The sequence below is a fragment of the Tachyglossus aculeatus genome, chromosome 18 (genome assembly GCF_015852505.1).
Source record: "Tachyglossus aculeatus isolate mTacAcu1 chromosome 18, mTacAcu1.pri, whole genome shotgun sequence".
In the NCBI taxonomy this organism is placed as follows: Eukaryota; Metazoa; Chordata; class Mammalia; order Monotremata; family Tachyglossidae; genus Tachyglossus; species Tachyglossus aculeatus.
The window spans coordinates 19136680-19208391 of NC_052083.1; the positions used below are offsets into that span (position 1 = coordinate 19136680).

At 44.4% G+C, this 71712-nt stretch overlaps 2 protein-coding genes across 3 annotated transcripts; one reads left to right on the forward strand and one right to left on the reverse strand.

The window, feature by feature from the left end:
* The first annotated feature begins 15988 nt into the window (after nucleotides 1-15988).
* On the forward strand, nucleotides 15989-27871 carry IGFBP3 (insulin like growth factor binding protein 3). The gene is made up of 4 exons (XM_038760088.1): nucleotides 15989-16406; nucleotides 21780-22006; nucleotides 23505-23624; nucleotides 27472-27871. The coding sequence occupies exons 1-4, from the start codon at nucleotides 15989-15991 to the stop codon at nucleotides 27595-27597; spliced, it is 891 nt and encodes a 296-aa protein (XP_038616016.1). The 3' UTR covers nucleotides 27598-27871.
* Nucleotides 27872-36987: 9116 nt separating this feature from the next.
* On the reverse strand, nucleotides 36988-45910 carry IGFBP1 (insulin like growth factor binding protein 1). 2 transcript variants are annotated; one of them, XM_038760620.1, is made up of 4 exons: nucleotides 45469-45910; nucleotides 41869-42053; nucleotides 40088-40216; nucleotides 36988-37097 (listed from the first exon to the last, which is right to left on the reverse strand). In XM_038760620.1, exons 1-4 carry the CDS (start codon nucleotides 45851-45853, stop codon nucleotides 37080-37082), a joined length of 717 nt encoding a protein of 238 aa, XP_038616548.1. In that variant the 5' UTR covers nucleotides 45854-45910; the 3' UTR covers nucleotides 36988-37079. The 2 variants fall into 2 exon arrangements, with proteins under 2 accessions (XP_038616548.1, XP_038616547.1); XM_038760619.1 differs by lacking the exon at nucleotides 36988-37097 and adding an exon at nucleotides 37212-37410.
* Between the last annotated feature and the right edge of the window lie 25802 nt (nucleotides 45911-71712).

The following is a 71712-nucleotide window of genomic DNA, read 5'->3' on the forward strand; positions in this document are numbered from 1 at the left end:
TAGTAGTGGGTTCAAATCGCGGCTCCGCCAATTGTCAGCTGAGTGACTTTGGGCAAGTCACTTCACTTCTCTGGGCCTCAGTTCCCTCATCTGTAAAATGGGGATTAAGACTGTGAGCTCCCCGTGGGACAACCTGATCACCTCGTATCCTCCCCAGTGCTTAGAACAGTGTTTTTACATAGTAAGCACTTAATAAATGCCATTATTATTATTATTATTATTATTATTATTATTATGTAACACTTCTCCTTTGACGTGAGGTTTGTAAGAACAGAATTCACTCACGAATATGGTTTTAAACCTGTCAAATCCACACAGAACCATCGAGTGTCCTTCAACAGACATGTATCTGGTAAGCACCTACTTTTCACCCCCAAAAGAAGCCATTTGTTACAAATAATTTTCCATAAAAACCTTCATGACTCTCCCTGATACCCCAGAGCTGAGCAAAACATCATCCAGAAAGCAGGAAAACAGTTTGTTTTAGTTGCTGCTTTGCACCTATTCACTTATATGTTGAATTATCAAATCATTTCTATCAAATCAAATCACACTCCGTATGATTTAGTTTTCCTATTTTCATTTTTAACGCATTTTTCTTCATTCTCGAACTTTCTGATTGCCCAAAGATTTACCACGGGTCACTTTTTAATTCGGTAAAAATCGGCTCTACGGTTGAGGCTCTAACACGCACACCTGGACATTTTTGTGATAGTTAAAACGACAAAATCCGATCTCTAATTTAAAATAACTGAAGCGGATGACCACGGCGCTGCTGCCTGGCTTCCAAGCTAGGTGCTGTTTTTGTTAGTCATTTTATGATAGTTTCATTTTAATGCCTTCTGTGTTGGCCTCAGTTAATCAATCAACGATATTTACTGAGCGCTTACTCATTCATTCAATCGTATTTATTGAGCGCTTACTGTGTGCAAGTAGGCAACATATAGAGACGGTCCCTACCCAGTAATTAAGCACCAGAGAAAATACAATTCAATAGAGTAGGTAGATTCATTCATTCATTCAATCGTGTTTATTGAGCACTTACTGTGTGCAGAGCACTGTACTAAGCGCTTGGGAAGTACAAGTTGGTAACGTATAGAGACGGTCCCTACCCAATAGCGGGCTCACAGTCTAGAAGATATGATTGTGTTCCTCCCATTAGGGAAGCTCGAATATTGCTAATTGAGTACATTCGTCTAGAAACAGAAGCCCAATCCAGTGCGCCTAAACAACTACATAATTCAATTTGCCTTGCGGAATAAATTTTATATAAAACTCAGGCTTTCCATCCCTGGCCTCTCTCTATCTCTCGCCTCGCCGATTACTGAACGAACCTGTCCCCAGATGACGGGTGACATAAATGGTGATGAGTATGGGATCGGCGATGATGTGATCCTTGCCTACAAAGAAAAGTACTTTTCACATAGTAAGCGTTTAACAAATGCCATCAAAAAAAAAAAGACGACAGTCTACAGGACTTACAGCCTACAAAAAAGCACTGCAGTATGCTATAAGCATCATACAGGGTGAGGTAATAGCTATGGTATTTGTTAAGCGCTCACTATATTCCAGGCACTGTACTAAGCTCTTGGGTGGATACAAGCAAATTGGGTTGGACATAGTCCCTGTCCCACACGGGGCTCAGTCTTAATCCCCATTTCACAGACGAGAAGCAGCGTGGCTCGGTGGAAAGAGCCCGGGCTTTGGAGTCAGAGATCATGGGTTCAAATCCCGGCTCCGCCATTTGTCAGCTGTGTGACTTTGGGCAAGTCACTTCACTTCTCTGGGCCTCCGTTACCTCATCTGGAAAATGGGGATGAAGACGGTGAGCCCCCCGTGGGACAACCTGATCACCTTGTAGCATGTGGCGGAGCCGGGATAAGTGACTTGCCCAAAGTCACACAGTTGACAAGTGGCAGAGCCGGAATTTGAACCCATGACCTCCGACTCCAAAGCCCGGGCTCTTTCCACTGAGCCACGCTGCTCCCCAGGAAGCACTCAGTAAATACGGTTGAGGGGTTGTAGTTGTGGCCCTGGATGTAGTTGTCATGGCGTACTTTCCAAGCGCTTAGTACAGTGCTCTGCACACAGTAAGCGCTCAATAAATACGAATGAATAAATGAGTGGATGAATGAATGAATGAATGGAGGAAATCTGGCCAGAAGCCAACAGAGGATTCCTTCTCCTGTATTTTCCCTGGAACTGCATTTCCCCTCCACTAATGTGGTGAATGAGTGATGTCACCATCCGACTGCCTACGTTAATGCTTTAGAATTGGGATGGTAGGTTTGGAAGTTATATTTTATCGTGTCTTGACTCCTAGGATGACGGCATCTACGATGAGAGGGGAATTATACCCGGGTGGGGAATGAAAGACCAAAATTGAGGGGTCTAATCTGAGCCAGTGAAACACTGCTCTTACTGCCAGCTGGACATGGCTGGAATGGCCGGATCCCTTTTCTCTTTTCATCTATCTATAAGGTCTTGGATGAGAAAAAAAAAACAAAAACGTGTCGTTCACGAGAAACCATGAGGTCAACGTCCCAAATTTGGGAACCCAAAGACTCAAGTAAGCAGCAGAGAAGCAGCCTGCCTCTCCTCTATTCTCTCTATCCATCCTCCCTGTCTTACGTACTAACATGTAGGGGGTCCCTGCTGCCAGAGCTCCTGGCCTATTTCCCTCTTGAGCTCTGTTCTACAAACATTGCCTTAGGTGAGGAGCTTTGCTTCCTTGGGAGCGAAGACCCTAGCCAAGCTGCTAATCTGTGATGGTGGAGGAAATCCGACCAGGAACCAACAACAGCGTATGCCTTCTCCTGGATTTTCCTAGGAACCGCATTTCCCCTCCAAGGGTGTGGTGAATAAGTAATGTCACAATCTGATCGCCATGAATCTGTGGATGCCTGACAAATATGTATCAGGGACAATCTCTTTAGCTGAAATGAGATTTTGGCCCATAAACCCCACTAAAAAAGCAATATCCAGTTAGAAAACTAGTTCATAACCTCTGCCCTAAGTCACTGTATTAAATTATGTGAAACGTGCCTACATAAATACTTATATATGTACCTACATAGAGATCGTGTTTATATATACACATATTGCTAAAATGTCTTTAACCTCTCTGCATTTCAGCTTCACCGTCTGCAAAACAGAGACAACAGTACCTAATCCATTTACTTTCCCGGTTCACAGGAGTACGGTAGAGGAAAATTAGATAGTTCTTCGACAGAATGACAAATTCTGCTTCTGAATGAAGCACATGGAGTAAATCTCGCTCTGTCCCTCAACCGCTAAAGCCCCGTCCTAGCCTCAACCCTATCATCATCAATGGTATTTACTGAGTGCGTGCTGTCTGCCCTCTCCGTCTTTGCCCCAATCTTTCAACTATCTCCCAGTCGCCCAACTCTCCCTTTCCTGAACCCCACAAACCTTTCTTCTCATCCTACACCAGGATCTGTGTGGCAACGATTTTTTAAAAAAACAAAAACTTTGTCCCACCATCCCACCACCTCCTCCTCAACTGCTTGCCCTCCGTGCCACCCAGATTCATTCATTCAATCGTATTTATTGAGCACTTACTGTGTGCAGAGGGCTGCACTAAGCGCTTGGGAAGTACAAGTTGATGCCACAACACTGTGAAACTTTGGCAGAATGGACTTGGAGCAGGAAGAAGCGATGGCGGGTCCCTTGCCGGTCTTCTTCTGGGCAAATCCTAGCCCTGGGGCTTTGGGAGCCCAGACCGGAGATCTGGTCAGGGGAGAAGTAGATGCAGGGGCAGCAATTCGAAAGAACTCTGGCAGGAGGTTTCGGGGGGTGGAAAGGGGAGGCACAACTTGAAAATAACTGTGGGAAGAGCATGGCAAGAAGGAGAAGGGGGGAGTTTCCATTCTCAACTGGCAGGGTGAGGCACAGGCACAATGGCAGCCCAAATCCCAAGCACTTGAATTGAAATTTGAAACAGATGTGAAATTGGCCACGTTGCGTGCAACTAATTAGATAATCAAAAAAAAAAATATAGCAGAACAGTGGTTATCCCTTATCTGAAAAGCCCCTCTAATTCCTAGAAAATAATGATTTTAATGTTAAGGAAGTATGTATAAGTGCAAATTAAGGATGGGTACACACACACACATTATATATTTATATTTAAATATATATAAAAACAAATGTAACTATCGATCCGGTGTATAATCATACTATGTTAGAACACTGACCTGCGAGTCAGAAGGTCATGGGTTCGTATCCCAGCTCCGCCGCATGTCTGCTGTGTGACCTTGGGTAAGTCGCTTCACTTCTCTGGGCCTCGGTTGCCTCATCTGTAAAATGGGGATTTAGAGCGAGAGCCCTTAGAGAACCAGCATAGCTCAATGGAAAGAGCCGGGGCTTGGGAGTCAGAGGTCATGGGTTCAAATCCCGGCTCTGCCAATTGTCAGCTGTGTGACTTTGGGCAAGTCACTCAACTTCTCTGGGCCTTCAGTTATGTCATCTGTAAAATTGGGGATGAAGACGGTGAGCCCCCGGTGGGACAACCTGATCACCTCGTAACCTCCCCAGCGCTTAGAGCAGTGCTTTGCACATAGTAAGCACTTAATAAATGCCATTATTATCATTATAATATACGCAGTGTGGGTTGCATTTCTGGAGAGTCGCGATCGATATCCTTCCTGTTTTTTGGCCCATGTCTTTCCTTTCGCCAAACCTAAGTTCTGTCTCTTTCCTCTCATTTTTCCAGATTTACAAGCCTTCACTCTCCCATTTCTTTGCTTCTCTTATCCAAATGCTGATGTATGTTCCACGTGTGTGTCTGCAGATGTGGGCCGTATATATTTAGCAGCTCTTTTGTATTCATAGCCAGGTGACAATAAGAAACTCTTCCTGAAAAGCCCCTAGGAGTGAACATATTGCCCTCAATTTTCACCTCTTTAACAGTGACATCTACGTTTGATCCTTCTTTTCTGACCACAGCAAGGAGAAGGGGATATTCAGTAAATACGCTGTCCCTCCAAATTTAATTGGCTCCTCTTTTGGTCAGACTCTTTTCCCACATCCATGTGATGCTGATATATTTAATTGCCGCCTTTAGGTATTGATGGGCAGGAAGGTCTAGTGGAATGAGCACAGGATTCGGAGTCAGAAGACCTGAGTTCTGATCCCTGCTGTGTGATCTCACACAAATAAAATAATTGCCCTGTGCCTCCGTTTCCTCTGTGCTTCAGGAGAAAGAAGGCAAAATAACTGTCCTCCCATGTTCTGAGACAGTAAACCCCAAGAGGGTCAGTGCCCAATCTGATTTCCTTGTATGTAGCCCAGTCCTTGGCATATAAGTGCTCAATAAATATCATCATTATTAATTGGCCTTTATTTGTTGTCCAATGATTACTTTTTCTTAAATTGGCATACTCTTCAAGCCATCGACCAAGGAAATTCAAAAGTCAAAAAAGTATTCGGTTGGGAGAAACTATCTTTCATTCTTTCAATTGTATTTACTGAGCGCTTACTGTGTGCAGAGCACTGTATTAAGCGCTTGGGAAGTACAAGTTGGCAACACATAGAGACGGTCCCTAGATATATTTTTACGTGAGATGCAAAAAGAGGGAGGTAAAATATAAAATCCAACCAATTTTTTATGGTATTTGTTAAGCCCTTACTAGGTACTAAGCACTGTACTAAGCGCTGAGAGAGAGACAAGCTAATTGGGTTGGACACAGTCCATATCCCACCTAGGGCTCACAGTTTTAATCCCCATTTCTCGATGAGGTAACTGAGGCACAGAGAAGTTAAGTGATGAGCTACATTACATAGCAGACAGGTGGCCGAGACAGTCTAAGGTTCTACTGATCTTTGAAGATATCCCAATTCATTGACAAAAGTTGTGTTGTTTTTTCCTAGCAATTATTGTAGTCGCTACAATACAAAACCACTTGTGTTACTACTTCACCTTCTTGCAGCGATTCAGGAATTGGAGTGGCATATTCTTACTTAATATTTCAATTAAGCAAAAAGCAGACGGGCTGAAAAGAAACTGCTCACATGACAACTGCATCAGTCCGCTTTTTAAATTGAAGTTCCTCCATAAGAGGAGGGAATACTCATTCATTTATTCATTCAATCGTATTTATTGAGCGCTTGTGGGCAGAGCACCGTACTAAGGGCAGGGGAAAGTTCAGTGCAACAGGGTGTCATGCCCTGCCCACAACGAGCCTACAGTCTAAAGGGGAATATCTATTTTGGCTAGCCAGATAGAATGATAAAGTCTTAAACATGTATGAAAAACAAACCTGGTAATACAGAGTGGAAAATGACTGTTACCTACTGCTGCCGTGTCCTAAATGGCGTTAGTCATCGGTGTAACTTTAGCTCTTCAACCTAGATAATTCCTAACTTATAACCATGCGCTTCAGTACGGACGACAATTTGGGGATGGTTCACACCAACTAAGGTCAGTGCGGTCGAACGGCATAACGGCTCTGCTTGCATATAGGTTTATACGCGTCCGATTCCTTTAAAAATTGTGAAAAATTATTCTTTTCCCGGGGCCACTTCAAGGAGGACAGCTCTGGCCTCTCGATAGCGACGAGGAGCCCAACAAGGGCTGGAAGTTCTCCTCTTGCTGGGAGTGAGGTCACGAGGGGAAGCGGAACAGCTGCTATTTTGGCCGTAAGATAAAAATAGCCCTTTTTTCTGTGAAGGAACTGAATCACTATTAGGGCAAACCGAGTCACAGGGGGAGGAGGGTTGGAACAATGCCATTAAACTCACCTGTGTCTTTGTGGTGCCACTAATAGCTGATGCACTGACCAGTTAGGTGATGATGAACAGGACCCCTGACGGAGTAGATTGCAATATGATTTTCTTTATTAATAACAATAATGGTATTTGTTAAGCACGTACTATGTGCTGAGCACCGGGATAGATACAAGGTAATCAGGTTGTCCCACGGGGTACTCACAGTCTTAAGCTCCATTTTCCAGGTGAGGTCACTGAGGCACAGAGAAGTGAAGAGACTTGCCCAAAGTCACACAGCTGACAGTTGGCAGAGCTGGGATAATAATAATAATAATGATGATGGTATTTGTTCAGCGCTTACTATGTGCAAAGCACTGTTCTAAGCACTGGGGGAATACAAGGTCATCAGGTTGTCCCACATGGGGCTCACAGTCTTAATCCCCATTTTCCAGATGAGGTAACTGAGGCCCAGAGAAGTGAAGTGACTTTCCATTCATTCATTCAATCGTATTTATTGAGCGCTTACCGTGTGCAGAGCACTGTACTAAGCGCTTGGGAAGTACAAGTCGGCAACATATAGTGACAGTCCCTACCCAACAGCGGGCTTACAGTCTAGTCTAGTCCATTTGTTCAGCACTTACTATGTGTAAAGCACTGTTCTAAGCACTGGGGGGATACAAGGTGATCAGGCTGTCCCACGGGGGGCTCACAGTCTTAATCCCCATTTTCCAGATGAGGTAACTGAGGCCCAGAGAAGTGAAGTGACTTTCCATTCATTCATTCAATCGTATTTATTGTGTGCAGAGCACTGTACTATGCGCTTGGGAAGTACAAGTCGGCAACATATAGAGACGATCCCTACCCAACAGCGGGCTCAGACTTGCCCAAAGTCACACAGCTGACAATTGGCGGAGCCGGGATTTGAACCCGTGACCTCTGCCTCCAAAGCCCGGGCTCTTTCCACTGATCCGCACCGCTTCTCTGGGGTGGGAACCCACTTGGGATGAGATGGGATGAGAACCCACGACCTCTCCCGCGCTGCTTCTTTAGCTTTCTAACGGAAGGGAATAAAGGGGCAACTAGATGAATCCCAGTAGACCCGGAGCAGGTGGACTGGTCTACATCCAACTGGGCCTTGGGCGGATCCGTTGCTCCATTAAATCACCCGACTGCCTCAGCTCCAGGACCTGCCCACGGAGAAGCCTTCCAGTTCTACTTTTTGGCAAATACGAACACTTGGAGGGTGTTTACGCTCCGAAAAGACCCATAATTGGAGGGCAAAGTGGCGTTACAGAGCTTTCTCTTCTTGGGCATTTGACGGCGCATTACTTGCATACCCAAATCATTCGTCACTGTCTACAAGGAAGTAGTAAAGACCTTTTCGTTGTTCAGCCAGGATAAGAGAAAGCTAAGTGGTGACTTAATAACTGTCTTCAACTGTATGCGGCGTTTCTAGGGAAACTGAGGATCAGTTGTCTTCCGTGGTCTTAGAGGAAGGAACGAGACAAAATGGGCTTCAGTTACAGCAGGAGTAATTTCAGTTAGACATAAGGAAGTAGCAGCATGGCTTAGTGGAAAGAGCCCGGGCTTGGGAGTCAGAGGTCATGGGTTCAAATCCCGGCTCCGCCACTTGTCAGCTGTGTGACTTTGGGTAAGTCATTTAATTTCACTGGGCCTCAGTTCCCTCATCTGGAAAATGGGGATGAAGACTGGGAGCCCCATGTGGGGCAACCTGATCACCTTGTATCCCCCCCCAGCGCTTAGAACAGTGCTTTGCACATAGTAAGCGCTTAACAAATACCATCATTATCATTGTTATTAATAAGAGAAAATGGGCTTCACTTACAGCAGGAATAATTTCAGTTAGACATGAGGAAGTAGCAGCGTGGCTTAGTGGAAAGAGCCCGGGCTTGGGAGGCAGAGGTCATGGGTTCTCAGCCCGGCTCCGCCGCTTGTCCGCCGTGTGACTTTGGGCAAGTCGTTTACCTTCTCTGTGCCTCAGTTACCTCATCTGTAAAATGGGGATGAAGACTGGGAAGACTTATATCTACCCCAGCGCTTAGAACAGGGCTTGGTACCTAATAAGCACTTAAGAAATACCAGCCTCATTATTATTATTGAGAAGCGGCATGGCTCAGTGGAAAGAGCCCGGGCTTGGGAGTCAGAGGTCATGGGTTCTAACCCCGGCTCCGCCACCTATCTGCCGTGTGACCTTGGGCAAGTCACTTAACTTCTCTGAGCTTCAGTTACCTCATCTGTAAAATGGGGATGAAGACTGTGAGCCCCACGGGGGACGACCTGGTCACCTTGTATCCTCCCCAGCGCTTAGAACGGTGCTTGGCACATAGTAAGCACTTAACAAGTGCCATCATTAGAGAAGCAGAGTGGCTCAGGGGAAAGAGCACGGGCTTGGGAGTCAGAGGTCATGGGTTCAAATCCTGGCTCTGCTGCTTATAAAAATAATGTTGGTATTTGTTAAGTGCTTACTATGTGCAAAGCACTGTTCTAAGTGCTGGAGTAGATACAAGGTAATCAGGTTGTCCCACGAGGGGCTCACAGTCCTCATCCCCATTTTACGGATGAGGGAACTGAGGCACAGGGAAGTAAAGTGACTTGCCCAAAGTCACACAGCTGACAAGTGGCAGTGCCGGGATTTGAAGCCACAGCCTCTGACTCCAAAGCCCGGGCTCTTTCCACTGAGCCACACTTCTTCAGCTGGGTGACTTTGGGCAAGTCGCTTTACTTGTCTGGGCCTCAGTTACCTCATCTGTAAAATGAGGATTAATATTGTGAGGCCCACATGGGACAACCTGATCACCTTGTATCCTCCCCAGTGCTTAGAACAGTGCACATAGGAAGCGCTTAACAAATACCAAAATTATTACTATAAGGGAGAACTCTTGGACAAAACACTGGAAGTGTTCAGCTAGGAAAGTCGGGCATCTCTACGAGCAGAATAGACAATTCTGGGATGATAAATCTCAAATCTACCTCGCTAACCCCAACTTCTCACCTCCTCCGCAATCTTCCACGTCTCCTAGTACATCTGAACCAAGGCCTCCCCAGTGACATCTCAAACTCACTCTATCTAAATCTGAACTCCTCCTCTTCCTCCTTATCCGCCCTCCCCAAACCACTCTTCCACCAAACTATTCCATCGCAGTCAACAGTCAATAACAGCACGGGGCAGCCCGCCCCAGGAGTCCGAAAGCTGGATCTCGTCCTCTCTTTCAACTCTTGAATTCAGTCTGTCCTAAATCCTGGGTGTTTTTCCTCCAAAGATAATTTCTGGCCCCTCTCCTTCCTTTTTTATCTCTATGTGTGGCCTAGTGGAAAAAGCACAGGCCTGGGCGTCAGAGAACCTGGGTTCGAATCCCAGCGCTGCCACTTGACTGCTGGGTGATCTTAGGCAACTTCTCTGTGCCTCGGTTCCTCATCTGTAAGATAGGGAGTTAATACCTGTTCTCCCTCTTATTTTTACTGTGACCCTGATCCTGACACGGACCTGATTATTTTGCAACTACTACTACTAATAATAATGATGGCAAAGCACTGTTCTAAGCGATGGGGAGGTTCCAAGGTGATCGGGTCGTCCCACGGGGGTCTCAAAGCCTTCATCCCCATTTTACAGATGAGGGAACTGAGGCGCAGAGAAGTGAAGTGACTTGTCCAAAGTCACACGACGGACAATTGGCGGAGCCGGGATTTGAACCCACGACCTCTGACTCCAAAGCCTGTGCTCTTTCCGTTGAGTCACGCCACTTTTCTACCACAGTGATCAACACACAGTAGATGTTTAATGAATATGTTTTGTTTTGTTGTCTGTCTCCCCCTTCTAGACTGTGAGCCCGCTGTTGGGTAGGGACCGTCCCTATATGTTGCCAACTTGTACTTACCAAATGCTTAGTACAGTGCTCTGCACACAGTAAGCGCTCAATAAATACGACTGAATGAATGAATGAAATGAATATGTTGCCAACTTGTACTTCCCAAGTGCTTAGTACAGGGCTCTGCACACAGTAAGCGCTCAATAAATATGATTGAATGAATGAATACCACCATGATTAATAGGGTCAGCACTCTGCATTTCTTTATGCTATTTGTTAAGCGCCTAAAATGTACCAGGCACCATACTGAGCGTTGGAGTAGATATGAGTTAGATTGGACCCCGTCCATGAGGCTCACAGTCTGAATCCCTTTTTCACAGATGAGGCCCCTGAGGCACAGAGTAGATAAGTGACTTGACCAAGGTCACCCAGCAGATAAGGGGCAGAGACAGGATTAGAGCCCAGGTCCTTCTGACCCCCACACCCATGCTCTAACCATTAGGCCACGTTGCTTCTCCGGTCTAAGCTCTCACTAATTTCATTCATTCACTCATTGAATCGTATTTAGCGAGCGCTTACTGTGCAGGTTTCCCAGCTGGATTATCGAACCGGCCTTTTCGCTGGTCATCCCGTCTCCGGCTTTTTCCCCCTCTCCAGACCATGCTTCACTCCGCTGTCTGGATCCGTTTTCTAAAACTCTGTTCCGCACCTGTCTTTCCACACCCCAAAAAACAAGGTGGGATAAGAGAAGAAGAAAGTAGTCGTCAAAGGTTACCAAGAAATGGAGGAGGATCATGTGAATGAAGTTGTTGCTTAGCAATGGATCTTACAGGGGTCAGATTCTGCCCCGAAATCTATCTTTTAAAACCGCTTATCCTGCACAGTTACGAGCTAGAAAATATTTGCGTCGCCATTGGAGAGTATTTCTCTAGAAAAATCAAATGCAAAATAGGTGTCTCATTAGTTTATCCGCAGGAATCCGGCGTCCCAAATTAAGTGTCGTCGGAGAAAGATGCTTGAAAAGCGGCATGACCTGGTGGAAGGAGCCTGAGCCTGGGAATCGGGGGGCCTAGGGTCTAATCCCAGCTCTGTCACTTGCCTGCTATGTTCCCGTGGGCAAGTCACTTAACTTGTCTGGATTCCTCATCTGTAAAATGGGGATTTATGGCTAGTTCTGCCTCCCACTAAGACTGGGAGCCCCATCTGGGAGAGGAACTGTGTCTAATCTGATGATCTTGTATCTACTATAGTGCTGGTGATACAGTAAGTACTTAACAGATTCCACCGTAATTATTATGGGAACCTTGGTGCTTATTTCATGAGGGCATCCTCATGTTTCAAATTTCAAGTTCTCTATGGTCATTTCAAGATTTATTGAAAGGGAAATTCAAATTTTTCTATCAGACATATTGTTCCTTTGGTAAAAGGCAAATATCCCCCAATGTTTAACACTGGAAAAAAAAACCCCTGACACAAAAAGGAGAGCATTATATACATATATACCTACTGCCCCCTTCCCACCCCCTCCACCATGAGTACATATAGACATATCAGAGGAGAGTCTGACCCAATCAGGCAATCAATCAATGGTATTTACTGAGTGTGTTCTGTGTGCAGAGCACTGTATTAAGCATCTGGGAGAGTACAATCCAATAGAGTGAGTAGACATGACACCCTCAAGGAGTCTACAATCTGGAGGTTCACAATAGTCAATATTACAACTATAAAATTCAATTCTATTACAATATTCACTCCCTGTTAAACAGCTTCATTGTCTATTAAGTCACTTTAACACTGTGTTGGTTCTAGTTACAGTCTCAGCATTCGGGATGGAGAGTAAAGGGAAAGGTGATAGTTTTCTGAACTTGGGGCAACGGTGACGGCTGTTTGTCCTTACCTCGGCCCTTCGTTGGTGGTGGTGGTGACGTTTACATTTTGTCTTCCTGTTTGAAAGCAGTGAGTTCATTCGTTTTCCTTCTACTAGAAATTACACTTCCATCGATTTTCAATCGGCCCTTTCACCTTGCTGTGAGCATGCTGGGTTTAATCTGATGCTTCTTTCTGCACCAGAGTCTCTCTGAATCCTTCTGAGGGAAAACTGGCCTAGGACGATCTGGCAGAGGTCTGGGAGAGGGAGAAGCCAGGTTTCCTGCCTGCCCTAGTCGTCCAACAAATGCCCTGGATTTAGGGCATCTGCCCTCCCTCTGCCCATCCTCCAAGCTAGCTTTCTTCCTCCCTTCAAGGCCTTACTGAGAGCTCACCTCCTCCAGGAGGCCTTCCCAGACTGAGCCCCTTCCTTCCTCTCCCCCTCACCCCCCTCTCCATCCCCCCATCTTACCTCCTTCCCTTCCCCACAGCACCTGTATATATGTTTGTATATTTGTACATATTTATTACTCTATTTATTTATCTCTTTATTTTACTTGTACATATCTATTCTATTTATTTTATTTTGTTAGTATGTTTGGTTTTGTTCTCTTTCTCTCCCTTTTAGACTGTGAGCCCACTGTTGGGTAGGGACTGTCTATATATGTTGCTAAATTGTACTTCCCAACCGCTTAATACAGTGCTCTGCACACAGTAAGCGCTCAATAAATACGATTGATGATGATGATGATGATGATATAATGATAACTTGTCAATGGATTTTTCCAAATCCTTCGAAGATTAAATCAATCCTGGACAACCAGCGCCCTCTGTTGGCCACATGTGGAAGTGGAGGAGAAGACAAAGAACTTGGTAAAAATGCAACATTATCCTGGAACGTGGAAGAAACCAGAAAAGAGTGAAGTGACTCGAATCATTTAAAGGGTATATACATTTTTTTAAAAAAAAATCACCTACCACTCACTTGAGTTCAGCATCGGGCATAAAAAAATCATCTCTCACTTAAGTTCAGCACTGGGCATATGCTAGAATCGCAGAAGGGACTAGTTTCAAGAGATTAGAAACGAGTCGCTCCACAGTAAGAGATAATAATAATAATAATGATAGTATTTGCTAAGAGCTTACTATGTGCAAAACACTGTTCTAAGCGCTGGGGAGGTTACAAGGTGATCAGGTTGTCCCCCGGGGGGCTCACAGTTTTAAGATGTATATACATATACATATATCTAAGATGTAAAAGAAAATTAAACCTAGGTAGCATTTTGGAAGATGAACAATATAATCCAACTGGAGAGTGCCAACCAATAATTGAGCTGCACATCGCAATCGATATCGCTTTCGTTTTTCTCCAGCACACTTGGACAAAAGAAGTAATCAGCACCGAGCTGCGCCTACCCCAGAGAATTACTGGCTTCCTTGTAACTTTGCGGTGGTTCGTTAAACTGCTTTCCTTAACTTTCTTTGATGACAGATAGCTATTTGGGGGTGAGGACTGGGGAATAAGGAGTCGGGGAGAACGATGATGGTTCCCGAATCTGAGAACTGAACGCTTTAAAGCATCAAAGGCCATAGTCACATATTTAAATGACCTCTGTGTGTGTGTCACGTAGCATTAACCATTATTAATTAAGTGCACAACCCTCAGAGCTAGGATCTGCGCAGCTCTCACAAAAGACAGTGCCTGCCCTCGCATCTTCATCCGCTCTACGGTAACAGGACAAAGAAAAGCATCGCCCATTCAAGTGTAAATTTTCCCTTTTTATTTCATCGGTGGGTTAGATGGTCCACGCTAGCTGGTGACCTGGATGGGAACAAGATGTGGGATTGAAACTCAAACTCCCAACTGCGGGTTCCAAGTCTCCCCAGGGAAGTTGCCACTGATGCGATCCTTAAGTTTAATGAAGGGAATGGTGTTTCGAGTCCAGAGGTTTAGAGTTAAAAAAAAAAAAGAATCTGGGAGAAACCCTAAAAACTTCGGTTACATCCAACGTGCCAAGTTTGGAGGCTACAGGAAAGGGGGGAAGGGAGGAGGGGAGCGGAAGGGAGAAAGAGAGAGAGGAGTACAGGGAAAAGAGAGAGGGAAGGGGAGAGGGAAAGGGAGAGGGAAAGGGAGAGGGAAAGAGAGGGAAAGGGGAGAGGGAAAGAGAGAAAGGGGAGAGGGAAAGGGGAGAGGGAAAGAGAGGGAAAGAGAGAGGGAAAGGGGAGCGGGAAAGAGGAGAGAGACAGGGAAAGGGAGAGGGAAAGGGACAGGGAAAGGGAGAGGGAAAGGGACAGGGAAAGGGAGAGGGAAAGGGAGAGGGAAAGGGAGAGGGAAAGGGGAGAGGGAAAGGGAGAGGCCAAGGGAGAGGGAAAGGGAGGGGGAAAGGGGAGAGGGAAAGGGACAGGGAAAGGGACAGAGAAAGGGGAGAGGGAAAGGGGAGAGGGAAAGGGAGAGGGAAGGGGACAGGGAAAGGGGAGAGGGAAAGGGAGAGGGAAGGGGAGAGGGAAAGGAACAGGGAAAGGGGAGAGGGAAAGGGACATTGAAATGGGAGAGGGAAAGGGACGGGGAAAGGGGAGAGGGAAAGGGAGAGGGAGAAAGAGTTTGGGGTTTTTTTTTCGCAAGGAGTTGCGAGTCATGTGAGATGAGAATTCTTTCCCATGTAACTCTTCCAAGCCCGACCCGCGAGTGAGCGTGTGCGTGTTTGGAAACGCCACAAGCCTCCCAGCAGGTCGCCTGGGCTTTTCCCAACCAGGATGCCCGGCCTCGGGGACCGAAATCCAGAAACGTCCCGGGCGACTCCCCGAAACGGCGCTCGGGCCCCGACGGGAGGCGGGGGCTCCTCGCCACCCAAGCACCTGATGCCGTTCGGAGACAAAGGGAGCCAACGGAAACGGGGCGAAAAAGGGAAAGAAAAGGGGGAAAAGCTCCTCCTGGAGCCCCCACCTCCCGTCGGGCATCTTCTAGGAGCGGGGTTTCTAAGGGGGGGGGGGGCGGGATGAGAAGCGGGGCTCCGCTCCCTCTCTATCTCCTCCTTACAGCGCCGTCTGCCCCCGAACCTGGGTCCCTTAGTCACTCCCCTTTGGCGCCAACGTCAGGGTTGTTCATTATTCATGGTCCGGGGCGTGTCCTCGGCCGGGCTTTCTATATAGGCGAGAACGGCGGCCGAATGAGAGACCAGATGGGAGGAAAGTGTCCGGGGGGCTAGCCAGCGCCGAGGGAATAAAGCCGGGCCGGCTCGTTTTTCCTTCATTTATTTTCTTTCACCCCCCACTCACCCCTTTAATTTTTTTTTTTTGATATATCGTCCTCCTTCTTGGACCCATCCGCCTGCAGACTGGTGGCCTTTTTTCTTTTTTTTTTTTCTTTTTTTTTGGGGGGGGGGGCGAGGAGAGATGGGGATGGAGAGAGGGAGGCGTTAAAGCGGCGCTCCGGGCGGGCTCGGGGGGCGATTCCTGGGGGCTCGGCTTGTCCGGGTGCGTGAGGGAGGGAGGAGAGCGAGGGACAAGGGAGAGAGGAGGGGGAGAGTCCCGCGCCGCGCCGGGCGGTCCTGGCCCGCGCCGTTGCCATGGCAACGGGCCCCCGGGGCGGCGGGCGGGGCGCGGCGCTGGCGCTGGGGCTGGCGCTGGCGCTGGCGCTGGGGCCGGGGCCGGGGCCGGGGCCGGGGCCGGCCCGGGCGGCGGGGCCCGTGGTCCGCTGCGAGCAGTGCGACGCCCGGGCGCTGGAGCAGTGCAAGCCGCCGCGGCCCGACTGCGCCGAGCGGGTCCGGGAGCCCGGCTGCGGCTGCTGCCTCACCTGCGCCCTGCGCCGCGGCCGCCCCTGCGGCGTCTACAGCGAGCGCTGCGCCGCCGGCCTCACCTGCCAGCCCCCGCCCGGCGAGGCCCGCCCGCTCCAGGCGCTGCTCGACGGCCGCGGCCTCTGCACCGACGCCGCCGACGCGCCGGGGAAGCTGCGAGCCCTCCTGCTGCAGGGCCCCTCCAGGACCGGTAAGCCGGGGGGGGGGTGGGGGACCGACTGGGGGGGCGGACGGGGGGACCCCGGGATCCCCCACCCCCCCCCCATCCCGGTGCCCTCCAGACGGAGTCAGTGCCGGAGATGCCCCAGAGGGACCCCGGAGTCCCCCAGCCCCAGCCCGATGCCCTCCAGCTGGAGATGCCCCAGAGGGACCCCGGAGTCCCCCACCCTCAGCCCCGTGCCCTCCAGGCGGGGGTAGTGCCGGAGATGCCCCAGAGGGACCCCGGAGCCCCCCTCCGCCGCAGCCAGATGCCCTCTCCAGCCGGAGATGCCCCAGAGGGACCCCGGAGTCCCCCACCCCCAGCCCGGTGCCCTCCAGACAGAGCCAGTGCCGGAGATGCCCCAGAGGGACCCCCGGAGTCCCGTGCCCCCCAGCCCGGTGCCCTCCAGTCGGGGTTTCTGCCCGAGATGCCCCAGAGGGACCCCGGAGTCCCCCCCCACCCCCAGCCCGCTGCCCTCTAGACAGAGTCAGTGCCGGAGATGCCCCAGAGGGACCCCGGAGTCCCCCATCCCCAGCCCGGTGCCCTCCAGACGGAGTCAGTGCAGGAGATGCCCCGGAGGGATCCCGAAATCCCGTGCCCCCCAGCCCGGTGCCCTCCAGACGGAGTCAGTGCAGGAGATGCCCCGGAGGGATCCCGAAATCCCGTGCCCCCCAGCCCGGTGCCCTCCAGTCGGGGTTTCTGCCCGAGATGCCCCAGAGGGACCCCGGAGTCCCCCACCCCCAGCCCGGTGCCCTCCAGACAGAGTCAGTGCCAGATGATGCCCCAGAGGGACCCCGGAGTCCCCCACCCCCAGCCCGGTGCCCTCCAGACAGAGTCAGTGCCAGAGATACCCCAGAGGGACCCCGGAATCCCCCACCCCCAGCCCGGTGCCCTCCAGCCGGGGCTACCGCCGGAGATGCCCCAGAGGGACCCCCGAGTCCCGTTCCCCCCCCCAGCCCAATGCCCTTCAGACGGAGTCAGTGTCGAAGATGCCCCAGAGGGACCCCGGAGTCTCGTCCCTCCCAGTTCGGTGCCCTCCAGCCGGGGTTTCTGCCCGAGATGCCCCAGGGGGACCCCGGAGTCCCCCAGCCCCAGCCCGATGCCCTCCAGCTGGAGATGCCCCAGAGGGACCCCGGAGTCCCCCAGCCCCAGCCCGGTGCCCTCCAGCTGGAGATGCCCCAGAGGGACCCCGGAGTCCCGTCCCCCCCGCAGCCCGGTGCCCTCTCGACCACTGAATGATTCATTCGTTCGTTCAATCGTATTTATCGAGCACTCACAGAGTGTAGAGCCGGAGATGATAATAAAAATGGCATTTGTTAAGCGCTTACTATGTGCCAAGCACTGTTCTAAGCGCTGGGGGAGAGACAGGATTATCAAGTTGGCCCACCAGATTATCAGGTTGACCCCCGGGGGGCTCCGCGGTCGGCATCCCCATTTTACAGAGGAGGCCAAGAGAAGTCTTTTAGACTGTGAGCCCACTGTTGGGTAGGGACTGTCTCTATATGTTGCCAATTTGTACTTCCCAAGCGCTTAGTACAGTGCTCTGCACATAGTAAGCGCTCAATAAATACGATTGATGATGATGAAGTCAAGTGACTTGGCCACAGTCACACAGCTGACAAGTGGCAGAGCTGGGATTAGAACCCACGACCTCTGAGTCCCAAGGCCGGGCTCTTCCCACTGAGCCACGCAGCTTCTCTACCCCAAAGGGACCCCGGAGTCCCTCCCCCCACCCCAGCCCGATGCCCTCCCGACTCAAGAATTACCATGCATGCCAGGGCGAGGCCTCTCTGCCCTTCCCCGCTTAGTTTTAGTCTCCTCGGGAAGAAGCTCAGGCCCCGGTGGGCAAACTTGCCAGGGTGGGCTGGGAGCGGTTGCTTCCCCGGGAGGTTCCCCTCTGGGGCTAAAACCTGGGAAGTTCCTAGAGGGGCCATCCAAAGTGGGCCTCGAAGCGGCCGTGTCCAAAGAGGGGGTTCTGATCCACTTTGGGAAGATGCGGCTCGGAGAGGGAGAATAATCACGATGACGGCACTTGTTAAGCGCTTACTATGTGCCAAGCACTGTTCTAAGCCCCTGGCGTGCACACAAGGTAATCAGGTTGCCCCACGTGGGGCCCACAGTCTTCATCCCCATTTTACAGATGAGGGAACTGAGGCCCAGAGAAGTGAAGTGACTTGCCCAAGGTCACACAACTGACAAGTGGCAGAGGCGGGATTAGAACCCACGACCTCTGGCTCCCCAGTCCGTGCTCTTTCCACTGAGCCACGCTGCTTCTCCGTGGGGAGAGTGGGTTTGGACCTTGCAGAACGGCGGAGTTGGATCGTTTATCCACTCCCACGTTCCCCTCCAAAACCCGTCCTGGTCACCAAAGTCTTTTTTCCTTTCATCCCAGGGTGCTTTCGTAGTTTTCTAGGAAGAGTTCTTTTTCCTGGGAGGGGAGGGGCCCGGGAAGAAGCAGGAGGAAAGCTGGCTGAAGTTCAGTTAGCCTTCCCATTCAGCAGCGTTCAAGAGAAAGGAGGATTCCGTTCCAGTGAGGTCCAGGAGAAAGCCATCAATCACTAATATTCATTAAGTGCTTACTGCATACCACGTACTGTACTGAGTTACCAAGGGAGTGCACCCAAGCTAGATATCTTTTCGAAAAATGCACCGGACAGGATCCCAAACCCGAATCAATCCTGGAGCATCTCTGTCGAGAGTGTGCTCGGGAGTTCCCTGGAGTTACTTTGGCTCTGAATCGAGTTTTACCATTTCCTTTTCAATTCTTGTGGGAGTTTTTGCTGCTAGATAGCAGTGGTTCTGTAAAGAAAAGCTCTTGCTAGGGTGTCTGTCGGGTGCTAGAGCGTGAAAGTCTTTAAAATCCCCAACACTAGTGAAAAGTTGTTTTATTATTGGGAATCAGCAGGATTGACTCATTGCTTTGGGATTTCAGAAGCTGCAGGCAGCTCCAAAGGAGAATCCCTCCAACCTGGGGAAAATGCCACTTGCTGCTTAGATGAAAGAAGTGGGTTGCCCTGTCCCGCTAGCTCTAAGACTCTGCAGGGCATCTGGGTTTCAAAGGGTGTGACAGGGATCCAAAAAAGAATAAAACTTTTTTGGTGGTGGGTGGCTGTTGCTGGTTGCATTGACGCATAGAACGGCTGAAACTTTGTCAGAGTCCACTTTGTGGCTGTCAGATTTTTGGAACTCTAATCAGGTTCCATTTCACCGTGTCAGAGGCAGAGTAACTCCTTTTTGATATAGAATAAGCTTTTACGTGGCACCTTTGAAACAATCATTTAAGGGGACAGGTTCCGTGATGGTCCGATGAAGTCTGTTAACAGACAGCTCCAAACCCTCAGGTTTGCAAAGGAAGGTAAAGAATCGAGGCATTTGGATTATCCGGGTATCGAAAAAGACACCTGAAATAGGTGTGAGTCGACCCTGATTTAAATGTCCTCACCATAAGACACTTGGTGGGAGAGGTGGGCAGAGAAAACCAGCCCCAGAGACTTTGAGGGAGAGGGGCAAGAGGGCTGATGACTAAACCTGGCTTTCCAGACTTGGGCCAAACTCTGGTTCCTCCCTGCTGTTTTTTTTTCCAAATTCCCTGCTGCATCATGGCACGTAATGGGTCAGAAGTGTCCGACACATGTACCAAAATCCCAGATAACCGATCAGTCAACTAACAGTAGACTCTCCACTTGTCCTGATGTATTTGATTTACTGCTCAAAAGCAGCTGGCAGGTTTAGGGCATTATCTTTAAAAGTCCAGGTAGGGAGGGATAAGATAAGAAAGGAGAAAGGAAGGAGCAGAGAGAGAGGCAGAACACCTGGATGATGAGAGCCAAAGCTGAAGGAACTTCTGGTGAAGCATTTCCCTGGGCTTTGTACCTCAGTCTTGGTTCCAGATCTTTTCAGGATTGATCTCTTGGTTTTGTGCCAGCTCCTTTAGGGAATGGAAGCTAGATATCAGAGCTGGGCTCTCACAGTAGCCACTTATTTGACTAGATGATGGCTAGATCCCTATCAGCCTTTGAAGAGTCTCCTTCAAACTACCTTTCATCCTTAACACCTTCCTGAGATGCTGTGTTTCTGCTGCTCGGAAAGCACTGCCTTCCCCTAACCTGCTTCTTCTTCAACTTGGAAAGCACCCTACCTAAAACCTCGAGCTGACCTTTTTTATCACCATAAATAAAAATGTAGAGGACAGTTGAAGCAGTTGGTTAATCGATTCACCTGTAGTTAACCCAGTGTTCAGTTAGGCCTTCGTCTACAGTCAGCACTCGATATGCGATGGTAAGAACAGTAATGCACGTGGGGGCATAAAATGTATTTAAGCACACTCAGTTCCGTGAGAATGCATCTTTCCAATAGAATTCATTCATTCATTCAATCGTATTTATTGAGCGCTTACTGTGTGCAGAGCACTGTACTAAGCGCTTGGGAAGCACAACTTGGCAACAGATAGAGACGGTCCCTACCCAACAGCGGGCTCACAATCTAGAAGGGACACAGTCCAGGGCTGTGTGGCATTGGCCCACAGGGTGAGTACTGTAATTCGGGTTTTCCATAGTGCAGAATTTTGCAAGAACACGATCCCATGTTGTAGTAATTGGATGTGCAAATGTGGCTTTCCCTACCTAGGAATTTGGGTGTAATTTATTACCCCTTACCTCTTTCATTACAGGAAATAAAAATAACTTGCAATTTAGCCCTCAGTAAAAATAAGTGCGGTGTCGATATCAGTGGAGGGGAAAAAGCAATGCCCCATTCATAATTCCAGTATTAGTTCCATATATTGCAAATCACAAAAAAATTCCGTTTGGGGACTTGCCTTTCATAATTGTAGTCAACTGTGTGTGTAAGTAAATGTGTGGTATCACAGAAATTCAGCTTCTCTAATAATTGATCGTTGTCAGTGTGACAAATTGTTTGAATTTTTAGACAGCTTGCATTAATAGTATTGCTAACAGACTTCTGACACAGGTCCAAATTCTAAATAAGATCAAACCGTGAGGCAAATCTGCCCTCTTCTGGTGAGAGCTGACCGGGGAATAAAAGGAAAATTAAATAACAAATATGGAAAGACTTTTATTGGTATCATCTGTAGAGGGTTTTTTTTTTCTTGATGGGCAATAAAAAATGAATTTCCAATAAGAGAGCCGGTTTTTGAAAGCACTCCCTCTAGAATTGAAATGAAGACTATGTAGGATAGCTGGCCTTAACGGTGAAGAGGCGGTTTCAGAAAGTTTGCAAGCTTTAAGTAAGGTAGTCCTAAACTCATTTTAAAAGTCGTGACTCTAATGTAGACAAAGCGCTCCTCAAAACAAAATACTGTATTTTAAAATAATATCCTCATCCTTTATGTCTTCTTCATTTTAGGCAATTCCAGTGATTCCGAAGAAGACCGGAACACCAGTAGCCTAGAGACCCAGGCCATACCCAATGCTCACAGGGTTCTGGACTCCAAGCCTCATCCGCATCACACCAAAATAGATATCATCAGAAAAGGACAAGCCAAAGATCAGCAACGCTATAAAGTGGAATATGATTCACAAAGTACAGACACACAGAATTTCTCTTCTGAATCCAAGCAGGAAACTGAATATGTAAGTAGCTATACCATATATATATATATATATATATATGTATAGACTAATGATAGATAAATAGAAACCCACCCGGATAGATGGCATTTTTATCGATAAAGATGTATTTCTGGAGCTGGTGATGCTTAGTGACACACTATAGTGTCTGCCTGGAAGGAAATCTATATGTACTTATAGAAGGGCAGAGTCTAGATATGAATTTCCTGGGGCCTGGCTGTTCTAGTCTGTTGGGAATCTAAGATACGTTTTGCTCCAAGCATGGTAGCTATCCTCATTTCTTCCTTAGAGGAATCTTACAGTTAAAGTATGAATCTGGGGAGGTCTGTGTACATAAATCATGCCAAGTTCCCATAATAGGGAGACTACATACACACGCATCAATCCCCAAATTAATCCTGTAGAAAAGACATATGAGCCAGTTGGGAGAGAGGGCCAAGTTCAAAGCTCCAGGGGATTCCATGTCAGGAGAGATCGGCATTCTCTCCTCATGTCAGCAAGGCTTTTAGAAGTCCATAAATTAAGGAAGATTGGATCCCACGGCATACGATTTTGAGAACGATCCTAAAATGAATTTCTTGCTGAGTTAGTTGAAAAGCTATTTATTAGCCTGATCCTATTAAAAAAAAAAACCCCTAGAAGTTTACAGAACTCCCTCTTGGAGGTTTGTAATGTGTTGACTTATTTTGATCCACTTAAAATGACCTAAAAAAAGAAAATACCCCAAATTAATAGGCTTCCAAACTGAGAGGAGGTAAATAAAGGGAATTTAAAGATGTCTTTGTCAGAAAATTTCATGACCTGTCTATTCTCTTGCTTCCATCCCCTCCCCATCTTCAAAGCCACCCTAAATCCCACCTCCTGCGATAAACCGTCCCCACCTCCTTACCCCAATGCCCCAAGATTTCTGATAAAAATAGTTCAATCAAGCAATGATATTTATTGAGTGCTTATTGTATGCAGAACCAAACACTAGGCATTCGTGTGTCTGTATGATTTCTTCTGATTTTTATGATCCTACTGTTTTCATTATCCTATAGTATTTTTACATCTATTTCTCCCCCTTGGAACCTGGTCCTCATCTTCTGTTGTATTTTCCCAAGCGCTTAGTTCAGTGCAAAGCACCAGTGCTTGCTCAATAATGCCATTACTATTAATACATTGTAGGAATGAAAACGCCTTAAAATGTTTGGAAAAAGCATTGAAAAATACTAACAGGAGAGCTTCCATGTATTATGCTAAAAGAAGAGTTTTTGCCTTTAGAGTGGTTTACAGTCTCCAAGCCGCTGTGACTGTTTATAGACCCACAACTTAACACCTAACACTTGAGGTCTTCTAAAATACTTATGACTACCACCTTATAAGGAACATTTATTCTGAATCTCAATGCTTCGGCATCGCTTCGATATCTCATTTTACCGGAATAAGTGTATCTTTGTCGGGGGGGAAATTTCAGAAAATCACATTTCATTCTTTTCTTTTATTGCCTATCTGTCAACAGGGTCCTTGCCGCAGAGAAATGGAGGACACGTTAAACCACCTAAAGTTTCTGAACGTCTTGAGCCCACGGGGTGTTCACATTCCAAACTGCGATAAGAAGGGATTCTATAAGAAAAAGCAAGTGAGTGGTCTTCCTTGTGCACTTTCGTTAATGCTAAAAGAAACTTAATATAATTAATCAAAAACTCTTATTTCTCACTCAGCCGACGGACAGAACTCACCCTGAGGTCTCCCAGGATGCAATCCTGGCTTCGCGTTTACACAAAAGTCTCAGGTTCATCTAGCCCTACTCTAAGGCCAGTTTTAGTACTAAACGACTTGGTGCCAGATGAGCACGGGTCAATTGGGATGGTGTTTTTATTTGCTGTCGTTCATGACAACTGATTAATTTGAGAAACCCCATCCCTCATCATACACAGATTGGCCAGAGTCCTAGATACCAGAGTCCCTCGGTTTAAAAAAAGCAGTTCTTTCCTGTAATACCCCCCCAGAGCTAAGTGTTGCAATCACCATATGACTGTAATAGATCAATGCTTTGAATTGTAAATAGCTATGAGAGAGTTCCTAGAAGATCTGGGGTAGGTCATGTTACAGAAAGGAATTTGGGAAAGCTATATAACTGCCCTTGATAGGCTGCCCTTGATACGCCTGCATAGCCTCCTTTCAAATCAAATTTCTCCTTTCCCGAAAGCAATAGGCTTAATAGTTATTCCATAATCTTGTCCTGAGCTATGTAGACCAATGGCAATATCGAGTTAGTTTAAATAGCTACGTGATGTCTCCCAGGGAAGGTGAATTGACATGGAGTTTGAGCCAGATTGTTCACAGAGACATTGGTTAGTCGCCAAAGAAGCTCGTCGTCTTCTTCACGAATCAGTCGAATGTCGTTATCCCTCAGTAATTGGTTTGTAGGGTGTCAGCACCTGTCTTACATAGGATGTCTGCTTTCAAGGCAAGTCACTGATGTATTTCCGCATCGAGAACGTTAATGTGCTAAGTGGCGAAGCGGGACATTGGCTTTCAATGCTGTGGTTTCATTTCTGCCTTTTCAGAAAAAGAAAAAAGTCAAAAGCCAACAGTAGCCAGGGCAAGTTCCACTTTGGCTGGAAAATTGGAAATCAAAGTAGTTCAAAAAAGGAACAGATCAAGGGCATTGAAAGGTTTTAGAGACTGCACTTAAAACAGCAGAACCTGATGATCTGCATTCTAGAGTCCTTTAAAGAACTGGGGGATGTGGTCCCAGAGCCTCAGACTGAGTCTTTTCTGAAAACTCACGGAGGAGGACCAGAGAAGTCCCAGAGGATCAGAAAAGGGGAAATGTTTTACCCGTTTTTTTATAAGGTTAAAAAAAAGGAGATAGTTATGAACTATCAAGCTCAGTGGTGGTCCTTGGGAAGATCCATCAATCACTAGTATTTATTGATCGCTTACTAGATGCAGAGCACTGAACTGGGCACTTGGAAGCATACGATACAAAAGAGAATCAGTTTGCAGAATGTGCCCAGCCTGGTTTGGGAAGAGCAAGTTGTTGCCTTATAGACAGTGCTTTGGGGAAGAACAAGGCATTCTTTCTCTTATAGAATGAAAGACCACATATACAAGGGACAGTTATTAGCTGTAATCCATGTTTACTTCGGTAAGCTTCGATTTTTGTCTCTGGCGGCATCCTCATCGACAAACTGGAAAGTAGGTTCTTGACCCAACCACCCTTTCCAGGGTGGTACTCTTAGGATAATTATCTGTGGCTTGGAGTCAATCTGACAGATGCAAATAGGGAGAGGCAACCCACAGATATTAGTCCAGGTATTGGTTCTGGTCCATATTTCTTTAGTGAATTGGATAATGGTTTCCAGAACATTGGATTTGCAGTGCTATAAAATCTGAATTGGATTGCTAAGGCTTTGCAAACTAGGAATAATCAAATTGTTGAGTTAAAAAGTGGTCGTACAAGAACAGGATGAATTCAGTGAGAACAAATACATGGTAGAATAATTAGGGGAAAACAAGTCACAAACTAGGGGTGGGGAAAAGTTGGCTGAGGCACAAGTACAGAGGAAATCCTGCCCTCAAAGCGGAGATGGATCAAACCCACAAATCATTCTCAGAATAGGTTCAGAAATTAGGCAGGCAGATGCCTGGGGACTCGTGAGTTGTTTGAGCAGGGAAAAAATAAAACCTTTTCAAAGATGAGAGGGTTCAGCCATGCAGCACAGATTTCCTTTTCAATAGAAAAAGTTATTCATCTTTGAAAAATGGGAAATGGCCATCTCAGTTGTAGATTCTGATCAGTTAGATCGGTCGCCATCATCATCATCATTGAATTTGTCAGGCACTTTCTCCGTGCCTGCTATTCTACTAAGCACTGGAGCAGATAAAAGATAATCAGGTCAAGCAGAGTCCCCGTTCCGCAAAGCTGGGGGAGAACAGGTATTTCATTTCCATTTTCCAGAAGGGGCAATTGAGGCACAGAGCAGTTCAGTGACTTACCCAAGGTCACACAGCAGTCAAGTGGTGGAGTCAGGGTTAGAACCCGGGTTCTCTGACTCCCAAGCCTCCTGTATCCTCTTCGCATAACATTTGAAGCTGTACAAAGCAAGTTAAAACAGCCCTGATTTCTGCCAAGCTAAATAAGACAGAATATGCACCCAACAATCTGGAAATAATCCTACTGATTCCAGTTTCTACCTTAGAGGGGTGAAGATCAGGCTTTCATTTTCAGTGCGAAATCACTTTTCTTTCCTTCTTTCTTTGACTACTACGTTTTGAAAATAGCCCAGATGTCGCATCCATTTAGAATTTAGGACAGAGTAGCTATGACAATGAGTAGCATGAGACAGACATTTCCTTTCAGAATAATGTATGTTGAGGTTAATAGGGCTGGCCACATTATTTATAGCAAAGTACAAAGTATAGCAAAGAAACATTGTCATGTACCTAGCAGTTGTTGAAGTGATAAGTCTGTTGCAGGGGATTGTATTTCTGATAAGGACCGTCAGCTACAGGACTGAAATTCCGTGAGCTAAGGAGCTGGGACTCCACAGCATGGCTCCATCATATTCAGATTTCTTCCTGAATAAGTCAGATGTTTCCTGACCCAAATAAAAGCATTGTTCCCTAGAGCATAGCATTAGCTCTTCCGTCTTTATACAGTGTAGAGGCAGTTTATTAGGTGGTCAGAGTTTTAATCGTTAAGAGCAGTTTTATGGTAGACTAGAAGAGCTTTAGTGATCTTACAGCTGTAGACGTAAACTGGAATTTTTGTTTGTTCTGAGACTCAGAATTCAGTCCGTTCCTTTCACAAAGTTAAATTTGATAATAATCTGTTATTTAAGTTTAATCTGATGATAATAAGAATAAAAAGCTATAATGATGGGATTTGTTAAGCACTTACTTTGTGCCAAGCACCGTTCTAAGCGCTGGGGGAGATATAAGGTCATCAGGTTGTCCCGCATGGAGCTCACAGACTTAGTCCCCATTTTACAGGTGAGGTAACTGAGGCACAGAGAAGTGAAGCGACTTGCCCAAAGTCACACAACTGACAAGTGAACAGAGCCGGGATTCCAGTTGACGACTTAGGGCGAGTCGCCTTGTGCTTCAGTTTCTTCATCTGAAAAATGCATCCCCCTATCTCACAGGAATCGATGTTGTATGTGACTTTGGGCAAGTCGCTTAACTTCTCTGTGCCTCGATTCCCACATCTGTAAAATGGGGGATAAGATTGTGAGCCCCGCATGGGACAACCTGATCACCCTGTAGCCCCCCAGCACTTAGAACAGTGCTTTGCACATAGTAAGCGCTTAACAAATACCGTCATTATGAAAATAAGGTACTCGGAGTGGAGTGCTTAGGGGGAAATAAAGAGTGCTAAGCCGAAGGGAGCGGAATAGTGTTAAGAAAATGCAAGAGAGACTTTATTGTAACAAAGAGGAAATAACCTTCCTTTTGGCCTTTATGTGCTTTCTTCACAGTGCCGCCCATCCAAAGGCAGGAAGAGGGGAATCTGTTGGTGCGTGGATAAATACGGACAGCCTCTCCCTGGATACGAAGGGAAGGGGAAAGGGGATGTCCACTGCTACAATTTGGAGAGTAAATGAGAGGCGGATACAGTCTCTTATGGAATCTGTGCGCGGCAGGGTATCCCATCAGACAGAGACCTTGGCAGGGGTGAGAAGAAGGCATGAACTGCACTGGATTTGGAGTTTTGAGTTCTGCCTCCTTCTGATAATTCGAGGGATTTATAGACTGACTCTCTGGACACTGCAGCTGTGCCCTGCCACTGACACATTTCCAGCTTTCTATCCAGTCTAGAGGGAGCTCTGAATTCCCAAGTAAATCTGCACTATCGATCCCCAGAGAGAGAGAGAGAGAAAAAAAAAAAGGCACTTCAGAAAGGATTCAGGGAGTCTCCACTGACTTTTTAAAAGAACGGCCTGTGACCAATTTGATCCCGGAAGATGCTGTGTTTTTATTTTAAAGAATTTATAGATTGTAAACTTTTTAAAATATAAAAAAAATGATTTTAAATTTTAAGCTCTTTTTATACAGGTCTGACGGGAAACTTATCTTCACGGGTAAAATGTTTTATAAAATAATCTCAAAGAACTTTTTAAAGAAACGTGTTTCTAAAATAAAGACATGGCTATTTTTTCTGTAAAATATATTATGAATATTCTGTTAGTCTGTATTTAATATAATTTTTTTTAATAAACTTTATTTAAATGTAACGTGTGAATCTGAAATGTCCTACCTTCATTTTGAAGTATGCTGTTGAACCCGAAACAAGACAAATCAACTGACCAGTGGGGTTTATTTAGTGCTTACTATTCATTCATTCACTCAATCGTATTTATTGAGCGCTTACTATGTGCAGAGCATCATACTGTTTGGGAGAGTATAATACGACAGAATTAGCAAACATGTTCCCTGCCCATAATGAGCTTATAAAAATAAAATGAAATTGATCGTGGTAGGGATGAACCAGCCTCTTCCCTGCCAGCACCAAAAACAGGCCTGGAAAGAAAGGCTACCCATTTTCCGCATTTAAATATTTTCCAAGTTAAACTTTAAGATAGTCATTTTCTTCCACAGGCGTCTTGCATATTAGGAAGTAGAATGCTTAACGGTGTCATAGACTTCACTTACCCTTTGTATTTGCAAACAAGAGTCCAATTTGATCTTTTGTAAAACACATTTATTTGCTTTGTAAGGGATTCAGTGCTTAGAAGACTACTTGACACAGAGTAAGTGCTTTAACAAATACCATAATAATAATGATGAAGTGATTGTTGTTGGCATCAGAAACTTACAGGCTCTAGCCCTGATTTTAACTGTGGCTCTAGTTTTAAGACAATCGGCCCTATTAAAGTTCTGTCGCTCATAAATTTTCTTTCACAGAAATCCGGAAGGACGTTTTCCAAAGTACTTGATTTATCTCAGAAAGGGCATTTAGTAGTGACCAAAAAAGCAATCTGGTTTTCCCAGTTGCTTTCTATAAACTTTTAAAAACTTCAGTCAACTACCACCATGACTGTGTAGTCTTATTTAAATAATTGAATATTCAGTGAGTCAGGAATTGGCTGTGTCTGATTGCATTCAGTGTTCTTACACAGTATTTGAGTTGTTGTGGATTACTCATTCATCCATTCATTCATTCAGTCGTATTTATTGAGAGCTTACTATGTGCAGATCACTTTACTAAGTGCTTGGGAATTACAAGTCGGCAACATATAGAGACGGTCCCTACCCAACAACGGGCTCACAGTCTAGAAGGGGGAGACAGACAACCATACAAAACATGTAGACAGGTGTCAAGTTGTCAAATAGAATTAAAGCTATATGCACATATCTCACTTGCTTACATTTTCACAATATGTAGCCTAGCTAAGTGTGTATACACTTTACCAGAAAATGAAGTGAGTGCTTAACCCTTGAAATCTTGAAACATTGACATCTCCCTAGATTCAAATAGCAGGGTACCTTGGTTACATTGTCAAATCACCAGAAAAGCCAAAATTTCCCAATGAAAAGCAACATGGAGCGCTGTTGTAAGAGCTTCTGAAAATGGGGTTAGTAAGTTTCTGGGGCAGGGAAACCAATGATATTTGTAGGTAGCTTGGAAAAGTCTCAACGACTCAGTTGACAAGCCTTCAGGGATTCTTTCTTTTCAAGCTCTATGGCCTCTGAGCTTCATCCCAGCCCAAAGATCGTACTGGTTCCAGTGAGAGTTCCTTGCTAAAATCCAATAGTGCAAAGAGAACAGAAGCAGGCTCGCCGCTCTCGTACCACTAACCCACAGCCGTGGATCACTCCCACCGTCTGCCTCCTTCGCTGTTACGCTCGAACTGCTGAACGTTGCTGGCCAAAGTCTAAACACCGAGTCCAAAATCCAAACACTCCAAACACCAAGCGCTTAGTACAGTGCTCTGCACACAGTAAGCGTTCAATAAATGCGATCGAATGAATGAATGAAGTCAACCTCGTTCACTGCAAGTTTATCCTTTCCTGCCTTAATTCTGCCCTCTCCTCTTCCAGGCAAAACCATTTCTACTCCCTTATCGAAACACATGCCCATCATCCCCGTCAGCTCTTCCGTACATTTAACTCCTTTCTCAGGCCCCCTGTTCCTTCCCCTCCTCCATCCCTCACCCCCAACGATCTGGCCTCCTACTTCATTAGTAAAATTAACTCATCTGAGGTCCCCAAAGTCACCTCCTCCCTTCTCCATCCTCCCCCAGCTCTCAACCCTCTCCGCTACTCTCCCATCTCATAATTGTGGTATTTATTAAGTGCACCAGGAACTGTACTAAGCACTGGGGTGGATACAACCAGATTGGGTTGGACACAGTCCCTTCCCACAGAGAGCTCACAGTCTCAATCCCCATTTTACAGATGAGCTAAGTGAAGCACAGAGAAGCAAAGTGAGGTCACACAGCGGATAAGTGGCAGAGCGGGATTCGAACCCTGACCTTTGGACTCCCAGGCCTGGGCTCTATCTACACGACGCTACTTCTCTAAGTCCACACTGAGGAAATGGAGGCAACAAAAAGTTAAGTGACTTGCTTAAAACCTATTAAGACCTTTTCAAGATGCAGTTTGGTTGCTTAGAGGATTTTGCTGCATCGGTCCGTGGGAGTATCTTCACAGGGTTAGCAGCAAGTTTGAAGACAATTTTGAAGTTTGAAGAGAATTGTTCATTCACGGTTTCTAGTTTGGACCCTAATGTGCTTGGGAAAGGCTAACTTTAAGCTCCAACCTGGTGTTAAGAATTGCACAACAGGAAAAACATTTAGATTTGTGGCAACACAGAGTTTAGTCCCACCTCCGAGCTCCAAATGGGAACCCTGACTGCATCGCATCTGTCGGAATGACAGACCAAACTCAGCAGAGCTGTCCCCCTCAACTCCTGTCCTCCATCTCCCTTGGCTCCTGAGGGAAACCGTAGTACCTTGCTGAATTTCCCTCACTCCCTTTCCTCTTCCTTCCTCTCTCCTTCTCCCCCACTGCTATGATGAAACCACCAAGGGACAACGATGTCATCCCACGGCCCCGTGCAAAGCACGATGTAAGGACATCACCTGTCGGGTTGGGGGTCCCTTACAATTTTTGAGGGTCTTCTTGGAGGTGTGCTTTATAGAGGGGAGTTGTCTGCACACAGTGATTTTTGACAGATTCTCTCTAGGACTTTGGAAGACCCTCAAAGTCTGGGGAGCTGGGAGAGCATTCTAGAGTGGTGAAGAAGTATTCTGATGAATAAATAAAATAGAATGAGTGATGACAGTGGAATATCCCATGGTAAACAGGTGAGTCTTGGCCTCATCACAAATACTTTGGAAACGAGAACAAGCCCAAGGGAATGGACTTCAGCTCTTATGTTCTGCACATCCCCAAGTGTACTCTCTTGACCCTCTAACTGCATTCCTGTCAAAGGTAACAAAGAAGTAGTTGGGCAGAGGTGCAGCCCACTGCAAAGTGCATGCAAGAATTTTACCTGTAGAGCCGATTTAAAGCCAAATGACCAAAGCACGGTACTGTGTGCGCACAGCGAGCGCTCAATAAATACGACTGAATGATTGCATGAATGTTGCCCCAACAAAGTGCTATAGTCTAGTCACCCTGGTAGGTACTGAAGTCTTCACATGGTCCAACTATATAAGGATCCCTGCTGAGCTTTTCCACCCTGTGAGTTGCCATAGGTGATTCTTCAGTCATGCGTGGCATAATCCTCTCATTTTAGCTGTCTCATCCCACTACCGTGGCGTGGAATGGACTTTAGGTGGGAAATGGAACAAATAAAAAGATCCACACAGGAGAGCATGGAATGGGCGATGGGATGAGAAGATCAGAGGGAGGGGATCGGCTAGCGAATGTTTCCTGGAAGAAGAGGCCCTTTAATAATAATAATAATAGTGATGGCATTTATTAAGCACTTACTATGTGCAAAGCACTGTTTTAAGTGCTGGGGAGGCTACAAGGTGATCAGCTTGTCCCATAGGGGGATCACAGTCTTAATCCCCATTTTACAGTTAAGAAAGACTTAGCTGCGGGGAGCAGGGTCACAGTTTGAAGAGGGAGGGATCCCTCCCATGTACGTGGGAAGATGTGGGAGAGAGATTAGGAAGGGAGGAGGATGTGCAGATGAGAAGATCCATAGGGGAATTTCTGCATTGGAACAAATGGTATGTGGCTCCATAGTCTTTGTCCAGGGACCTGTATATATGTATATATGTTTGTACACATTTATAACTCTATTTATTTATTTATTTTACTTGAACATATCTATTCTATTTATTTTATTTTGTTAATATGTTGGTTTTGTTCTCTGTCTCCCCCTTCTAGACTGTGAGCCCACTGTTGGGTAGGGACCATCTCTATATGTTGCCAACTTGTACTTCCCAAGCGCTTAGTACAGTGCTCTGCACACAGTAAGTGCTCAATAAATACGATTGATTGATTGATTGATTGACTTTCTCCTCCTGCTGATTCAGTCAGCAACTGTCACATGTGTGTATGTTTGTGTGTGCTTTGTACAGTGCTAACTGCAGTGCTCCACACGATAAACCCTCAATTGATCAATGGATCGGTATGTAATCCAACAGGCCAGCTTGACAACGGATAATTCATGTGGATAGGGTGACAGTTCATCCTGTTTTATACCAGACAGTCTGATTTTCAATTAGTCTCACCCCCATCCAGTGCTATTGGGACTTTGGATGGCTTCATGAACTGTATTTTCGATTGAAATGTTCAGCCTCCCTAGGCCTACGCCACTCCATCTTGAAGGGATGACTACTTTTCTAAGGGCCTAGGAAGGGAACATTACAACTCCGGAGAGAGGAATATGGCATTGAAGGCCTCTGGCGACCAGCTTTATCTTCGGTGGACTTCGGCAAATGTTCCAAATGATGGTATTACATTGTGTTGTGAAAACTGCATAACTTAAATAAGGTGACATGGGTCTATTACTTCTGAGATGTCAAGGTAGTGTTATATATCCTCAGGTGGCTGTCATATAGAGGCTTCTTACGACAAATATAAAATAGGAAGCTGGTGTTTTAGCCGTTCACATGGATATGGATTTTTTTCCCTGTCTCTATATATTTTATTTTATTAAAGTTCCAAACAGTGACATTTTATTAAAGTTCCAAAGATGTCTCTCTATCCTCTAGGTGTGGGGTGAAAAGAGAGAGAAAGGGAGAGAAAGAGAAAGAGTATGGCTAGTAGATAGATCCCAGGCCTGGAAATCAGAAGGACCTGAGTTCTAATCCCATCTCTGCCACTCATCTGCTGTGTGACCTCAGGCTAGTGACTTAACTTATCTGTGCCTCAAGTTACCTCTTCTGCAAAATGGGGATTAAGACTGTGAGCCCCAGGTCTCCAACCTGATAAATTTGCATCTTCCCCAGCACTTAGTATAGTGCCTGGCACATAGTAAGTGCCTAACAAATACCATTAAAAAAGGGAGAGAGATTGCAAAACAAGACAGAAAGACATACGCAGAGGGGAAAAGCATGAATTTAGGGAGTAAAATACCTATTTCCTATTTAACTAAGATTAATAGCTATTAGCTGAATGATTTTAAAAGCATTTGGAGGAAACAGCGTGGCTTAGTGGAAAGAGCACGGTCTTGGGAGCCAGAGGTCGTGGGTTCTAATCCTGACTCCGCAACTTGTCTGCTGTGTGACCTTGGGCAAGCCACTTAACTTCTCTGTGTCTCAGTCACCTCATCTGTAAAATGGACATTAAGACTGTGAGCCCCACGTGGCACAACTTGATTATCTTCTATCTACCCCAGTGCTTAGAACAGTGTTTGGCACAGAGTAAGTTCTTAACAAATGTTATGATGATGATGATTAAATGTTAATTGAAGGAGTTATGTCTAAAACTTCCAAAATGCTGTGACTATGTTTTTCAAAGAAAATCTGACTTCCAAATAATTTAACGTCAGTTGTTACTTTGGTGCCTTAAACAGAACAGATAAAAAGAGGACTATATCTTTTAATAACTGAAGAAAATGGTTGACTAGAAATTTCCATAAATGGTTCAAATACAACTTAAAATTGTCTGCGGGCAGGTCTATTATCTTCCAAGTTATTTGAGAAAGTTTCCCTTTTTAATAGACTTACTGAGCTCAGAATATCCCTTTCCACCTTTTTGGCACACACTCTCTTCAGAGCATAATGTTAGCTATTTGTGCGCAGGGGAAAGGAGGATTCAATGAATAGAAAACCACAGAATTAATTAGTTTTTAGTACAGTCTGAACTTTTTATGACTAAATTCCATAGAAATATTAACACAGCATATTTTTTTATTGAACCGAGCCCTAAAATTAAGTAATGGTTTTATAAATCTTCGGGGAAATCTTTGGGGGGTTTTTGTGTTGTTGTTGTTGTTGTTGTTGTTTTGTTTTTAGCTGTGTCAATTCAGTCTTCAACAGGGTAACCATGGATGGCTCCATAGAGATTTTGTGAATTCACCATACAAATTACATTTAAAGTATGAAAAATGCTGGGCAACTTAGCTGGATGCCAGAACATAACATTTAAAAAATGATATGTTTATGCTTTGAGCTATTCGGTACAGGACGCAGGCCAATTTTGCTTTTCAAAATCATAACTTATTTTCTATCAACAGAATATAAATTAGCCTCCTATAAAAATGACCCCTTTTAGTGCTAATCACTCCTAACGGCTTTTCGCCTTCTGAATATTCAAGGGGTGAGTTTTGGTGGCCAGGGCCTATAAAAAGGCTCCATTTGCCAATGTGTGAACTTCATTCTGTGCGGTGCCATTAGCACTAGAGGGTTTTTTTTTTTATGCTCCACTGGGGATATGTATCTTCATTCAACTGGAAGCCACTTAGCCTGTCAGCATGTGGTAATGGGGAGCCCACTGACCCAGCTGCTTTAGTTAGTTTTACACCACCAACTGGCTAAGAGCAAATTGTATATTTTTTCTAGCAACAAAGTGTACAGTGCTGAGAAACAATTTGGGAGTTTATTTAGTGTTAACACAACTTGCTTTATAACCTGTTTGTCAAACATATTTTTCTCATAGGACCCACTTAGAAAACCATTTCTTTTTCACAGACCTAGAGATTTCGGCCGGCAGCTTCAAACCTCCGTTTCGTTAACCCTTCTTTATCTGCCTCGGATCTCAGACACACAGCCTGAGTATACAAACTTTTTCCAAAGGTCCTGGGCAAAAATTTTAAATGAGGTTACGATGGACGTGAAACTGCCCAAGAAGGGTGAGCCTCCGCTAACCTTCTCAGAGAACATTTACTGATGAGGAGAGTGGCAGGGATGACAACGGTAATGTCGATTATAGCAATGCAAGGAGAGAGAAACTTATTTTGAAGTGTGCCCTGGTGAAAAGGGCACAGGTTTGTTAGTCAGGATACCCGAGTTTTAGTCCAACTACTGTGTAACCTTGGGCAAGTCAATTAACTTCTCTGTGCCTCAGTTTTCTTATCTGAGAAATAGGGATTATATACGTGTTCTCCCTCCCCCTAAGAGTACGTGGTCCCCATAAGGGACAGGGACTGTGTCCGATATGATTATTTTGTATCTACCCTAGAGCTTGGCACCTAGTAAGTGGTTTAAAATTATCACATTTAATATTATCTGTAAAATTATCTGGAAAAGCAGCGTGGCTCAGTGGAAAGAGCCCGGGCTTTGGAATCAAATCCCAACTCCACCAATGGTCAGCTGTGTGACTTTGGGCAAGTCACTTAACTTCTCTGTGCCTCAGTTCCCTCATCTGTAAAATGGTGATGAAGACAGTGAGCCCCCCCGTGGGACAACCTGATCACCTTGTAACCTCCCCAGCACTTAGAACAGTGCTTTGCACATAGTAAGTGCTTAATAAATGCCATTATTATTATTATTATAAAATGGGGGTAAAATGACTCATCTACTTCCCTCAGACTGTGAGACCTATGTGGGACAAGGAATGTGCCCTATCTTTTTGTTTAATCGTGATTGTTAGATTGACCCAGAGTGACTGACTCATAGTGAGCACATAATAAATGTCATAATTACTATTAGAAGCAGTCTCCAATCCACCCATTATTCTGAGACATTCTGGGAAACAATAGCAGGACGGAGGAAAATGCAGTCGGGAGGGAAGATATGCGAGAGGGAAGATGTGCTTGGAAAAAAAACAATGAAAAGTTTAAAAAATCTTACAGTAAAGAGTCCAACACTATTTAAATATAAATGGTTTATTCCAAATAAGGCTGTTTAGTACAAATGACGGTTTGAACAATATGTCCAGTGCATGCATTTGCCTACATTCTCTTGTCAAAGTTTTCCCATTCAATCCAAGTTGAGAATTTTCACTCAGCATCAAATCTCCATACAAATATATCGTGCCGGTGATCTCTTTGAGGGCAGGGACCAAGCCCTTGATTTCTATTTTTCCAAGGGTCTAGGACAGTGCTATGCAATTCAGTATGTGCTCAAAATTGCTGTTGATGATCATGATGATGACTATACTGCTTTAATTTCAAATATAAATGACAGGGTATTCACATGATCAAAAATCTAAAAGACATCACATTTACTTGCATGCCTATCGATTAAGACATAAAATAATTGAACACCTCACCTACGGAGCCAGAGAAGTCTGTGTTCCTGATGGATGTGGAGGTGGGGTGGGGCGAGGATTCTTCCCTTCCTTCCCTCTCAACAGGGTAAAGGTATTGGGAATGGTTCTAGCAGCACCCATGCGCAAATGGGAGAAAATGGGCCCCACTGGCCCCTCTTCTAGCCAGAGACTTGCCCACGTCTTTGCAAGCGGCTATTCCGCCCCCAACTAAGTCAGACGAGAGCTTAGAAGCCGGCAAGCAGAAACTGGCAGATTCTTGACCATTGCCAGGATACCGAAGGGGTGGAGGAAGTGAAAGAAACCTTGAAGACGAGAATGGGAGAAATGTCATTTTAACAGCCAGTGGGATTTTGTGTTGTTCTGGATGATGCTTTAAATCTTAGTTCTTTCAAAACAGAAGCAGGCCAGTATCTTCCAGATCCACAATGCAAGTATTTGCAGTGTTGCGAAGTGTTCCGTGGTACATAAATTAACAATACACAAGTAACTGTGTAGAAAAAATAAATTTACTGAGAAATAAATAAATGAATAGTATATCATAACAGGAGTACAAAAAGAGTTTCTATACATATATATATATATATATAATATATGAATGGAATATATAAATAGTGTTTGTATAATCAAAAGACCTATATGACAGTAAATATTTTACAGGGTTTCTGCTTTCAGTTTTGCACACTGAAATACTGATGACATTTAGGATCTCCTATAACCTCTGGTGATCCAGAAATCCTCTTGCCATTTAACGGATGGACACACCAGCATAGAACAGGTTCCCCGTCCAGTGAAGTTTCACACTAAATGAGAAGAGAAAGAATTGGAAAAACTCAATGCAAACACATAGTCAGCAGCATTCCTGTGTCCCATCCAGGGTCAGCTCAGTATCCTGACCCCAACAGTGGCTTGGAGGAAGCATGTGATGCATTCCCTCCTTGAATTTCTCCTAACCCTTATTGGATTTACTGGTATTTCCAGGCTGCCCATATAAATAAATGATAGTTCAGATGAGGAATTTAGCAACTTGGACATTTTAGCTCTTTGCTGCACAACACTGAGAGGTACCCCTAGGGTCCAGTGACTATCAGAGAAGTTTAAAGTAACTGAAGAGTAGTCATCTAAAAACAGAAAGCCTTCTAAAAAACAGAAAGAATTCTAAATCAGCCTAGCTAAAAAGTCAGGTATCGTCAAAACCGCAAAACATGTTCTGTGACTTCTTCATCTTTCTTGTCAGGGGCTTTGAGAGATTAGGTCATTTGATTTTCATGGCTGCATTTTCAGAAATAAATTGTTGAAATCTTGCCCGGCCCTGCTATCGCATCAGTTCCTCCCTCTGGGATTAGAGCATAGATGCTGGAGATTCTGGGAAGGGGAAGATTTATTTGGATTTGTCTGGGAGTCTAGGTTCGCCTCCGGTCTGTCCTCATTTTTACTTGATGTTTTGAACTCACATTTGAGTTTCCATGGTTTATCGGTGTTCATTACAGACCCTGCTCTGACCAAACACTAATAATTAGACAAAATGGACCACTTGATATTTGAAGACCTAAGGGAGCATTTGCTTCTCTCACCAGACCTAAGTCCAGTTCAAGCAGAGAATTCAGGAGACCACCATATCCTCACAGCCTCCTTTGAGAGTGTATTCACGGTCCCTGAACTGCACAAGTTTAGCTGTGAATCCACTGGGGGCTTTTTCCCTATAATCTTCATCTTCAACCTCCTGACACATGGAATTTTTTTAATAGATTGCTGCTCTTATGTCATTTCTGATCACGCCAAGGAGATAGCCACATATTTCTTCTGATAAATAGAAATAGAGGCTAAACCACCGAATACTTTGCTCATGGTAAATATTAATTTCCAGTTTATCACCTCACTCATTGTCGTGTCAGAATGTGATATCCCACGTCAATTGTCAATTATCAACCCATTAATCAACCGGTGGTATTTAGTGAGCACTTACTGTGTGCAGAACACTATACTGAGTGCTTGGGAGAGCACCATATGAGAGTTGGTAGATATATTCCCTGACCACAAGGACTGGACAGGACAACAAACCTTCATGCCATAGTAGAAACAGCAGGCCTGGGATATAGGGGACCTGGATTTTAATCCTGGCTCCATGACATGTCTGCTGTGTGACCTTATTTTGTTAATAATGTGCATCTAACATTATTTTTATTTATTCTGATGACCTGACACCTGTCCACATGTTTTGTTTTGTTGCCTGTCTCCCCCTTCTAGACTGTAAGCCCATTGTTGGCGAGAGACCGGCTCTATATTTTGCCAAGTTGTACTTCCCAAGCGCTTAGTACAGTGCTCTGCACCCAGTAAGCGCTCAATAAATACGATTGAATGAATGACTTCACTTCTCTGTGCCTCAGTCACCTCATTTGTAAAAATGGGGATCAAGGCTGTGAACCTCTTATGGGACAGGGATTGGGTCTGATCTGATTAGCTTTTAACTATCCCCAGTGCTTAGTACTTACGGCTTAACAAGTGCTTGACTAATATCATTAATAAATAAATTGCAGTCATGTTTTTAGGAGGTCTTTATAGACAGAACGGTGGTCTGTCAGGTATGGGGAAGAAGGGGAGTTGAACCAGGGGAACAGGATGAGCAGGAACCTGGAGGTGGGAAAAATGGAGAGCAGGATACAGTTAGATTAGCTTAAGAGGGAGAAGAGAAAGAGCTGGGGAATAGGGGGTGAAGACAGTCTGAAGGTAAGGCGTGGTGAGTCGTCAGAGAGATCAAAGGCCATAGGAAGGGGGGGGGGGGCAAGTAGGTGATGAATTAATGGCTTCTGAAGAGAAGAATGGAGAATGGAATTCATTCATTCATTCAATCGAATTTATTGAGCGCTTACTGTGTGCAGAGCACTGTACTAAGCACTTGGAAAGTACAAATCGGCAACCTATAGAGACGGTCCCTACCAAACAACAGGCTAGCGTGTTGCTACCTACAGGTACCAGAGGCCGTGCTTACGTGTGCTTAAAATGAAATATAATTATCTGTTAATGTGTAACAAATTCAGCATGGCTCAGAGGAAAGAGCCCGGGCTCTGGAGTCAGAGGTCATGGGTTCAAACGCCGGCTCTGCCAACTGTCAGCTGTGTGATTCTGGGCAAGTCACTTCACTTCTCTGGGCCTCAGTTCCCTCATCTGTAAAATGGGGATTAAGACTGTGTGCCTCTCGTGGGACAGCCTGATCACCTTGTAACCTCCCCAGTTCTTAGAACAGTGCTTTGCACATAGTAAGCACTTAATAAATGCCATTATTATTATTATTATTGTTATTAAATTCCAGAAAGTGGGTAGTGTCGGTGAATTCTGGGTTTTACTTTCAGAGGTATGTCATCTGAAAGCATGTATTTACAGCATGTATTTCAACTGCATCCAATTTCACACAAAGATGGGGTCGTTTTAATGGGCTGGACCACCAGTCCCAAAGATAATGCTTAGAAGAAAAAAACCTACCTGTTTGCTATGATAAAACCCATTCTTGCTGCAGTTGGGCAAATAAAACTTGGAGATCTCCCCTTCGGGGCTCTGATAAATTGCACTTAATCTGTCAAGGGTTTTCTGGAGTTCCGTTTGACATGGATTCTAAAAGAACAGCAAAGCAGGAGAAACAAGCAAGTAAATGAAGAACCAGGATGCATCAACAAGTCTTATCACAAGTAAATCATCAAAGTCATTAACTAAAGATTTTAAATTAGTACAGCACTCTGCATACAGTAAACTCTCCATAAATACGATTGAATTAATTTTGTATTTCAGTTTTAGAAATATAATCATGTTCCTAAGCAAGAGAAGTTGTTCCTTTCAACCCATTTTATCTTTCTACTATATTCTATTTGAGTAGTGTTAACAGGATTTCCTTCCCCTACTACAGATACTTTTTCAAAAAAAAAAAATTCCCTCCTTCTTTACCCCAAGTAGTGACATGTCCCTGTTGCGTATTAAAAGGCAGAAAAACAACGAATACTTTTTGACTGACTGGCTGAAAAACCAACCGCCCAGCTATATAACTGGAGAATCTACAATTCAAAATAAAAAAAAAATAATAATAATACTTAAGTTATTTGTTAAGCGCTTACTTAAGCGCTGCTCTAAGCACTGGGGTAGAAACAAGGTAATCAGGCTGCCCCACGTGAGGCTCACAGTCTTCATCCCCATTTTCCAGATGAGGTCACTGAGGCACAGAGAAGTTAAGTGGCTTGCCCAAGGTCACACAGCAGACAAGTGCCGGAGGCAGGATTAGAACCCACATCCTCTGACTCCCAAGCCCGTGCTCTTCTTGCCACTAAGCCACGCTACTTAAAAAAAATATTCCAAAAATGGGATTTCATTAAGGAAATCTCCTAACATAAAACGTGGAATTTACTTTTGTGAAACTGCTCCGGATAAATGATTCCAATTTCTAATCTTTGGTGCCCTCAAGTGGAGATTTTATTCTAAAAATGCCCTGGGATATTTACAGAATAGTGCAGCCTAGTCAAAGAGTTGATTTTATTGCATTTTTTTCAGACAACCTCATTTTTCTACATTGATCTAAATCTTTCCATCCTGGTTTCGAGAGAATTTAGAAAAAAAAAACTGCTTCCATAACCCTTTATTCTAGAAATTCTTGTCCCATCGTATAAGAGGCAGCATGACTCAGTGGAAATAATAATAATGATCCCGGGCTTTGGAGACAGATGTCACGGGTTCAAATCCTGGCTCCGCCAACTGTCAGCTGTGTGACTTTGGGCAAGGCACTTAACTTGTCTGTGCCTCAGTTACCTCATCTGTACAATGGGGATTAAGACTGTGAGCTCCACGTGGGACAACCAGATCACCTTGTAACCTCTCCAGTGCTTAGAACAGTGCTTTGCACATAGTAAGTGCTTAATAAACGCTATCATTATTATTATTATAAGAGGATAGATTCAAAACAAGGTGCTACTTCTCTGCCTTGTTTTATCATACTCATAGAGCCAACTTGGGCCCGCTGTCTTCTAGACTGTGAGCCCGCTGTTGGGTAGGGACCGTCTCTATATGTTGCCAACTTGTACTTCCCAAGCGCTTAGTACAGTGCTCTGCACACAGTAAGTGCTCAATAAATACGATCGAATGAAAGAATGAACTTAATTTTTTTACAAGTGACGGGAAATGTACCTTTTGAACTTTGAACAAAACCTGTAGGCAGGAAAAACTCCATCTTAATAGGAAAATCAAACATACATGCATTTTCTATAGGGTTATTAGGACTTTACCTCTTTTTTGTTTAGACCGCTATTTCTCTCTGCTCTCATGCTTTCATAAAAACTGATGGCATTCCAGAGAGCCGGTTTGTCATGTCCACTGGCAAAAGCCAGGTGATAATTAGCCAGCAGTTGCTCCTGTGTCATTTCAGCACTTTCAGGTGTTACGTTTTCAGGATCCTCAAAATCACTTGCCTCTGCAGAAGAAAGTAGAATCATTTGGGTTGTGATGATTGACGCATCAATGTTCAGAGCTGCTAGCTAAAGAAAAAACATTCACGCTAGCCATTTCTCTAAAGGAGTGGATTGAAAATGCTTGGAGCTTTTCCATTTGCTTTCAAAGAGGTTGGCTCTGTGGAGATGCATCCACGGTTACGATTGGATTTGGTCCTCCCTGCCATTCTGAGTGCTAGTCGCTAAGTTATTTTGGTTCCAGATGGGAACACTATAAAGCTCATTGAGGTCAAAAGGAGAAAATCAATGGATCGCGAGAACACGTCCACCTCTTTACCAGTCTACCTGAGGAGAAGATACACAGGCCTGGAGGAGAGAATCACCTCTTCCCTCCAGGCATTGTCACTGGCACCTAGCAGGTGGGGACCAGCAGCTTCTGGAGGATAATATCTGAATGAGCAGAAAGACCTCTTTGACCCAATCATCCAAAAGCCATAACAGTTCCAGGCGGAAGCTTGGGGTATATCCCGGCTGGGGTGGAGAATTTATGAGGGACGAAATAGAAAAATGAGTAACCAAGACTTTCCTGGGCCTAAGGATATGTTTGAGATATCTGTTCTTTCTGTTCATTCTATTCAGGCTCTGCTCTGGAAGAGAGAGCTACATTTAGTGGCTATCTTTGGGAGGCAAAGACAAGACTATGCCAGTGTAGCATGCAAAGTAATTTATGATGAAATGAGAAACCACTATCTCCAAAGCTATATCATAATATGATTGTGAAAAAATGCATATTTAATTTTTCATTTCATTGAGTGGACTTTGACAAACACAATGAAGGGCAATACATAGAATCAATAAAACATTTCTGACCAAAAATAAAACAAAAAGAACAGAAACTCCTAACAGTTCCTTAAGGCTGAGGTAGCAGGACATCAAAAGCAAGTTTACTCTTTGCTGATAAGATTTGTTTATAAAGAAATGCACAGAAAGGGCAAACCAACAGTTCAGAACTTGTTTGACCTATTCAAATAATTGGCCAGAAAGCTTAAACTCCTATTTGGAAACATCATTTTTAGGACCCACCAAAAATGTGGCTAGCTGAATAGAACTATGCTTTTGGGGAATTTTATTTTGCAAAGTCAACTTTTTTTGAATTCAAGAAAGCATTAAGAAAAGTAGGTCATTCATTAAGGCAGAAGAAAAAGTTTCTCAAGAAAGTGTCTTTATTCCTCGTCTCCCTTGGAGATTTATTGAATATGTCGAATGTTAAATATTCTGAAAAACCTAATAGCCAATTTAAAGTGTACTAATGTAAATTGAAACAACCAAGTAAAAGGAACAATTTCAATCACTTACAAAGCAAAGAAGGGGATTTGGACTCTCATTTTATTTTCCTTTATAGTGTGTTTAGACAAATATTAATGTTCTGAATGATTTCTTTCTCATATATGACCTTCCGGGCATAGCAAATTTATTCGTTCATTCATTCGATCCTATTTACTGGGCACCTACTGTGTGCAGAGCACTGTACTAAGCACTTGGAAAGTACAATTCGACAACAAACGCAAATGCAAATGTGAAATTGAAAGACCATCTAAAAAGAAAGGATTTAAAGAATAACTCCCTGAATATATATTGACTGGGTATTCAGGCTCTAGCTGCCCTCTCAGGTTCTATCTTGCTTGAGACCTAGAAAAAGAGGTCTCTGCTGTAAGCATAGCGGATTCCACGGATGTTAGATTTTGGACATGTGTGTGTGTCTGAGAGTCCGCAAACGTGAATTCTAGTCCTAGTTCTGCCACTAATCCACCACGTGGCACACGGTTTTCTCATCTGGAAAGTCGGGATAATAACATCCACTTCTTACTTCACAGGGGTAGTTTGAGGATAAAATGTTCCAAAAGTTCTTTGGAGAAATAAAAGTTTTAGAGAAATTCCATTAGTAACATTATTATTTACTGAATCTTTAAATCTAGCTATGGTGTGGTAACTGATCAGCCATCGCTATTCTTTGTGGATGTCCTTATCATTGTGATAATGGGTATTATTGGGCTGGCTAGGTTATTTACACGCTGAAAATGCCAATGTGGGGAGGTAAAGAACAAAAATATACATTAGATTTTAATGATGTTTCCCATCATTTAGATGTAATCAGCAATAGATGCCAGAATCTGAAAAATGGCATTTAATTGAAAGGGAAGGGATTTTAACAAATAGGAACTGGAACAAATTTGAAACTCAGTTCATTCTTGAAATTGTGGCTTTCTACTTCAATGGTGAGTTTTCATTCTACCAGCTCTGTAACTCTTTAGTGGCAATTCTGAAAATTAAGACAGTGAAAAGAAATCAGGAATAGGCCCTTGGGATTAAGGAGAAATGGTTTTGAATATGAACTGGCAGTTTAGCAAATTAAATGGCAACTAAGTTTAGTCGGGGCTAACCAATACCTGCTTTCCTTAAATCAGTGATTTATCTGTGAAATTCCAGGGAAGAGAGAAGGGGGCAAGGAAGGGATTTTGAAGCAGAAACCCTAAGCAGCAAAAGATGACCTTTACTGGCCAGGGGTCAATAGTAGAATCCCTAGAGCAAAACACTCAGACTACAATTTAGTGCATTTTTCTTTCTCATCAGATTGAGAGTGAGTTAATTTGGTTTGGTTAGTTGAGGACTTAAAATCCAGAGAACATTTTACTCACTCCGGAAATCATAGAATATGTTCCCAGGCTCGATTGAAACACCGGTCCCGTCCCTGGAAGCATGTCCTGAATTCCAGGGATCAGATTCCCCTCCGAGGTAACTAAAGATTTTCTCTAAGAATTACACAGGATGTGAATCAGCCCAGGACAGGGCGCTACTAAGTGAGGGGAGAGGAAGTGGTACTTCCTTAGCTTCCCACTACAAATAAATGACCGCGTGAACACGTGAAGCAACAATGGTGAAGTTCTTTGAAAGAAAGGTACAACATAAATACCAATCATTGTTTTTATATAGTACATGAATGGAAGAAGGATTTTTAGCCTAAACTCTAACATTATGTTCTATAAACATCGGTTGAGCACAGAGTGTAACTACGAAACGTATGTTACAAAGCAAATTCCGAACACGTATCCGGCAGTCTGGAGTCCCGTCCCAAGCCAGAGTCCTACCCTTTAGCTCCCATCCAGTTTTCACTCTCCATTTTCCCCATTTTCCACCCTGGGTCATGGTTCACAGCACGGCTTCCCTGATTGCTGCACTACCGAAGTTCCTCGAGGGCCGGGATCGCGTCTACCAACTCTATTGCACTGAACTCTCCCGAACGCTTAGTACAGTGCTCAACAGATACCACTGACTGATGGGCATCCCCAATCCAAACCGCAGTGTCCCTTCAGAATCCTTCCCCTACGGCATCCAGAACGACACTACAGGGAGAATTCAGGGGAGGGGGCCGAGGTTTACCGAAAGCTTCCGTGCTCCACGACTCGTCTCCTTGGGCTTGTACGCAGGTTCCTTTCCCCTGGAGGAGGGCAGCAATAGGTTGGGCATCCTCCTGACGTGCCTGGCATTTCAGACCCTTGCCACACCGCGCCGTGTAGACGCCACACAAGCTTCCCAGTTTCAACGCGCAGGCCTGGCAGCAGCTACAGCCGGGCTGGCGGGCCGTCTCTGGGCAGCTAGCTGTCACAGGCGGGCACAGGGCCGTCTTCTCCGCTGTGCAAGGGGCACATCTGATCGGCTTGGAGACGGAGCTGGCGAGGAAGGCGCCGAGCAACAGCAGCAGCAGGAAGTGCCGGCCAGCGGAACAGCAGCGCGGAGAGCAGCAGAGAGTCGGCACTGCGGGCATTACAGAGACGAGCAGGCCCAATCTAGGCGGATCTTCTTCGGTTCAAAAGCTAAACAGAGAAGATAACTGGGTCTGGGATGCCGAGTTGAGCGATTTATACAGAATTTGAGCTGTCAATCTTTAACTTCCTGTTAACTATTAGCTGAGCAAGGAGATGGGTAACATCAGGTTTCATTGGCAGATTGGATGGGCCCTCCCCTCTGTTTTTTCTCTCTCTTCTCCCTCCTCAGTCAATGGTACAAAATACTTTTGTTTTTCCCACCCTCCCAAGCTGCCTGAGCAAACTGGAGGTGGTTTATAAGATTGGTCTCGACTTTTCCTCCTTGGCTTGTTTTTTTTCCCTCCCTTGAAATTCTCCTGGCCTAGAAATGAATAAATTTCATTGACATACTTGGAGGAGGAAATAGCCTTCCTCCTTCTACAGGGATTCATTGTTTCTGGCCCTGGTTTGCTTGAGGTGACCAGTCCCTGGCTTTGAGGGTACTTAACGCTCCCAGAGGTTTATTAAGCCGTTAAAAACCGGTCAATTCTGAATACTTCATAAGGCCGCTCCTGCTGAAATGTTCCCTACCAGATTTTAGAGCTGAATGCTAACCCAGCCTATGCTGGGATTCCGGAGGGTTTTTTTTCTAGTTTGGTTTTAAATTAATTTCATTACAGTTCATTGAACTGCAGATTTCACCACCTGTCAGTTTCTAAATATTGTTTGGTCAAAACCAATAAGCATGGACTCCTCTCTCTCAATCCGACTCCATTCTCTTTCTAGTCATGGGTAGTCATTCTCTACCTTGAAATCGGGACGGTCCGGTTTCGGCTCCCCTTCCCGGGGCCAAGGGAAAAACAAACATGACGGATTGTAAGTGGCCAGAGAAGAAGAGAAGGTCCGTGGCAACGATATGCCCTTTTTCTACTCAGGGAGAGGCAAGGACAGATTGGTGGTGAGTTAAGGATGCTATCTGGACCTAAAGTTGCAACCCTAGGTCACTCTTCTACAGAATCCCGAACCTGAGATTTGGAAACATTCAGCTCATCATTTCCAGTGAAGCTCCTTGTGAGAAAAGATCCACATCTACCAATTTTGTTGTATTGGCCTCTCCCAGATGCTTAGTTCTGGGCTCTGCAGATGCAAGGGCTCAATAAATATCATTGATTGGTTCATTGATCCCTGAGGGAAAGAGGGTGTCTCCTCCCCCAGTTCTCCGTCTCCCTGTTAGTTGGTAGCCAACAATTATCAAAGAGTAAAATTTGACAAGCCCCTGCAGGAATAGCCAAGTGTTCTGCTTAGAGATAAGGTCTGAATGATGTGAAGAACTGCTGGCTTCCTGATTATTTTATCACTCATCCCTGGGCTCCAGAATGCTGGTGAAACATGGATCTGGCTCTTTCAATTGAGCCTGGATCAGACACTATCTACTCACGATATTGGAGGCAAAGGTGCAGTCTAAATGAAGCTCCTAACGCCTGTGTCACACTGCCCTTGTCAAGTCTTTGAGCCCACAGCCTAGGCTTGGCTAATATTTGAATGGGAGACTCACTGGAAGTTCTGTAAACTGTGCTACTTTGGCTACCTGAAACCAGACTTCAGACAGGCTGCTGTTCAGCAAAACGATGGAGTCAACAGCAGAGATTGACTTCTCTCCGTATGATATGCCAGGGACTGAAATAATTGCAGGCCAGTGCCAATCCAATACCAGAGTCCTTTAACTCCATCTAGGGATACATCGGTTTGCATAAGGCTCTGCTCAGAACGCTTTAGGATCGGTAAGGCTCTGAAGTAACTACGGGCTTCATCAATATTTGTTTAATTGTTAAAATATGAATTTACCACTTTGAGGTGTCAGTTGTTTTAAGTTTCTTTCCCTTTAGAACGTAAGCAATTTAAGCACGGGGGTAATGCCAAAATATTTTTTATTCAGTGTAGCCTGTGGTTTTTGGTGCGATGCGGACTGTAAGTTCAACAGCGTTGATGAATTCGAAAATGATTAAGGATCAAGGCGATATTTAGAAATATATGTGTGCATATATATGTTTTCACATTTGTATATTATAGATGGTGAGTCAGTGAGAATGGCATATGCTTTTCTTACTAAAAAATCTTCACTGGGAAAACCTGAATGTAACAACTTTAGAGGGAATTGCCCCAACAGGCCCTTTATTTTTAGAACCACCTTTAAGCAGTTCTCTTCTTACCCTACCCCAGGAGCTCTGACAGCAGTGAAAGTTTCTGACTTTCAAAGAACTCTTTCAGCTTAAGTCCTGCCTCTCCCCATCAGAGCAGAGATCCCGTCTTTTACTTCTTTTGTTCCGCCCACAGACCGGTAAGTGTTATGTTGGCAGGGAACGAGTCCACCACTTCTGTTATATGGCAATATCCCAAGCATTTAGTACAGTGCCTTGTACACATGAAGTGCTCAGTAAATACCTTTGATTAATTGTTTTTGATAATCTCCGAAGACTGAGGACCTTGCCCTGCTCATAGCAGGCCAGCCTATTAACAGTTAATAAATACTCAATGACTGCCTCACAGGCATTCTGAGAAAATACTGAGTCATTTTGAAGGGGGAATCTACCTATATATTTTAAAAAAACCAAGTTCCTCTTCCTCTTTGGCAGCAAAATCGACAAGCTCTCTCGGAACCTGGAGACCTTGGATAGCCAGTGGGATCAGGGTACATTTGGATCACCTGGAATTCTGGCTCAGTAAACTTTAGAAATCTTTGGGACACTTTGGAAGGATCCTTGTTGCTGAAGAGAGAGGCGGAGGGGTCAGCTGATTAGTGATTTAGTACAATTTTAATTTATACAACTTGAATACAACTTACCATAAAGTTTGCCCCTATGTGGAAATACTTTGTTATTCATCCTGAAGTTTGAATTTGGGGATGCCAGAGGCGGCTGCTTTCCCCTTCCCCCCCAGAGCCTGAATACTCTTTTAAGTTGTCCATGGCTGACCCTATTGCCCTTCAGGATATGATGCAAGCCACCTTTGTTTGACCATTGGAATTGTGAGGGTCGTGAATTCGGGAAGGCACATGCTCGTATTATTGCTTGTTTGATTTAGTGATCTACGTGTCCGGGCGATGGAAACGCTTTAGAAATCAATCGATATGCTGTTGTCCTGCCCTTTGTGTACGTGCAAAAAGAGATAAAACAAAGAAAGCGGGGTTGGTAAATTCCGACAACACACGGAAGTTGTTTTGTAGCTCCGTTTTGAAATGATTATCGTAAAATAAGAAAATCTTAAACTACAAATAAGAATGAAAGTTGTGTTTTTCTTTGTCTCCAAACACTTAGCTTTTATGGTGATAACTAAAGCTGCACCATCCCTACTATTGTGTAGTTGTTACATTTGCATCTGAAGTTTCATTAGCTAAAATTCAAGGATCTAGGATCATTTTAATCCCGATGCAGATCTGAGAGTGCTGTTCGATAAATTCTCTAACACCCACCCTGTCCTTGGCAGAGGATTAGACAAACAGGTTTCACTGTAAGACAGTAAAACTGATTTGGAGGTGATATTTACCGAGGTCTGGGGGGAAACGTCTGGCCATCCAAACCCAAACTGCCTTCTCCGAATTGACTATTGAGGAGCCACATGTGAAGCCCGGTTGTCTTGTTTTGAGTTTAGACGTGAGGAACATTAGTGTGGTTCCCTTTGTGACTTGGTTTCTACTGTTTCCAGACATAAAAGCTATCAGGGAAAGGAAAACATCTCTATCAGATTTTGAACTAGACTAGAGATGGTACATGATTTTAGCCCTTGTGGGTTTATCCCTCAGTCACAAATACCATCATCAAATAGCATTCCCTGGTTGAGAGATTTGAACCACGTTAACCTTCTCTTCTCTTCACAGGATCCTTCCCTCAACTACCAGGAAAATGTCTGGTGGTGGGTAGAGGAGTTTATTCATCAGCCTCATTTACCTCCTTCTACTTCACTTCACTTTTCTCCTACTAAAACTAAGCCCACACTCTTCACCACCAACCTCCCGCTCAAGTCCTGCCTCTGACCTGGATTGCCTCCTTCCTCAGATCCCACAGACAGTTACTCTCTCCCACTTCAAAACTTTATTGAATAAACACTCCTTTCTTCTTCTCCCTCTCCCTTCTGCGTTACCTGACTTACACCTTTTATTCATCTCCCCGCCAGCCCCACAACGCTTATGTACTTATCTATAATTTATTTATTTATAGTAATGTCTGTCTCCCCTGTAGACTGTAAGCTCATTTTGGGCAGGGAATGTGCCCATTTACTATTATGTTGTTCTCTCCCAAGCACTTAGTACAGTGCTTTGCACCCAATAAGCACTCAACAAATTCAGCGCTTAGAACAGTGCTTTGCACATAGTAAGTGCTTAACAAATATTATCATTAGTAAATATGACTGAATGAATGAGTGAAAGGGATGAGGTGACCCCACGTTTACCAGGTTGAGCTGCGAGGCGGAAGTAGGATTATTATTAATAATAATAATGATGATAACAATAATTATGGTATTTGTTAAGTTCTTACTATGTGCCAGGCACTCTTCTAAGTGCTGGGGTAGATGCAAGATAAGTGGGTTGGACACAGCCTCCGTCCCACACAGGACTCACAGTCTTAATCCCCATTCTAAAGATGAGGGAACCGAGGCACAAATACTTATGACTTGCCCAAATACAATGATTTGCCCAAGGTCATACAGCAGGCAAGTGGGATAGCTGGGACTAGAACCCAGATCCTTTTGATTCCCAGTCCCAAGCTCTACCCACTAGGCAATACTGCTCCTCACAACTGTCTGCCTGTGGTAGTTTGGTCTACAGTGCTCTCCAACTCCTATCAACTGATGATGATGATGATGGTATTTGTTAAGCGCTTACTATGTACAAAGCACTGTTCTAAGCTCTGGGGGGGTTAAACGGTGATGAGATTGTCCCATGGGGAGCTCACAGTTTTAATCCCCATTTTACAGATGAGGTAACTGAGGTCCAGAGAAGTTAAGTGACTTGCCCAAAGTCACACAGCTGACAGTAGGCGGAGCCGGGATTTGAACCCATGACCTCCGACTCCAAAGCCCGGGCTCTTTCCACTGAGCCACGCTGCTTCTCAACTGGGGGCTGAGTGCTGGTCATTACCAGAATGAAATTTGGCAAGCTGAGCTTCTCAAAGTTTTACATCTCTCTTCCAAATTCTCACCTCATAGAGTCATGAACATCTCCAGGTTCGAGATGATGCTAGCCATAAAGTTCACAGCCGGTGAGACTGGTTGGGGAAGCTACAACAGTTCCAGGAAGATGGTGAAGTCCTAGGACAAAGGTCACTTGGAGGTAACCTTCAGCCACATGTTAACTGTTCTCAGGAAACTCCTTTAGGGGAGGGACAGTAAAAACTTGAAATTTCATTCATTCATTCATTCATTGTCATATTTATTGAGCGCTTACTGTGTGCAGAGCCCTGTACTAAGCGCTTGGGAAGTACAAGTTGGCAACATACAGAGACGGTCCCTACCCAACAGCGGGCTCACAGTCTAGAAGGGGGAGACAGAGACCAAAACAAAACATATTAACAAAACAAAATAAATAGAATAAATATGTACAAATAAAATAAATAAGTAGAGTAATAAATACGTACAAACATATATACATATATACAGGCGCTGTGGGGAGGGGAAGGAGGTAATGAACTCAGATCTCCTCTAGTTTCCCTAGTTTCCTGAGAAGAGTTTCCTGAGAAACTAGAGCAGATCTGAGTTCATTAAATTTCAAGTTTTCACTGTCCCTCCCATAAAGGACCATTTCTTTCTATGAGAGGCGGTAAATAATGATAATAATGTTGGCATTTATTAAGTGCTTACTATATGCAAAGCACAGCCCTGCCTTCCAGCCACATGGACACAAGTGGGATAGATCACCAGGTCACCGGTCCATTTTCATCGGCCAGTTTCGGGGACGCTCGAACAACTTAACCACCCTCCCAGTGAGTAGGCCCTTGATCTGGTGGCCGCACTGATAATGGTAGAGGAAAAGCAGGAAAGGTCAGATGATGGGGAACAGATAACTGAGGCCCAGAGAGGTGAAGTGACTTGCCCAGGGTCGCACAGCCGACAAGTGGCAGAGCCGGGATTCAAACCCATGACCTCTGACTCCCAAGCCCGGGCTCTTGTCACTGAGCCACAATGTTTTTTTCATTTGCCTGTTCTGTTTTGTTGTCTGTCTCCCCGTTCTAGACTGTGAGCCCGTTGTTGGGTAGAGATCGTCTCTATCTGTTGCCAATTTGTACTGCCCAAGCGCTTAGTACAGTGCTGTGCACACAGTAAGCACTCAATAAATACGATTGAATGAATGAATGAATAAATGCCCTGCTCATCTGTGGGCTTATTTTATAGATAAACGTAGGATTCAGGCCTGGTTGTTCCATAACTAGGACAATTTGACCAAGTCTAAATAGTTTAAATGATTTAGAGATGGCCTAAGAAACTGGAGTTCTGGCCAGTGAATTTTTAGGTGAACTCCCAGCTAATCTGGATAAACCGAGGCCTGGAGTTTTTTGTCCTGGTCCATCCAGTTTGATTGGGAGCATAGCATGAGCTCAGAGTAACTTCCTATCTATTTTTTACCAAATGAGCCAATGGAGCTTTCAAGCGCTTAGTACAGTGCTCTGCACACATCTCCAGGTTCGAGATGACGCTAGCCATAAAGTTCACAGCAGGTGAGACTGGTTGGGGAAGCTACAACAGCTCCGGAAAGATGGCGAAGTCCTAGGACAAAGGTCACTTGGAGGTAACCTTCAGCCACATGTTAACTGTTCTCAGGAAACTCCTTTAGGGGAGGAACAGTAAAAACTTGAAATTTAATGAACTCAGATCTCCTCTAGTTTCTCTAGTTTCCTGAGAAACTAGAGACGATCTGAGTTGATTAAATTTCAAGTTTTCCCTGTCCATCCCATAAAGGCCCGTTTCTTTCTACGAGATGTGGTAAATAACGATAATAATGTTGGCATTTATTAAGCGCTTACTGTATGCAAGGCACCGCCCTGCTTTCCAGCCACATGGACTCAAGTGGGATAGATCACCAGGTCATCGGTCCATTTTCATCGGCCAGTTTCAGGGACGTTCGAACAACTTAACCACCCTCCCGGTGAGTAGGCCCTTGCTCTGGTGGCTGCACTGATAGTGACAGAGGAAAAGCAGGAAAGGTCAGATGATGGGGAACAGATAAATTCCCTGCTCATCTGTGGGCTTATTTTGTAGATAAACACAGGATTCAGGCCTGGTTGTTCCATAACTGGGACAATTTGGCTAAGTCTACATAGTTTAAATGATTTAGAGATGGCCTAAGAAACTGGGGACCTGGCCAGTGAATTTTAGGTGAACTCCCAGCTAATCTGGATAAACCGAGGCCTGGAGTTTTTTGTCCTGGTTTGACTGGGAGCAAGGCATGAGCTCAGAGTAACTTCCTATCTATTTTCTACCAAATGAGCCAATGGAGCTTTCAAGCGCTTAGTACAGTGCTCTGCGCACGGTAAGCGCTCGGTAAATACGATTGAATGAATGAAGGAATAGAATTAGAACATAATGCATGACCTCTCTCTCCTTCTGCAGTTATTTGTTATTAGTATGAGAGATTACTGTACTTTCCCAAGTGCTTAGTACAGTGCTCTGCATGCAGTTTGCGCTCAATAAATGCAATTGAATGAATAGAATTAGTACATAATGCATGACCTCTCTCTCCTTCTGCAGTTATTTGTTACTAGTATGACAGATTATTGTACTCTCCCAAGCGCTTAGTACAGTGCTCTGCACGCAGTTTGCGCTCAATAAATACGAAGGAATGAATGAATAAATGAAAACGAAGGCAGGAATAATAAAATTAGCATTGGTTTAATGTAACATCTGTTCTTACAAGTCACTTGTTTTCAATTACAAAAATATAGCATGATATATTCTTTAAAGGCAGAAAATGGACTGTTCCACATTTATTATATTGGAACTACTGAAATGAAAATATGATTGGAGAAATAGCAGCAAGATCCAAAGAAAGCATATATGGGTATATAAATGAAAAGTCACATACAGCGTCATTGATATCTGCCCTTTTTGCAGCACTGAAATTTAGTAGGACGAAGTCGTGGGTGCCCTCTGAGTTTCACTTTTAACACCCACGATGCCACTCAAAGCTATGGTGCATTTAATTCCAACACAGAGGTGTCCTGTGGGTTCTACAGTTTGTCCGCAGCCACGAAAAGCATTCGCAATAGCCGCCTCCTTTCCTCCCACCACCAAACTGGCACCAGTTCTCCTTTCACCACGGAGGAGACTCCATCCCATCCAGCCTTCCACCGTCCCAGAGGGAAAGAGAACAACACCCACGGTGTGAAGTTTTGATTTTGGGCATTTGTTTGTGTTGTGCTACAATAATAGTAATAATGGTGACATGTGTTAAGCACTAACTATGTGTCAAGCACTGTATTAACCACTGGTGGAGAGGCAAGACAGTTGGGTCCCACATAAGTAGGAAGGAGAACGAGTATTGAATCCACATTTTGCAAAATGAGAGAACTGAGGCACAGAAAGGTTAAGTGACTTGCCCCTGGCCACACAGCCGACAAGTGGGGGAGGCGGGACTAGAACCCAGGTCCTCTGATTCCCAGGCCCGTCTGATTCACAAAGACAGTCTTAACAGCTCCAAGTACCTATAATGATTGCGACTGGTGGTGCTAATACACTGTTTTAGTGGTGCTTCTTCGTCTTCCAATACCCTTGAAGCATCTGTTGCCAACTTCCCAAGTGCTTAGTTCAGTGCTCTGCACAAAGTAAGCACTCAATAAATACGATTGCATGAATGCATGAATCTGATTTAAAATAGCCCCTGCATTCTTGATTTTAATGTGTCAAACAGTTCTGCTTGCCACAGTTGTCTTCCAGTTGTGTTGTCCCATCAAAGGCTGTGTTTGAGGGGCTCTTAAATCCCTTTGCTGGGCTGAAGTCTGGGTCTCCCCCAAATCAGCTCATCATGTAAATGTTGTTTAGTAATCCCATTTAAACCATTACCTTTACACGTCAGCGTGGCTCAGTGGAAAGAGCCCAGGTTTGGAGTCAGAGGTCAGGGGTTCAAATCCCGCCAATTGTCAGCTGGGTGACTTTGGGCAACTTGCTTCACTTCTCTGGGCCTCAGTTACCTCATCTGTAAAATGGGGATTAAGACTGTGAGCCCCTGTGGGACAACCTGATCACCTTGGAACCTCCCCAGCACTTAGAACAGTGCTTTGCACATAGTAAGTGCTTTATAAATACCATCATCATTATTATTATTATGTCCCACTGGCAAAATGAGGGAAGAAGCATATGAGTAATATCCCTGGTTTATTTTAAATCTGTTTCCAAACAAGTGAAGTCATGTTCAGGGGGTATCCAAGCTGCAGCATGTGATTTACATGTGACTCTGGTTCATTTGTTCATTCATTCAATCATATTCATTGAGCGCTTACTGTGTGCAGAGCACTGTACTAAAGTGTACCCCCTTTTAGACTGTCCCCCTTTTAGACTGCGAGCCCACTGTTGGGTAGGGACTGTCTCTATATGTTGCCAATTTGTACTTCCCAAGCGCTTAGTACAGTGCTCTGCACATAGTAAGTGCTCAATAAATACGATTGATGATGATTGATGATGAAAGAGGATGGGCCTGGGATTCAGGGAGTCCTAATCCCAGCTCCATCACTTGACTGCTGTGTGACTTCGGACAAGTCACTTAACTTCTCTGAGCCTCGGTTTCCTCACCTGTAAAATGGGAACTAAATTACCCATTCTGCCTCCTGCTTCAACTGAGCTGCAGTGGGATACAGACTGGAGTCTGATCCACTTACATTTTATTTACTCCAGTGCTTAACTTCTGGAAAGCCGTGTGGTATAGTGGATACAGCCCGGGCTTGGGAATCAGAAGGTTGTGGGTTCTAATTCCGGTTTTTCCACTTGTCTGCTGTGTGACATCGGGTAAATCATTTCACTTCCCTGTGCGTTAGTTTCCTCATCTGTAAAATGGGGATTGAGACTGTGATTTCAAGTGGAACAGGGACTATGTCCAATGCTGTTTGCTGGTATCTGCCCCAGCTCTTAGAACAGTGCCTGACACACAGTAAGCGCTTAACAAATACCAGAATTATTATTATTAACAAATACCACAATTATCAATTATTATTTCCTCTTACTGTCACCCCCGCCCTCCAAAAAGGGCATGTTCTCTGGACCTTACCAACAATTCCCCAACACCTGGAACATCTAATGTCTGCTGCTCCCTGGCTACTATTCCCCCCCTCCCTCTGAGAAGGGAAAAGATTGTTTCTCACACACACACACACACACACAAAACCTTCTCCTCCACACTACTAAATTCCTGTATTCAGTTCCTGTTCACAGGAATGATTTTTTCTCGTGGCCTTATTATATTTTTGTGGCTCTGGGTTTGTGGTCTCTGAGGCTTTGGCTATCCACATCACACTATCCAAAACTGAAATATTTGAAGACTCTGTTAGAACGAGAATACCTAAAAAGCCATTCTTAATCCAAAAAGTCAAGGAGAACATGGCAAAATGTGTTGTTTTGCTTTCTTTCCCAGGAAGTTTGAACACTTTGGCTATTTAATATTTTAATTTCACTTATTCGATTTTACTTGCTTTATCTTTACTTATCTGTCATCCTACCCCAAATTAGTATGTGCAGTGACCATACCGGAAGCAATATAGATTTGTGTTTTGTACCGTGATATATTGACCATGTTTGTTTGCTTTTTTCACAAGGGATTGTTCTATTGACTAACCCATTGACGTTTTACTGCTGTCAGCTTGGTGCAATTAAAGTAGTTAGCCATGTTGATTGCTCTCATCTCAAGCACCGCAAATGAAATTGGTTTTTGAATACAATTAAGACGTTTGAAGAGTTTAATTAAAATTTGGATTGCTCATAGTTCTGTGAATTAACACAGAGCCATTGCAAAATCAATGTTCCATTTAGGCACACAATGAAATGTACTTAAGTAATGAGATTAAGAACAAAAATTTTAAATTTAAAAGCTAAGAAACCCAACCACTTCTTAGTGTCCTACCAAGGCAATCTAAAGTGGATAAAAATGTGTGAAAAATTCCATGTAGGGAAAAAAGAACAAGGTAATGTTCCTATAAATGTTAACAAATTGTAAATGCAATTTACAGATCTAAATCCAAACTTCATTTTAAAGAGGGTTTTGAAGCTTCTTACTCTAGGGCTTAATGAGGCAACATTAAGATGTTTTCTGATTGGGAGGGGGAATTAACTTTCTCCAATTACCTCATGGGAAGGAGAAAGTAGAAAAGAGTGTGGGCTAACAGAGAGAGAGAGAGAGAGAGAGAAAAGATGTTCTTAGGGTGATTGGTTTACTCCCTGTGGTTTACTTTTCTTAACCAAGTTTGGTCCTAATTTAAGAAGACCAGAAATAATGATCATACATTCCTCTGATTTTCACTTGTCCTTATTCTATGATAGTCATATACCAAAGCAGGGAGTACAGTACAGCAGAGCTTGCAGAATAATAATAATAATGATAATGGCATTTATTAAACAAAGCACTGTTCTAAGCACTGGAGAGATTACAAGGTGCTCAGATTTTCCCACGGGGGGCTCACAGTCTTAATCTCCATTTTACAGAGGAGGGAACTGAGACACAGAGAAGTTAAGTGACTTGCCCAAAGTCACATGGCTGACAATTGGTGGATCCAGGATTTCAACCCATGACCTCTGACTCCAAAGCCCAGGCTCTTTCCACTGAGCCACGCTGCTTCTCAGATGGGGTTTTGTGCTTTTAATAATAATAATAATTGTGGTATTTGTTAAGCGCTTACTGTATGCGCTGGGGTGGATACAAGCAAATGGGTTGGATGCAGTCCCTGGGGCTCACAGTCTTAATCCCCACTTTGCAGATGGGGTAGAAATGTTCCCTTCCCAAAAGGACCTTATTGTCTCGAGGGGGAGAGAGAATTAAAACAAATTACGGAAAGGTACGTCATTTCTAGACTGTGAGCCCGTTGTTGGGTAGGGACCGTCTCTATATGTTGCCAACTTGTACTTCCCAAGTGCTTAGTACAGTGCTCTGCATGCAGGAAGTGCTCAATAAATAGGATTTGAATGAATGAAATAAGTGCTGTGAGGTGGAGGGTGGGGTGAATATCCAGGGTAAAGATTCAAGTACGAGGGGGATGCAAAAGAGAGTGGGAGAAGAGGAAATGAAGATTTAGTCAGGAAGACCTCTTGGAGGGGATGTGCTTTTAATAATAATAATAATTGTGGTTTCTGTTAAGAGCTGTCTGCCAGGCACTGTACTAAGCACTGGGGTGGATACAAGCAAATGGGTTGGATACAGCCCCTGTCCCACTTGGGGCTCACAGTCTTAACCCCCACTCTACAGATGGGGTAACTGAGGCACAGAGAAGTGAAGTGATTTGCCCAAGGCCGCACAGCTGACAGGTGGCAGAGCAGGGTTTACAACCCGTGATTCTCAGGCCCATGCTCCATCCAATCAGTCAATCAATCAATCGTATTTATTGAGCACTTACTGTATGCAGAGCACTGTACTAAGCGCTTGGGAAGTACAAGTTGGCAACATATAGAGACGGTCCCTACCCAACAGTGGGCTCACAGTCTAGAAGGGGGAGACAGAGAACAAAACAAAACATATTAACATAATAAAATAAATAGAATAGATATGTACAAGTAAAATAAATAAATAAATAGAGTAATAAATACATACAAACATATGCGATGCGGCTTCCCCATAAGGTTTTGAGGCTGGAAAGTGTGATGGTGTGTTAGATATGAAAGTGGAGAGTGTTTCAGGGAGGATGAGACTGAGGTTCAGTGAATAGGCTGGCAATGGAGGAACAAAGAATGTGGGCTAGTTTGAAAGCAGAGAATTAAGGCAGGAGGAGGCCAGTTGATTGAGCATTTCAAAACCAGTGGTAAGGAGTTTTGGTTTGATGCAGAGGTGGACGGGCAACCACTGGACGTTTTGTGGGGAAACGTGGTCCAGGAAGCTGAATGAAGCCTGGACTGTAGTGATGAGAATCGGGAGGCAGGGAGGTCAGCAAGGAGGTTGATGCAATAATCAAGGCAGTCTAGGATAAAAGCTTGAATTAACACGGTGGCAATTTGGACAGAGAGGAAAGAGCAGATTTTGGGCCACGTTGTGAACACTGAACCATCAGAATTTGGTGATAGATAGAATATACGTTTTGAATGAGTGAGATGAGTCGCGGTTAATGTGAAGTTTACGGCTTGTGAGACAGGGAGAATGGTGGCGTTGTCTTGGTTTAAGTTTTCTTCTCTTAGTTTTACCCACACATGCTGCGTTTTCATTCTTTCGTATTTCCAGGTAAATCTATCTTGCTATACAAAGTGAACCAGATATTGATATTTAAGCGCAGTTGAACTCCTTCCCAGTGATAGTATTCCCTCTAGTAATAGGCTGGAAAAAAATGCAGATTAAATTGGTGAATACATTCAAACCATTTGAGTCTTTAATATTCCTTAGTTCTCTCCAGTATAGTAGAGGGCTAGAGATACTCCCCCGCCCCCAACCATGGGTAACTGACTATTCATTTTTATCCACTTACATTAATATTTAATATTCTAGAGAATTGAGCTTTATAAACCTTCCTTTCCAAAAGCCAAGGTTTTCCTTGCTAATTATTTAAACACAGGAAAAGTATCTGATTGGTTTAGTACAGACAAAACTAAATTATCTGAAGGATCATTGAATGGCTCAGAAATCTCTTTCCTGTATATAAAGCCATTTTATTCCAAACTCAGTAATTTAGCAATCACTGACTCTTCACTATCTACAGTTTCCAGACTGTCAGCTGTGTTCCCTAAAATTTATTATTTGTTTCAAGCTATCAAGCTACTCAGAAGCCCAAATAAATAATTTACCAAGCTCAAGAAGATATTAATGTACTCTTTTCTGACTGTCAAAATAACAAAGTAGTAATGGGATTTGTCTTTTAGATTAAATATTATGGATATACAACAAACCTGAGTTGCGGGTTTGTGTACTCTTTCCCTTATCTCTTCTATTAGGGACCAAAGATATTCCATATCCCCAATCCCCACCTGAGCTTACATCTCTGAGTGGGTTTTCCATTACCACTAGATAAAACCATACCTGCTGGTTTACTAATTTCCTTCACCCAATTTTACTTCCATATGATGTTCTAGGAGTAAGAATTTCCTGGTCAAGTTTCTGAATTTCCTATCCATTATGGTTTGGTTTGGGCAACAGGATATTCTTCTTATTTTGATCTGCTTGCACTGGATCCAAACTGCTACGATTCTGGTTTGTTTGTTTTTTAATGGCATTTGTTAAGCACTTACTATGTGCTAGGCACTGAACTGAGAGCTGAGGTACACACAAGCTAATCAGGTTGGATGAAGTCCTTCCCCCATATGGGGCTCACAGTTTTAATCCCAATTTTTCAGATGAGGTAACTGAGGCACAGAGAAGTCGCGCGGCTTGCTCAAGGTCACCCGGCAGAAAAGTGGCAGAGCTGGATTGGAACCCAGATCCCTCCTACTCCCATGCTGAATCAAATTCCTATCATATCCCGCCTCAGCTATTTCACCAGCCTCCTCGTTGACTTCCCCACTCCAATCTCTCTCCGCTGTAGCTCACACTTCGCTCTGCTGCCTGGAAATTTTTTTTTAAAGAAAGTTCAGCTCTCATCTCCCCGACTGCTCAGAAACTTCCAAAGGGAGAGCTCATCCCTCTCCTCATCAAACAGAAACTCTTCAGCAACGACTTTAGGCCACTCAATCAACTTTCCCTTTCCTGCCTAACCATGCTAAACTCCTACTACATCCCAACCTGCACATTTTGCTCCAACTAACGTCAATGTTCTCACTGAACCTCCATCTCATCCACCTCACTGATAGATATTATCCCTTGGTCGTGTCCTCCCTCTAGCCTGGAACTCCCACCCCTCCCTATCTGACAAATCGCCACTCCTCCCACCTTCAAAGCCTTACTAAAATCACATCAATCAATCAATCCATCAGTGGTATTTATTAAACATTTAACTATGTGCATTGCACTGTACTAATTGCTTGGGAGGGTACAATGCAACAGACTTGGTAGACAAATTCCCTGCCCTCCAGGAGCTTATATTCAAGAGTGGGAGATCGACTTTAATATAAATAAACCATAGATATGCAGTTAAGTGCTTTGGAGCTGAAGGTGAGGGGAATACCAAGTGCCCCAAAGGTAGAAATCCAGCTGCATAGATTTTTTCTATGAATTCATCCACTCCCTTCTGCATCATCTTTGTACTTGGGTCTGTACCCCTTAAGCATTTTTAACTCTCCCTATTACAGTCCCAAATCACCCTTTAGCACACGGATACTTTGATGCTCACCTCACCCTGGCCTCTCAGCACTTATATACATATCCTGATACATTAGTATTTCCCCTCACTACAATTTATTTTAATGTCTGTCTCTCCCTCTAGTTTCTAAACTCGTTGTGGGCAGGGATCTAATAATAATAATGATGATGGCATTTATTAAGCGCTTACTATGTGCAGAGCACTGTTCTAAGTGCTGGGGAGGTTTAAAGGTGATGAGGTTGTCCCACAGGGGGATCACAGTCTTAATCCCCATTTTACAGATGAGGTAACCGAGGCACAGAGAAGTCACACAGCTGACAATTGGCAGAGCCGGGATTTGAACCCATGACCTCTGACTTCAAAGCGCGGGCTCTTTCCACTGAGCCATGCTGCTTATCTACTTTCTCTATTATAATGTACTCTCCCAAGCACTTAGTACAGAGCTCTGTACTTGGGAAGTGCTCAACTGATGGACTGATTGATGCATTGATTGCATCTACCTTAGTGCTTAACACAGTGCTTGGCACATAGTAAGTTCTTAATAAATACCACAATTATTATTATTCTATTGGTATGGAGGCTTCTTAGATATTCACATCTTTATTGCTCTTTACTTTCCCAGTCCCAAACTGTTGACTGATGCCATCCAGCTCTTAGAACAGTGCTTGGCACAGAGTAGTAATAATAATAATAATAATGGTATTTGTTAAGCGCTTACTGTGTGCAAAGCACTGTTCTAAGCGCTGGGGAGGATACAAGGTGATCAGGTTGTCTCACGTGTGTCTCACAGTCTTAATCCCCATTTTACAGATGAGGGAACCAAGGCCCAAAGAAGTTAATCCCCATTTTACAGATGAGGTAACCGAGGACCAGAGAAGTTAAGTGACTTGCCCAAAGTCACACAGCTGACAAGCAGTGGAACCAGGATTAGAACCCATGACCTCTGACTCCCAAGGCCGGGCTCTTTCCACTGAGCCACGCTGCTTCCCTAAGTAAGCACTTAGCAAATGCCATCATTATCATTATTATTTCCCTGAGCATCCTAGGAATGGTGTCCATCGGTCTTCCAAAAATATCTCACCTCCTTCTGATGCATTTAAGTCCCAAGTGCCAGCAGATATGCCAGTTGTCCTCATCATCATCATCATCATCATCATCATCCTCTCTACCTCAAGGTTTATCTGGCTTAGATGAGCCTTTTTCCATCAGCAATATCTCTGAGGGTAACGGGTCCGGGGAGGGGGAAGACAAGGTAAGACAGGAAAGCCCTGGTTTCTTATTCTTTGTTCTGAGGATTGTCTGAGAGATCGGCTGCTTCCAGGATCCTTCAGAAGTTTTCTTGGTGACGAGATAAAGCCTAGATTAAACCAGATTATTGGAAGGACACAATAAACACAGCCAGATAGGCAAAGGCTGCTGTTACCAGTCCTCACGACACCTAATCTATTACCTTAATGCTATGTGAGTTGGGTTTATCAAATCAGAAATGCCAAATGGACTTTCCCATTGCCAGACTACAGTGCTCTGCACACAGTAAGCGCTCAATACGATTGATTGATTGATTGACTGACTATATTATTGCTTACAGGAGTACAACACACTGTTAGCTACCATTTTCCATTAGATTGTAAAAGGCAGTAACCACACTCTTCACTTTCATTGTATGACTACAAGTCCACAAGTGCCTTAATACAATGTCTGTAGGAGCTCAATGAATTCCCTAATTTCCAGTTGTGACGAAATACTTTTTTTGCCACTTAAACTAAAATGGTGGTTTTATAGAAAGAGGTATTTTGATTTTTTAAATTACTTGCTTTTTTGTGACAATTGTTTCATTGTTAAAATAATCATCATGGATTTGATGGCTGTAGTTTTCCGTGAAACCTTACCAGAGCCTGCAAACTTCTCCTTGATCCACTGATTGATTGTTCCCCAGCTTTGGAACTTTAATCTGTGGACTTTTAGAGTTTAGTCTGTCAGAGAAGCAGCGTGGCTTTGGAGTCAGAGGTCATGGGTTCAAATCCCGACGCAGCCAATTGTCAGCTGTGTGACTTTGGGCAAGTCACTCAACTTCTCTGTGCCTCAGTTACCTCATCTGGAAAATGAGCCCCACGTGGGACAACCTGATCACCTTGTGTCCTCCCCAGCGCTCAGAACAGTGCTTCGCACACAGTAAGAGCTTAATAAATGCCATCATTATTATTATTATGTATGGGAGCATATATATGTTTGAAAATGTTGAAACCATCTATTGAAGTAACCGCTCAGATCTGTTTTCCCTTTTTCTGCTTCATGCTTCTTCATCAAACATCATGCTTACTCATAATCAGCAGGATGATTGTGCAATAAATGACCTGAAAAACAATACTTAAGTCAAGGACAAAGTTTAACTTTCAAAGGAAAAATACTGTAATCCAGGGGACCCTCAGATGAGAAGTTGTTTTGAACTTTCAAAAGTGGTCGGCTTATAGTCAAGAGACAACATCGTATTATGATGCAAGGAGTGGTAAAAAATGGTTTTATTTTACATAATCTTCTGCAGGGGTGATGAAAGGCTTTGGCATCACCGTTATTTGTTGGTTTCCACATTGGTTATTTATTTATTCATTCATTCAATCATGTGTATTGAGCGCTCACTGTGTGCAGAGCACTGTACTAAGCGCTTGGGAAGGGAAAAACATGCACGAGGGAGGATAGTCTCAACTAATGGAGTGAGCTGAATTCACAGGAGGCCTGGTCCTGCAGCCAACGGGAAACATTCACATATACCCTCAACAGAGGATACACGCATGCACCACTCCGAGAGACTATATGGGTCATGGGTTCAAATCCTGTCTCTGCTGCTTGTCAGCTGTGTGACTTTGGGCAAGTCACTTAACTTCTCTGGGCCTCAGTTACCTCATCTGTAAAATGGGGATCAAGATTGTGAGCCCCACGTGAGACAACCTGATCACCTTGTATCCTCCCCAGTACTTACAACAGTGCTTTGCACATAGTAAGCGCTTAACAAATACCAAAATTATTATTATTATCATTATATCCTTGTCTTCAGAAGTAAAATGAACAGATCAAGCCACTGCTCCCAGACTTCATTTATGATTAGGTTAGTAAGGAGATGTTACTCCTCTTTTTCAGGATGGTTACTTCCCTCAGAGACTTCAGTGAATTCTACTAGTATTTCAAATTCCTAATTAGTTGAGATCATTATCTTCTGAGATGATATCCAAAATCAATTCAACCCATCCGTCAACTGTATTTATTAAGCACTTACTGGGTGGGGAGCACTGTCCTAAGCGCTTGGGAGAGAAGCAGCGTGGTTTAGTGGAAAGAACCTGGGCTTGGGAGTCAGAAGTCATGGGTTCTAATCCGGGCTTCACCACTGTGTGACTTTGGGAAAGTCACTTAATGATAATAGTAATGATGGCATTTATTAAGCCCTCACTATGTGCAAAGCACTGTTCTAACGCTGGGGAGGTTACAAGGTGATCAGGCTGTCCCACAGGAGGCTCACAGTCTTAATCCCCATTTTACAGATGAGGTTACTGAGGCACAGAGAAGTTAAGTGAAATGCCCAAAGTCACACAGCTGACAACTGGTGGAGCCGGGATTTGAACCCATGACCTCTGACTCCAAAGCCCGAGCTCTTTCTACTGAGCCACGCTACTTCTCTGTGCCTCAGTTACCTCCTCTGTAAAATGGGGATTTAGACTGTCAGCCCACATGGGACCACCTGATAACCTTGCATCTATCCCTGTGCTTAGAACAGTGCTCAGCACATAGTAAGAGCTTAACAAATACCAATGTTATTATTATTATTATTATTATTAATTTTAATAATAAATACAACAGAGTTAGTAGACATATTTCCTTCCCACAAGAGCTCACAGTCCAGAAGGGAAGATAGACATTAATGCAATTTTAAAAAATTATGGATATTTATCATTATTAATAATAATAATAATAAATACAACAGAGTTAGTAGACATATTTCCTTCCCACAAGAGCTCACAGTCCAGAAGGGGAAACAGGAATTAATGTAATTTTAAAAAATTATGGATAAGTTCTGCTGTGGGGCTGAGGAAGGGGTGAATATAGGGAGAAAATCAGGGAGACCAGAAGGGAGTGGGAAAAGAGGAAATGAGATCCCAGTCCGGGAAGGCCTCTCGTAGATGTGTCTTCAACAAGGACTTGAAGCTGGGGTGAGTAATTGTCCATCAGATATGAAGAGGGAGGGCATTCGTGGCCAGAAGCAGGATGCAGGCGAGAGGTCGGCATCGAGATAGACGAGATCAAGGTACAGTGAGTAGGTTGGCATTAGAGGAACAAAGTTTGTGGGCAGTGAGGTGAGGCAGAAAGAGGCAAGATAACTGAGGGCTTCAAAGCCAATGGCAAGGAGTTTCTGTTTGATGCAAAGGTGGATGGGCAGCCACTGGAGGTTTTTGAGGAGAGGGGAAACATGGACTGAATGGTTTTGCAGAAAAATGATCTGGACAGCAGAGTGAAGTAAGGACTGGAGTGGGGAGAGTCAGGTGGCAGGGAGGTCAGTAAGGAGGCCGATATGGTAATTAAGTTTGGATAAGATAAGTCCCTGGATTGAAGTGGTAGCCGTTTAAATGGAAAGGAAAAGGTGGATTTTAGTGATGTCGTGAAGGTCAATCCGACAGGATTTAGTGATAGATTGAATATGTGCGTTGAATGAGAGAGATTAGTCCAGGATTCATTCATTCCTTCAATCATATTTATTTAGCGCTTACTGTGTGCAGAGCACTGTACTAATTGCTTGGGAAGTACGAGTTGGATAACATCAAGGTTGTGGACTTATGTGTCAGGAAAGATGGTGGTGCTGTCTACAGTGATGCGAAAATGAAGGGGAGGACCGGGTTTCGGTGGGAAGATAAGGAGTTCTGTTTTGACAGGTTAAATATTCTTTCGATTGTATTTATTGAGCACTTACTGTGTGCAGAGCACTGTACTAAGCGCTTGGAAAGTACAAGTTGGCAATATATAGAGACGGTCCCTACCCAGGTGTTTCTAGAAATGTCCTGAAGTCAGAAGGAAAGGCGGGACTGCAGAGCAGGACAGAAGTCCGGGTTGGAGATGCAGATTTGGGAATCATCCGCATAAAGGTGGTACTGAAGCCGTGGGAGAGAATGAGTTCCCCGAGGGAGTGGATGCAGCTGGAGAATACAAGGGGAGCCTTGAAGGTCTCCCACAATTAAAGGATGGGACACGAAGAACCGTGCTATTCCCCCCGAGAGACGTCCAATCTCTCAACCCCACCCAATCTCTCTCAGCGCATCACACCCCACCTAGACAGATTTGTTCCTTCTACCACCCAGTCTGCATACTTCACTCCTCTCATGCTAACCTTCTCACTGTGCCTCGACCTCTCCTGTCTGGCCACGGACCCCTGACCCCTGTCCTGCGTCTGCCCTTCCAATAAATACCACTGATCGAATGACCGGTGGCATACCCAGTGGAGTCAGGGTTGTGGGTGCATTATCTGGTTATCTGACTCTTTCCCCATCATCTCATAGTAAAGCAGAGCTGTGCAGGTGGTCTAGTCATGCACTAGGTCATCGTTCTTGAGGAGATGACAAAAGACAAAACTTGGAAGTTGGAATTTGATGGTGTATCTTTTGGGAAATTCTTTCACCTCATCTGGCTATGAGCGTCACTGAAAGTAATTGAGAAAATCACGGGTCAGTTCCATTAGCATCGTGTATGATCCACACTATCAGATAGCAAGACAAGACTAGAACCCAGGAGGTGTTGGAATACAGTCTATCAGCAATGGAGCAATCCTAATTGCCTTGCAATTTGCTGGACAGCGTGTGAGGAGACTGGATGCTAACCAGACACCCAATTCTCACTGACTAGCCTTATCCTCGACCCATCTCTCTCATTCAACCCACATATTCAATCCGTCACCAAATCTTGCCGGTTCTACCTTCACAACATCGCTAAAATTCCCACTCCTTTCCAACCAAACTTCAGTCTCATTAATCCAAGCACTTAGCCTATTCCACCTTGATTACCGCATTAGCCTCTTTGCTGACCTCCCTATTTCCTATCTCCCCCATTCTAGTTCTTACTTCACTCTGCTGTTCAGACCATTTTTCTAAAAATGTGTTCACACCTCAAAAACTTCTCATAGTCGACCATACGCCTCTGCCTCAAACAGAAGCTCCTTAACCTCATCTTTAAATCACTCGATTTAACCTCATCTTAAATCACAGGCCCCCTCCTATCTTACTTCGCTGATTTCCTACCCTCAAACCTTCACACTTTACTCCTCCAACACCAACTGTTTTTCTGTCTTTTCTATCATTCATTCATTCATTTGATCGCATTTATTAAGTGCCTCTTCCTCAAACAGAAGCTCCTTAATCTCATCTTTAAATCACTAGATTTAACCTCATCTTAAATCACAGGCCCCCTCCTATCTTACTTTGCTGATTTCCTACACTCAAGCCTTCACACTTTACTTCTCCAACGCCAACTGTCTTTCAGTCTTTTCTATCATTCATTCGTTTGATAGCATTTATTAAGTGTTTACTGTGTGCAGAGCACTGTATTAAGTACTTGGGAAAGTACAATACAGCAATAAAGAGAGATGACCCCTGCACACAAGGAGCTCACAATCTAGAGGAGGATTTTACAGACCACTGGAGGAGTTTTAAGTGGATAGAGTCAGAAGAACCTGGGTTCTAATCCCGGCTCTGCCACATGTCTGCTGTGTGACCTTGGGCAAGTCATTTCACTTCTCTGGGTCTCTTCTGTAAAATGGGGGTCAAGAGAGTGAGCCCCACATGGGACAGGGACTGTATCCAATTAACTTGTATCTACCAGTACTTGACGCATAGTAAGTGTTTAACAAGTACCATTATTATGATGATGGTGATGATGATTAAATGGAATAATATCAGCACTAGCATAGATGTCTTTGATTGAAAATGACAGTACTGATGATTGGTCCTGCGTATGAGCAGTTCTTAAAAGACAGATTTGAGAACGCCTCCCTGCATTGTTTGCACCTAAGGACAAATCTGCAGTATGTTAATGTGGAGTCCCATATGGCGTGTGTGGCATGGGGAGATCAGTCTCTGTTTCTGAGTCTGCCTCTCGGGATCCCGATCCTTGGGAAGTTACCTTTTAAAAGCTCAACCCCTCCTCCGATTGCCTGTTGTGTCCGCTGCAGCCGTCGTCTGTTGGCCAACTGCTGGGTCACATTGTTGGAGAGTGTGTGTCTCTCATCCTGACCTGCCTTTCAATGCAGAGGGAGGTTCAGAGAGGAACTGGTGAAACCACTCTTGAATCCGGATGTATAGCACAGGATCTAATTCTGTGGAGTCAAAGGGATTGATCACCTCAAAGGGCTACTAATGAGGTGGCCATTGGCAAATGGCTTCGTTGCTGTAGATTCGGGGGACAGGGTGGGTGGCCATAGTTACCGTGCCCTGCCCTTTTGAGCCAGAAAGGAGCCAGAGTGGAACCAGAATGGTGACTCCACCTCTGCCCCGTCCTGGAAGGAGGAGGCGTGTCTGGACCTCAAGAGGAACTGGGGCTGGGTGTGAACAGTTCCTCTAATTTTCACCTCCAAAAGCCATAAGGAGAAGCTTTCTCTCCCCACTCACTCTCCCTACTTGATTCCCCCAGGTATCTTGAGGAATCCACCATGGGCAAGACTGCAAGTTCTGGTGTGGTTACAAACAACTCACGGGGCCACACAAGCATTGCTTCCGGTCAAGGATCACCTGGCTTCAGGGTGGCTACTGTGCTCTGGAGCCAATGCAATTTGTGGCCAAAGTGGCAAGTTGTTTACATGGACATCCCAGCTGCAGTCATGATCAGCAGCCTAGGCTAATTCAGCCTCTGAGGGGCTGTATCCCCCTTAAGTGCTTTGATACTCACCTAACCCCCCGGCACTTACGTACGTATTCTTACACTCTACTATTTCCCCTAACTGCAAACTGTAAGCTCCTTGTGGGCAGGAATCACATCTACCAACTTCATTGTATTGTACTTTCCCCAGTGCTTAATACATTGCTCTGCACATAGTAAGTGTTCGGTAATTATAAGTGATTGATTGCTTGCTTTATTAGGACAAAAAAGATGGAGGAGGAAGAGTAGGAGTAATATAAATGAATAACTTTTTCCTTCTCTTCCTTTCACTTTCCAAGCCCCTTCTTTTTCCCTGTCCCCCTTCTCTTTCCGATTCTCTTTTGCTTTTCTCCACTCCCTCGTTCTCATCTCCCCCCTCCTCTTTTCTCCCACTCCTTCATCCTTTCTCCCCTCTCTCCTTTCCTCCCTTTCCCTCCTCAAATCCCACCCCCTCCATTCTACCCTCTAATCCATCCCCACTCTCAAAAATGAAAGGTGAAGGGTGGCTTTTACTAAGCGCTTACAACTTGAAAAGCCTGATACAGTTCTTGCTCTCCCTTACTCTGTGAGCCCCAAGTGGGACAGGGACTGCATCTTCGGATTATCTTTTCTCTACCCCAGCACGTGGTAAGGTGCTTGGCACTTAGTAAGCACTTAACAAATATTATTATTATTGTTGTTGTCGTTATTATTATTATTAAAAGACCAGGGACAGTGATTTAGGCAGGTTCCCTCTCCCACAGGCACTTATATTCTGGAAGGAAGATGGAGGAAACGTTCTCAGAGTAAACACAACAAATAAGGGAACAGTAGTAAAAATAATAATTCACCTGCTCCATAGAGGATGTAGTCCAAGGTATCCTTGCCACTACACACTGGATCATCCCTGATTAAACTGCCACAACCTGTTCATTTCCTTTAATCCTACGGGAGTCGGTTTTGTCTTCGGGATTGATGGGAGGGGAAGGGGTGACTGTCGAGGCATTGCAGACATGGAGACATTTCATGAAGTGTTACCACAGAAAGTTCTACGTTCTTCTGTTTGGGTCCCAGTGGGAGTCCATCTCTTCTGCCCCAAATCCCAGGGTGCTTCAGATTTATCTCGCTCACTCCTGGCAACAAAGAAGAAGACGCTTATTGAGAAGTCTCTGGGCATTTACTTGTGGAGCAAGGACAGTTTTGATCCAAACTATTAATAGAAGAGCTACTTTGAAAGCCAGAAAAACAGTAAGCCACAAGCAGGGGAAATTGGATGGGCCTGAAGTTGGATTTGATTCTGCACCCAAGAGGTATTTCTACCATCTGCAGTTTTCGTGGGGTAACAAACAGGAAACCCCGAAGTCAAAGGAATAACCATCTTCACCAGGAGCAGCGTGGTTTAGTGGAAAGAGCCTGGGCTTGGGAGTCAGAGGACATGGGTTCTAATTCCAGCTCCGCCACTTCTCTGCTGTGTGACCCTGGGCAAGTCACTTAACTTCTCTGTGCCTCAGTTACCTCATCTGTAAAATGGGGATTAAAACTGTGAGCTCCACGTGGGACAATGTGATTACCCTGACCTACCCCGATCCTTAGAACAGTGTTTGGCAAAAAACTAAGCGCTTAACAGATACCATTATTATTATTATTATTAACTAAGAGGGGTGTGAAAATGCTTCAAACCAGGGAGAGAAAATTATAGGATGGTGGGGTACACGTGAATTTACTATTTTCCAGAATTCGAACATATAGTAACGCAACTTGTTCTTCAGAGTAGAGGCAGACCTTTTTATTTTTCACTTGAGGAAATGATTTCTGTATTTTTTTTCGATAATCAATCAGTGGTACTTATTGAGTGCTCACTCTGGGCCTAACACTAATCCCCCAAAAGAGCTGTTATTGGGGATTTCCTTCAACTTACCCAGCTGCTGGTGGATATTCTCATCCTCTTGGCTCACAGAGCCCAAAAGCTGCAGGAGGCCCTCAGCAGGAGGCCAGTTCCTGCTTTTCCAGGTCTTGGGACAAAGCTAAGGAAGAGCCCAAGGACTTAGGGTGCAGAGGGAAACAGTCCTGCCTCTGTGCCCAAGGGATGAGGAGATTTGCCTTGATGTTTGTCAATCATGTTTCAGACAATCTGCCGTGGCCGCACTCGCCAAAGGCCCAGAGACCAGGACTCCCTAAAGTCTCCGTTGTTCCTGAGTTGGAAACAAGATCTCCTGGACACGTGATGCTGTGTGAGATCACAGAAAGGGCTGGTAGTGTGAGTAGCCTCCCTCACAACCCCAAAAATTATTCAATAATTGTCCTGCACTCGCCCCTCCATCAAGAATCATAGTAGTATTGTTTGGCACTTTTTACGTGCCAAAGCACTGAACTAAGTTTGAACTAGGCACTAGGGTAGATACAAGATAGTTGATTCAGGCACCATGTCTGTTCCGCATGAGGCTCACAATCTAACAAGAAATGAGAGCAGGTATTTAATCCCCATTTTACAGATGAGTTAACTGAAGTACAGAGAAGTGCCTTGGCTAAAGTATTGATGGCTATCGCCCCACTTCTAGATTATAAGCTCACTGTGGGCAGGGAATGTCACCATTATTATTGCATTATACTTTCCTGAG

Bases quoted from the DNA above. Each gene is read 5' to 3' on its own strand.
- IGFBP3 (XM_038760088.1), top strand. From the start codon at position 15,989: ATGGCAACGGGCCCCCGGGGCGGCGGGCGGGGCGCGGCGCTGGCGCTG. The intron at 22,007-23,504 runs GTAAGTAGCTAT...ATCTGTCAACAG, and splicing joins CCAAGCAGGAAACTGAATAT to GGTCCTTGCCGCAGAGAAAT. The intron at 23,625-27,471 runs GTGAGTGGTCTT...CTTTCTTCACAG, and splicing joins GATTCTATAAGAAAAAGCAA to TGCCGCCCATCCAAAGGCAG.
- IGFBP1 (XM_038760619.1), bottom strand. From the start codon at position 45,853: ATGCCCGCAGTGCCGACTCTCTGCTGCTCTCCGCGCTGCTGTTCCGCT. The intron at 40,217-41,868 runs GTAAAGTCCTAA...CTGTTCTTTTAG, and splicing joins GCGGTCTAAACAAAAAAGAG to AATCCATGTCAAACGGAACT. The intron at 37,411-40,087 runs GTAGGTTTTTTT...CTTCTCATTTAG, and splicing joins GGTTTTATCATAGCAAACAG to TGTGAAACTTCACTGGACGG.